At 42.9% G+C, this 72,089-nt stretch overlaps 3 protein-coding genes, 1 long non-coding RNA gene and 1 pseudogene across 5 annotated transcripts; 3 read left to right on the forward strand and 2 right to left on the reverse strand.

Annotated features, from left to right (window-relative positions):
* The first annotated feature begins 347 nt into the window (after nt 1-347).
* On the forward strand, nt 348-14,577 carry LOC143105853 (tripartite motif-containing protein 16-like; annotated as a pseudogene).
* Nucleotides 14,578-17,016: 2,439 nt separating this feature from the next.
* LOC143105857 (uncharacterized) lies at nt 17,017-19,921 on the reverse strand. Its single transcript, XR_012983560.1, has 3 exons — nt 19,833-19,921; nt 17,846-17,888; nt 17,017-17,239 (listed from the first exon to the last, which is right to left on the reverse strand). It is a non-coding gene; the product is annotated as an uncharacterized LOC143105857 (long non-coding RNA).
* LOC143105852 (E3 ubiquitin/ISG15 ligase TRIM25-like) lies at nt 19,731-31,459 on the forward strand. 2 transcript variants are annotated; one of them, XM_076269977.1, is made up of 7 exons: nt 19,731-20,385; nt 25,331-25,426; nt 25,625-25,858; nt 26,280-26,439; nt 26,812-27,300; nt 28,105-28,161; nt 29,720-31,459. In XM_076269977.1, the coding sequence occupies exons 1-7, from the start codon at nt 19,795-19,797 to the stop codon at nt 30,226-30,228; spliced, it is 2,136 nt and encodes a 711-aa protein (XP_076126092.1). In that variant the 5' UTR covers nt 19,731-19,794; the 3' UTR covers nt 30,229-31,459. The 2 variants fall into 2 exon arrangements, with proteins under 2 accessions (XP_076126092.1, XP_076126093.1); XM_076269978.1 differs by having other exon boundaries at nt 25,346-25,426.
* Nucleotides 31,460-33,332: 1,873 nt separating this feature from the next.
* On the forward strand, nt 33,333-48,615 carry LOC143105855 (tripartite motif-containing protein 16-like). The gene is made up of 6 exons (XM_076269981.1): nt 33,333-33,920; nt 34,613-34,708; nt 35,383-35,616; nt 35,797-35,956; nt 47,263-47,319; nt 47,747-48,615. Exons 1-6 carry the CDS (start codon nt 33,333-33,335, stop codon nt 48,259-48,261), a joined length of 1,650 nt encoding a protein of 549 aa, XP_076126096.1. The 3' UTR covers nt 48,262-48,615.
* Nucleotides 48,616-51,642: 3,027 nt separating this feature from the next.
* LOC143105854 (hydroxycarboxylic acid receptor 2-like) lies at nt 51,643-53,270 on the reverse strand. Its single transcript, XM_076269980.1, has one exon. It carries the CDS (start codon nt 53,248-53,250, stop codon nt 52,273-52,275), a length of 978 nt encoding a protein of 325 aa, XP_076126095.1. The 5' UTR covers nt 53,251-53,270; the 3' UTR covers nt 51,643-52,272.
* Between the last annotated feature and the right edge of the window lie 18,819 nt (nt 53,271-72,089).

Below are 72,089 nucleotides of genomic sequence, written 5' to 3' on the forward strand. Positions count from 1 at the left end.
ACCTCATTTGAGCAGCCTGGGCTACCTGCAAAAACACCCTCACTAACCACTACAGCTACACCATCATGGTTATTGTTTAAGAAACAATTGTGAAATGCACCGAAGGTTCACTTAACTTTGATCACATGACATGGGGATTTTAAACAATGTTTCGAAGCAGGTCACATGGCTGTTTTGAACCACGTTTCGAAGCAGTGTTTCGAAACACTTGTGCTTCGAAGCCACGACACTGATTTGAGACGTCGGTTTCAACTCGTCGGTTTCGAAAGTCACACCCCTACCAGGAAGTCATTCCCAAGCACCTACTGGAGAAGAAACAAAAGTGAAACTACCTGTATAGTGTTGCCCCAAAGCTTCGTGAGTTGTTTGTCAGGGACAAAGAATGACAGAAGCGAGTCTAAGTAACCACGACCTTTTTATGTGTCCAATTTGTTTGGATTTACTGAAGGATCCAGTAACTCTGAACTGTGGACACAATTACTGCACGGGCTGCATTAAAAACTGCTGGGATCAGGAAGATCAGAAAGGAGTTTACAGCTGCCCGCAATGCAGACATACTTTCACTCCGAGACCTGTTTTAAAGAAAAATAATGTTTTTGCTGAGGTTGTGGAACAGTTCCGGAAGACCAGAATCCAAGCTGCTGCTCCTGTTCACTATTTCGCTGGACCGGGAGATGTGGAGTGTGATGTCTGCACTGGGAGAAAACTCAAAGCGGTGAAGTCCTGTCTGGATTGTCTGTTGTCTTACTGTGAAACTCACTTCAAAGCTCACAATGACCTTAACCCAGGTAGAAAACACTCAGTGATTGATGCCACAGGCCAGCTACAGGAGAGGATCTGCTCCCATCATAAGAAAGTTTTTGAAATATTCTGTCGCACTGATCGATCAAAGTTGTATCTGCTATCTGTGTACGATGGACAGCCATAAAGGCCATGACATGGTCTCAGCTGCAGCAGAAAGGACAGACAAACAGGTGAGTAGTTAGACTTGTATTCTAAATAAAGCTTCAGAGTTTTCTCCGCTGTGTATGAAGTTATGTATAAGGTTTGACTGTTTCAGTCGAGAACTTTATACAGGCCTACCTAACAGTTGCCTCAGTCCTCTCAATAAAATAATAAACTTCAGAACAGAGCAGACTTTGACCAAATGTGTTTGCTGCAACCACTGACTATTGCCACAGGCTATCTATGCATGTTAGAGATTCATTGCTTCAGTGAGATATCCTCTTTAAATATGTTTTGCCATAATTTGTGATTTTGTAATTGTGTTTTTTAATCAACAGAAGCTGTTGGGGCAGACTCAAGGAAGCTTCAAAAAGATTATCCAGGAACGAGAGAAGAAGCTACAGGAGTTGAGGAAGACTGTGGAGACTCTCAAGGTGACTGTTGTGGGTACTGGAAGTGTCACTTGTCTTGTGTTAATCTTCAGCTTTATCATTGCTTGGGTGTGCTAATTAAGCATGATGATGTTACAGGAACATATCTGTCAACTGCAGTGCAAATGTTATGTTCTGCACAGTCCACACGGCCTGAATGTTCACTAGCTGACAATGATTCATCAGTCATTCACCATTAGCATTGAACGTGGTGCTGCTGTGTCTCCTTCTGAGCATATAATCAAATAGTTTGGGACAGAGGCAGAGCAATGTCAAAACTTGCTTTAGCCTCAGACCTCCCTTTTCAGCAAACTTGTTTTTAACAGTCTAGCCAGAGAAAGCATGTGATTGTAAAAACCATCAGCCAAGGAAAGCCAATTGTTATAAACCGAAACAGAACTATGTATGTCAGAGTTTAATATTCAAGCATGTTCAGCTGCAGACTTTATACAGGGGACCCATCACTCATCCTGGTCTGTGATATGCACACCTGCAGGATGACATGACAATTACTTGAAGGGTTAGTCCCTGAAAGACAGTGTTATGACCCACTGTGCCTCCTTCAGGCATGGCTAGTGTACGAGCAGTGCTGGTCTAATTGGCTAATCACGCACACCTGGTGAAGAGGTGTGGGTATTGAAGGGGTTGTTCCCTCTCTTGATTTGGGGGACACTTTTCTTTTTGCCACATTCTGTTGCAGGCACCTTTGGGTTATCGCTCTCCCACTGGCACCTTTCTTTCTAGGGTAAGGCTATATGCACCCCTGGTACAATTAGCAGTGTATGCTATTCGTACCCTGGTGCAATTAGAAGTGAATTCTATTCATACCCCGGTGCACACAGCAATGTGTTCTATTAGTACCCCGTCTGGTACAAATATCAGTGTATGCTATTTGCACCCCTGTGCATTTATTCTGGCATATTGATCACACAATGTAATAATAATAAAAAAAACAAGCAACATGTTTTTGTTGTTACATAACAGGGTGTGAATAGCTCAGCTGTGTAATAGACACTGAATAAGGTATGCTGTTTCCATCAATGTATAGTTAGAAGTGGATGCTATTCGTACCATGGTGTTTATAGTAATGTATGCTATTTACACCCTGATGCGTGAAGTAGCTAATTGTTGCAATCAAAACTTCCATTTGAGAACCGATTTCTTGTTCAAATTGCGTGCCTTCTCTCCAGAGATGTTGGTACACATGTGCAGTCACTTTGCCAAAATGCATCATGCAGGAATAGAACCCCAGTCTCCCACATGCTAAACCATGTCTGTGACCACTGCACTATCTTCTTCCACAAATAGAGTGTGTTTGCAGGTAAACTTATAGTTTATAGGCCTGAGCATCATATTCACAAAATTTCTGTTAACTAACAAACTGACAGTTGTATGCGTTCACTGAACCAAGATTATGAAAATAAAACACAACTTTTCAATCTAAAACTTAATCTGAACAGATGTTAGTGCTGAAACCTTTCAGAATTCTTCATGAATGTCTGCCATGTTTTTTTGTTAACGTGAGCAACGTCTTTTTGTTGTTATGTCACAGGGTGTGAATAGCTCAGCTGTGTGGCCAAGGCTATTAGTACCAGGGGTGTAAATAGACACTCTGTTCTTTCTATCTTGGATCATACTGACTGACATACACACACCCACATGAACACACTTGCATACATGCTAAAAATGAAAAAAAAATTAAATACTTTATTGGTTAAAGTTCTCTGTTGTCCGGACTCCTTTATGTTGCGGCTTAGAGCCGGGTTGTAACAGACAGTTACAGAATGTAGGACTTTGCTATGGTTACCTTATCAAAAACAAGCTAAGGACACTTTGAGCTACTTTGCTTCTTCACCAACCTCTGTGTCTCCGGTCCCCCTTGTCCTTGTGTGTCTCCTGCCAGAGCTCTGCACAGACAGTAGTGGAGGACAGTGAGAGGACCTTTACTGAGATGATCCGCCTCATTGAGAAAAGGCGCTCTGAACTGAAAGACTTGATCAGAGCTCAGGAGAAGGCTAAGGTGAGTCGGACTGAAGGACTCGTGATGCAACTGGAGCAGGAGATTGATGAGCTGAAGAGGAGAGATGCTGACCTGGAGCAGCTTTCACACACAGAGGACCACATCCATTTCCTCCAGGTAACTGTAGATGGATTGTTAGTGTAACAGGGTGATACATAGGAAGGGCCAAGGGGCCAATCACAGTAGCCTGACTACGCCACCCTGAGGCCTAATGCATCAGGGAATCTTTAAGAGATCGTACCTCTAAACCGAGACAGCTCTTGCAGGTTCGAAATTACACAGGGGAGACATGAATTCCAGGAAAACAAAAGATTTAATACACAAAGGTTGGATAGTGGAGATCTTAGGGTGGCAACTATGGAAGTCCACACAAATATCATGCAAGCATCTTAAAAGGTTCACCTGTTACACAGCAAACAGGGTTCCCGCGGGTCCTTAAAGTCTTAAAAAGTCTTAAATACAACATTCGGTTTTTAAGGCCTAGAAAAGTCTTAAATTGTCTGGAATGTCTTGAATTTTCGAAAAGGAGGTATTCCATTTGTGTATGGGACCGCCAGCAAGTGTGAGAGAGCGAGTGAAATGTCTCCATCTGGTTTCGTGTATTTTTTAAACGGAAATGTATAAGTGACTATAAGGCTACTGAAGGAAGTGTAGTGGTTGCAGAGTGAAGATGTTTTCACGGGTTGTTAAAGGTGTGAAAATTGTAAGAATATGTACAAATATGCCTTAAGTTTTCGTGGTATAGCCGAGGCCTGAGAGCAAAGTAGGCCTAGGTAGCCTAAGAGTGAGCGGGAGAAAGAGCTGGGTAAGCCAGTTAGCGATAGGGTGGCCATCAGGGGCGGAGCTACGTGGTGGCCAGGGGGGGCCACGGCCACCACTGGTCAAAGCTTGGCCACCCTGCTGGCCCCCCCACCTCCGTTCAGTGAAAAGTAAAAAAAAAAGAATTGCTGCCGTTTTCGACAACACTTTGCAAAGCAGGGACCATTGGCCCAGTCAGGAAGTGTAGCCTATGGTTCTGATCACATCGTGAGTAGGCCTAGTGCAGCAGCAGCAGCAGCGGGACAATTCAAGCCATCTGTTAAAAACACTTGACAGTAGACTAGGCTAGCCTACTACTTAACCTCAGTACCAGGTGAGTTGATGAGTTGGAACATTAATGGTAATAAGATGTTAGAATGTGTCACGAATCATAGCCAAGTGAGCTGCGTTGGGCTGTCCTTGTTAGGTAACCTAGGCTCTGACATTGATGTGTGGGGCTGATCAAAAATAATCGGATGCCCGCGGGAACGCTGTTACAAGAATATTTCGATACAATTTGGGTGAAATGCAAGCATATTAGGCACATATCTCCAGATGGCTCCAGGTAGGCTAATAGGGCCTAGCCTAGGCTACTTTATAAATACATAATTTGCTGACTGCATGTGGTTCTTGCCATAGCTGGTCAGGCAGAGGCAGGCGGCTTTGCCTGAATTCTTTGTTACATTGCTCCGGAACTGTTCATCGCAGCGAGATGAAACCTTAATTGCGTGACAGAGCAGAAGTGGGGCTTTCCAACGAGACTAAACACTTGTCTGTGCGATCAAGTATGAAAATAAAAATAAATATCATGTCATTAAATAAAATTGATTCATATTTACAGTTCGCCTGCGCACCCATAGGCTATAGTTTTAATTACTCGCGAACCCGTGATCGCATAGATATGGAAAGCATATCAGAAGAAAGAGGAGACACAGGGCTATCTATTGGTACCAAGTATGTCGTTCCTTCTGGGCTATAAAAACAGACGACGACGTGACTGCAAAATAAAATCATGTACAAAAACCAACGCTGCACACCCATTAGCCTAGGCCCTACTCACGAACCCGTGATCGGATAGATATGGCACGCATGTCAGGTGAAAGAGGAGACACAGAGCTATCATTTGATACCAAGTGCATCCGTCTGGGTTATAAAACAGACGAAATGAAATCAAAATAATAACTTCATATAGCTCGACTTACCCCACGTTTTTGTGTGTTGTGGTGGCAAAGTGTGTTCATAATCCAACGCTATCATGTGTTTCTCTATGGCAAAGCATGTTCATAATCCGGTTTTGAGATCCTAGCAAATTCCTGCATGGCATCCAATTCGAGACTCACATTGCATCCCAATTTATTCGACAAAGAAACACCTTTTTGCCTTCACTTTGTTCATGACAATGCAGTAAAAAGTTGTTTTAGAATCATCATGAGTGTACAGAACATGCAAACTCGGGTTCAGTCAGGTCAGATCAGTTCGTGTCACAGATATGGAGCGCAGAAAGGGCATTTTTCATTACTGTGTCAATGGCACTTACAATGACCAGGATAACTGCTTATAACTAAAGGTAGTGAGAATGGCCAAAAATAGAGTAGCCATAGGGCTAAATAATAATAATAAAAAAACATTTATTTCAATAAGGCACACACACCACATATTTTTCACATTTGCTCAGCCCCAGAGAATCCCTCCACCATGATATTGCCAGATTCAGAACAGTCTGCCCTATGCACACATGTGCCAGCTTGCAGTGGTGAGATACATGTCAAAATATAAGAATTTTTATAATACACGTTTTGTATTTTTATTATTTAAAAATCAAAATGAAATCAATGCAAGTATTAATACATGAAATAGTGGCAGATCTGGGTAGCCTAGACATTTACTCCTAAAATGCCTGCTAAAAACGCCTATAGAATCCTATGGCATTCTAGACTAAATAACCTTATTTCCTGAGGGTTTTCTGAAAACATACTAAAACTTGTCAACGTCTACCAAAATGTAATATCTAAGCCTCTGTAGCACCTAGAAACATGAAATAGCAGCATCCAGCGGGAGGGTCAATGTTGCGCTACACAGCATCCAGCAGGAGGGTCAATGTTGCGTCATGCAGCATCCAGCTCGAATGGGTTAAAAAACAATATATAGCATGTGTGTATGGCACTTACATTGACCAGGATAAATGTTTCTAAGGTAGTGAAAAAGCCCTTAAAACAGTCTAGGGTTCTAAGGGTTAATTTCTTAATTCAGAGCCATGTTACTTACAGCCAAGTACTTGGAGTGGATATCAGAAAGAAATATAGTTTGGCCATCAGTATGAGATCAAATATATACATACAATATTTGTAATATTTATTATTGTTCTTTGAGTTAACATCATTTGAATAAAACTGATTAAGTAAGGTGCATTATCATAATATTTTTTATTGGCATTGACCTATTTATGGAAAATATGTTGGAGTGGCCAACAAACTGACCTGTGTATCAGTGTTGGCCTTGCACAATTTCTTGCCATTATTAAAATAGGCTATCCTAATCTTCAAAACTTTGAGTAGTTTTCAAATAGTAGTTTTGATTCCCAAGTGCCACCCCAATAAAAAGTCTGGACCCAGCTGGCCCCCCCTATAAAATAATCCTGGCTACGCCCCTGTTTAAATACAACTGGTATGCACAATGTATTACCTTTGATTTGCTGTGCTGCATATGGGACAATAGATGCCTAAGTTAGTATGCCTATTAGTAGGCCTATTACAATATTTAAATAGCTTAGTCTACCTTTGAAAAAATAAGGGAATCCAGTCCAGTACACATGTTTGGCAAGTAGCCTAGGCTACTACAGACACAGGTGAAGAACAGTCAGCCTCAGCCAGTAGCACAACCAGATATGTACAGTCAGCTTCAAAAGCAAGCAGTCCAGACCCTAAAATTGGGCATTGAATAGCTGTGAAGGTAATTCACACACAATTAACCAAAATATATTTGGTAACTTCTGTAGATATCCCAAATGGGGTGGGTGTTAAAATTACTATTGCATAAAAACTATTGCATAAAACAGTTTTAAGGTGTCTCTTTTTTGCCGTGGTATAGTCTTAATTTTTCCATTTAGATGTCTTGAAAAGGTCTTAAAAGTCTTTAAATTTGCACTTGGAAAATGTGCAGATACCCTGAGCAAAGGCACACAGCAAAGCTATAAGCAATACACCAGAAACACCACAAGTGTGCTTAGACTAGCCCCCCCTCCCACCTCCCTACTAAATAAACCTAAAACTTACAAACAAAAGGACAAGACAAGCAAGGACAAGATAAGCAAAACAAAAACCAAGACAGCAGCATGACCCGACCCATGTTACCCCACCAGCATGACTGTGCTGCCTAAAAGAACAGAACACAGAAGAAGATTAAACAATGAAAACACCACAATATACATACCAGAAAACCACAAATGTCTACGGGGAGACAGCATACCTGACGGTAGCACAGACAGGGGCTACACCAATGGCGCCTACATTGCTACTGGCTGCTGCCCCTCTTAAGTAGCACTCCACTGGTGCCAGATTGATTAATTGTCTATGCCCCACCCCCTTCATTAGCACTGGCAGGTGCTATTGGAAAAAGCAGGCAGAGAAGGTCTACCTGCTACATTAGTTTACAAATTGTTTCATTCATACAGTCCTCTTTGGAACATATTACATTGACATATGCATCATAATTAAAGTGTCTGTTTTGAGTTGAATGTTCTTGCATTCAGTGCCAAAGCTCTGCAACCTCATACAACCTCATATGCATTAGATCAGACGTCTCAACATTCTCAGACCAAGGACACCTGCATGAAATTATTTTGCTTATTAAATCTGTCCAACAATATTATGTAGGGGAGTTTATTTTAGATGAGTAGTTTGTAATGGTGTATAGGCCTACAATACTTCTTTCTTTCTTTCTGTAGAATTTTCAGTCAGTGATCCCTCAACCTCAGTCTAAAGATTTATCCAGCATCTATGTCAGCCAAAACCTTTCTTTTGAGGCTATGAAGAAATCTGTCTCCACACTTAAAGCGCAGCTGGAGGATGTCTTCAAGCAGGAATTCGTGAAGATCTCTGCAGCAGGTTAGTCATATTGATATTCATTAAAAAAGGAGAAAAGACAGTATAAAATAGTCAAATGTATGTGAAGTGTGAACCTTTCTCCTTTTCTGTTACTGAGTTATATGTTTGGTCCAGCACTCTGAGAAACTATTACAAAAAATGTAATCCTGCTCCCATTCCTGTGCATAATGATATTCATGCCGGCTAGTCGGTCACCACTAATAGTGTGGCGATTCATTAATTAGGCAAAGTGCTGCTGCTGCTGAGCTCTCATAACAAGAGCTGTGATGTGGAGGGACCAGGTCAGGTTGTCCGTTGTCTGCACCCCCAGGAACTTGGTGCTGTTTACCACCTCTACCTCAGTATTGTTGGTGAGGAGGTGTGTGAGACTGGGCCGGTTCCCTCTGAAGTCGATGATTATCTCTTTTCTCTTCTCGACGTTCAGGTCCAAGTTGTTAGTGTTGCACTATTTCACCAACTGCCTTACCTCCTCCCTGTAGGCCAGTTCCTCTCTGTCTCGAATGAGGCCCACCACTGTTGTGTCGTCTGCATTCTTCATGATGTGATTTGTCCTTGATTTGGCGCAGCCGTCATAGGGCTGCACGATTATGGCCAAAATGATAATCACGATTATTTTGATCAATATTGAGATCACGATTATTTATCACGATTATTAATTCATTTTAGTGACAAAAATATTTTTTCCCTAAACATATTTGACTTGCTATCTGGCTCATCCAAATTCTTTCCTTCACATTTACTCCCCTAAATTACTGCAAATATAGACTTGACTGCGACTTCCAAACTTCCAAACAAATTTTTTGTGCATGCTACTTTGTTAATATTTGGGGAAACGTTAACGGCCCACCGGGAATCCTCCCAACGCTCCCCATTAGCCAGTTAAGCTCTGCTTCTTGTTCCTGAGTTTAATCGCTTAGTCCAGGGGTTTCCAAACTTTTTGACTCAAGGACCACATTGGGTTTTGAAAATTGGCCTGCGGGCCACACACTAATAATAATAATAATAATAATAATAATAATAATAACATTTTGTATTATTTAAATGACAACTTAATTTCTTAAGAAATACTGTTAATTTGATGCTGTTTAAATCATTTATAAATGGTGCACTGTCAAAGACTCTTTGCTATGGCTAGTGCTGTGCCCTCTTACAGTTTATAATGGTCAGTAGTGGGAACTACTGTTGCCATCCTGCTCTCTCCCTCTCGTGCACTCAAATACGTTCCCAAATGGACTTGCATAACATAGTTAGATCTGCTGCTATAGAGATACTATCTATCTCGATGTAACAAGCTGTTTTGACATTGTAAACGTTGTCTAAGAAGAGTGTAAAGCAGTTTGCAGAAGCCTAAAGTTGACCACAACGTCGTGTATCGCTGGAAAGAAATAGCGAGAAGCCTATAATAAACTAATAAATGCTCGGCGGGCCGGATTAAAGTGCGTGGCGGGCCGCAGTTTGGACACCCCTGGTTTAGTCATTCGTTGATATGTAAACCACTGACGTGTAGGCTACATTTTCATTATAGTTTACTCGTTTTGCGTAGGCTGTGTCTTGAAACGCATATGCATTGTAGGTTGCACATGTAGCTTATAAAATACATGAATAAATTCACGGATCCCGTCGTTAGCTCAACTCTTATTATAGGCTATATCGGAGGAAGCAAACAGGGACTAAAAGTTAACGTGCTAAAAAAAGGCATGTGTGGTTTACGTCATGTGATGTATTTCACGGTATGAGTTGAGAGCCCTGCTTTGCTTATGTTTTTGGTTAAAGGAGAATTCCGGTGTGATATTGACCTAAAGTGTGTTGAAACATGATACCGAGTGTGAACGTATGTCTCATAGCCCATCTCGGCTTGTCCCCTGCACTCCAAAATCTGGCGCTAGTTAGCCGATGCTACCAACAGCTTTTTCAATTGTGGTGCTTCGGCATCGGGCTAGCCATGCAAATAAATCACTGTTTTACACCATTTACGAGGCTCAATGTATCTCCACACTTCATTGGTAGACTACCGAAGGCCCTGACATTTAAAACGAGACATTGAGAACTTTTAAAAAGCACTGGTAGTTTACTTACAAGACGATTTATACAGACAGTATCTTCACGAAGTTTAGCGTTTGCAGCCATCTTGAATTTAGTCACGATAAGTAGAGCGACGAGTAAGAATGAACAGGTATGATAAGGGATCAGATTCAAAAAATAATTCAGTGGAAATGCATGGATTCCAGTTGTTGCTACTGTAAGAAACTGGAATCCATGCATTTCCACTGAATTATTTTTGGAATCTGATCCCTTATCATACCTGTTCATTCTTACTCGTCACTCGACTTATCGTGACTAAATTCAAGATGGCTGCAAACGCTAAACTTCGTGAAGATACTGTCTGTATAAATCGTCTTGTAAGTAAACTACCAGTGCTTTTTAAAAATTCTCAATGTCTCGTTTTAAATGTCAGGGCCTTCGGTAGTCTACCAATGAAGTGTGGAGATACATTGAGCCTCGTAAATGGTGTAAAACAATGATTTATTTGCATGGCTAGCCCGATGCCGAAGCACCACAATTGAAAAAGCTGTTGGTAGCATCGGCTAACTAGCGCCAGATGTTGGAGTGCAGGGGACAAGCCGAGATGGGCTATGAGACATACGTTCACACTCGGTATCATGTTTCAACACACTTTAGGTCAATATCACACCGGAATTCTCCTTTAACTTCACTTGCCTGAAATCCGAAATATTTTCGAACAACGGATGATCCGTTTCGGGGGACAAGCTCTTGGCCTTCTGCTGCGCCACACATACCACACATTTTATTTTTGATCGTCGTTTTTTTGTATAATCTAACTAGCCTACTAATAGTTAACATAATGCTATTAGTCCACAGTGCATACAAACTGAGCAGTGCATCAGGCTGAGCAGTGCAGGGAGCGGTCATTGGTAGGCTGCCTGCAGGCACATGGTCAGACAAGTTTAAGGAGCGCTTGATTTGTTTTGTAGCGGAGCGTTCTATGGGTTGCCAGGTTGGTTCTATGGATAGAGCACGCATTATTAATATCGCTCGATCACGTAAATTTGATCGTGGGAAGCCAAAATCGTGATCGTGATTAAAATTCGATTAATTGTGCAGCCCTAAGCCGTCATGTGCCATGAGGGTAAACAGTAGTGGGCTCAGGATGCAGCCCTGGGGGTAGCTGGTGCTCAGAGAGATGGCACTGGAGATGTTGTTTCCAACCCGCACAGACTGGGGTCTCTCTGTGAGGAAGTCAAAAAGCCAGTTACACAGGGGGGTGCCTAAACCAAGAGTGCCCAGTTTGTTGATCAGATGCTGTGGAATGAGTGTATTAAATGCAGAACTGAAGTCCACAAATTCGTACATACATGTTTTTCCCATCCAAATGCTCCAGGCTCAGATGGAGTGTAGAGGAGATGGCATCCTCTGTGGAGTGGTTCCGGCGGTAGGCAAACTGTAACGGGTCAAATGAGGGGGATAGTATGGAGGTGATATGGTCCTTCACTTTTCAATGGGAGGTTGCTTGCTTTTAATATTTAAGCAGCTGGAGAATCTAAATATTATTTAACTTTCTTTATTTTATTGTCCACTGATGACATTTACATTGAGCATGTACTCTATACGGGATTTATATGCAGTATTATATACACTTCTTTATACTAAGTTTGATTAGTTATATTGATTTTTTTTCTTTCTCAGTGTCTGATGAGCCAGTAACCAGAGAGGACTTCTTAAAGTGTAAGTTGGTCTGGTCTATAAACACTGAGACAAAGATGTAGACACACAGTTATTCATTCAAATATTTGTGGAATCACAAACACACACACACACACACACACACACTGACTCTCTCTCTCACTCACACTCACACACACACACACACAGCACTTAGTATGGAATTACACACCTTTAAATACAGACAATGGAATACATGTACTAGGGGTATGAATCTCTCATGTAAAAGACGATACGATTCGCATCTAGATACATGGGCACGATTCGATACAAGAAAAGATACATGTTTATAAAAAACGATTCAGTACGATTCGATGCGATGCGATTCGATGCAATTCGATGCAGTTCAAGAATGGAAAGCATTCTGAAAGATTTTTTATAATTTGCTCAAGGTGCACATTCATTTTATATTATCAATTATCATGGTCATGGTTGTCAATTAGGCAACAAAATGTGTGAATATGATTATCTAAACTGAGGTTTGTTTCATATACTGTATTGAAATGAAAAAAGAATAGTCTACATTTCAGTCAAACACAGCAGCCAAATACAACATAAAAATACATTTTAGACTTTACAGATTTTATAGAGTTATATCTGATTGTTTTCATGGAGCTGTAGCCTTGTTGAGGTAAGACAAAATACCGAAATAAAACAGTGAAATAAAAAAATAATACATACATAAATAAAACAGTGCTTAAGACACTCTTGGCCTTTTCTCATATAGGCCTAGCCTACCCTACAAGAATAAAATAGGCCTACAAATTCTCTGGGCTTATTTTGTTCCAACAGTAGACCTAATGCAGAAACCTAAAATGCCACAAGTCTGAGTGAATATGAACAAAATCATTGGCTAATAATTTATGCATCATTTTAGCAGCAAGGGCATTTCGCGCTGGATTTCGAAAAACAAAAGCCGACCGAGTGCAAGTTGTCACATGCTTAAGTTGCAATAGATGTATGGGTAATGAGGTCATTTGACAACTTTGGGCAATGAATGTAACCAAAAACAAACTGCATTAACCACAATTCCGTGCCACGTATAGTTTCAAAACCGGAAGTGGGATGAACGCGCTGCTTGGAACGTAAATGAGAGTCTGAGCGAGCAGAAAAGGTTGTGCACCGATTCATAACAAGTAAATCGATATAACGACCGGTTCATTTCAGTTTTTTTCCGATAAGGGGCTTCACGTATCGATGTAGCTGTATCTTACACGTTAAAAACGGATACCGATACGTAACGGTTAATCTTTACACCCCTAACATGTACACATATACACATTCACATACATATTCATGCAGATATCACATAGAAATGTCCAGAATTGCAAGCAGAAATCTTCTTTATGTGAAACATTTTGTCCTGTCTTCTTCTCGGTTTGTTCAGACTCCTGTCGATTCACACTGGATCCAAACACAGCACAAAGACATCTCCATCTGTCTGAGGGGAACAGGAGGGTGGAACATAAAAATGAGGACCAGTCCTATCCTGATCATCTAGAGAGATTTGGTATACCTCAGGTGTTGTGTAGAGAGGGTGTTTCTGGACGCTGCTACTGGGAGGTTGAGTGGAGTGGGGAGTTAGTTTATATAGCAGCCTCATATAAAAACATCAGCAGGAAAGGATGTGGTAATGAGTGTATGTTTGGATGGAATGATCAGTCCTGGAGTCTGTGTCTCTCAGAGAACAGGCTCTCTTTCTGGTATGATCATAAGCAGACTAATCTCCCTTTAGGGATCAGCTCCAAAATTGGAGTGTATGTGGATCACAGGGCAGGAAATCTGGCCTTCTACAGCATCTCTGACACAATCACCCTCCTGCACAGGGTCCAGACCACATTCACTCATGCACTCTACCCTGGGATTTGGCTAGGTTATGGATCATCAGTGTGTCTGGTGTGAGCCACACACACACACACACACACACACACACACACACACACACATACACACACACACACAGCTCACCTACCCTTCAGCACACACATACACATGTACAAACTTTCAAATACAAATACACACACAATAACAGACACACAAATGCACACTCAGCATCAATCATACTGTCCTCAAATGAACACAGACACACACAGAGACACACACACACACAGACACACACACACACACAATATCACAAAGTTTGGTAAGTTTTGAATGAAGACACCAGACAACTTAAAAATGTAATCAACACACCACACACACATCATGTAATCAACACACCACACACACACACATTATATAATCAACACACCACACACACATCATATAAAACACACACACACACAGCACTTGTATGATTTTACACACCTTTGAATACAGACACTGGAATACACATGACACATTCACATACACAATATTCATGCAGATATCACACAGATATGTCCCGAATTGCAAGCGGAAATCTTTATGTGAAACATTTTGTCCTGTCTTCTTCTCGGTTTGTTCAGACTTCTGTCGATTCACACTGGATCCAAACACAGCACAAATAAATCCCCATCTGTCTGAGGGGAACAGGAGGGTGGAAAAGAGAGATGAGGTCCAGTCATATCCTAATCATCCAGAGATATACCTCATGTGCAGTTTAGAGAGGGTATGTGTGGGAGTTTGCGTGGAGTGGGGAGTTAGTTTACGTAGCAGCGAGCTATGGAGCGAGATTTAAAGGAAGTAAGAGGAGGATTAGGATGAGGAAGATTAGGAGGATGAGGTGAATGATGAAGAGGAGCCAGGGAAAAAGGAGCAAGAGGAGGAGGACGAGAACGTTGAAGAAAGTCAGAAGACGTGGACTCATTTAGTTGACATTGAAACAACCATGAGTTTAATTTATATATCATTTTTGTATGTTGTGTGAAGGCAACATGAATTGTGTTTCCCCGTTGTATCTGTGTTCATAGATCACACAAATGCTACAACTGAAAGTGCCAAAGACTAGATAATATGTTTTTTTGCAAGCACATCAGTGCAGGCGTGTGACAAGAGATTTGTTATTTGTGTGGAAAGGTTTAGTGAAAAACAAATAAAAACAGTTCATAGAAAAGTTTATTGTCTTGAATGAAGTCTTTGCTTTTGCAAGATATTTGGCATGACATGCCAAATACTGTGTTGATTCTGTCTCTATTTCCTGAAGAGGCTTGGGTCCTTTAAAATCAGTAGGAAACTCCTACAGTAGATTTCAGAGTATCCTCATTCATGCAGAGTTGTCAAACTGTGGATCATCCGCAATATGGGAAAAGGCAAAAGGTATCAGTGTGTCAAAAGTCACTGCATATCAACTGAGATACTGTATATATCCTAACTGCCCTCAAAGCAAAGATCCCAAACTCAGAGTAAGGTTGAAGTTAAAGGTGCAATAAGGATAAAAGTCCAAATATTAAAAAAGTAAGTGTCCACAGTCAACACAAAATGTTTCCAGATCCAAGAGCAAGAGACACAGGGCTATGGAAAAGGGGCAGGGGACAAGAGAGAAATACATTATTGTGATAAAATACAAGAAAGCAAAAGTGACATTTCACACTGCTGTCTAATCTTTCCCTGTGTGTGATCAGAAAAAGACATGGTGGATTTCTCAGCCAAGACAGGAGTCTTTCACTACTGAATGATGTACTCTGTGTGGACACAACTATTGTTTTGCATGTAATAAGGGTTCCTGGGATCAGGAGGATGGTAAAGGCATCTACAGCTGCCCCCAGTGCAGACTGAAATTTACTGTAGGGCAAGACCTGTTCTTAGTAAAAACACTCTGATTGCTGAAATAGTGGAAGAATTTAGGAAGACCAGAATCCAAGCTGCTACTCCTGCTCACTGTTTTGCTGAACCTGGAGATGTGGAGTGTGATATCTGCACATATTATTACCATTATGCTGCCATCTCTACACATGCTGCAGACCATCACACAGAGGCAGGATTGGGACTTTGTAAAAATCAGACCAAAGGCTATAGTCACATAATGAATGAGCTATCTTTGTGTCTCCAATCAGAGCACTGCACAGACAGCAGCAGGGGAGGACAGTGACAGGATGTTCACCGAGATGATCTGCTCCATTGAGAGAAGGCACTTAAGAGTGTACAGTACTGTATATCACTAAGAATGTCACACATAAGCCATACATAATGATTTTACCTTACAATGACCGCTTCAAGCACATCTTGATGATGATGATGATGATGATTGATAGAAGTTGATGAAAAGGGATAAATTCTTCCAATTCTTACATCATGTTGCTTTAATAAACTTGATATGCTTTATCCCATTAAACACATGAGTGACACATACTGTCTAAACCTATGAGGAGAGAAAAGTGTCAGACTCTAAAACTGTAGGGTGTGTGTTTGGCTGCAGTCCAGAGAGCCCTTAACAGTTATGGAATAACATGCCACACAGCCTGCTGCATGTACTGTAAGGGCAGCAATGAACATGTTGGTACACACTAAAAATTAACAACAGGCCGGAATGCACACTGATTCAAATCCAACAATACTTGGCAATGTTACACTGAACAACTTCAGCAACCTACTGTAGGGGCTGACCCAGTCTGTCCTATCTCTGAACTCATTATGAATCTTGGATCATGGATGAGCTTGGTGTCACTGTTAAGTTAAATGATGGTAGTTTCTTATAGTGACATTTTTATTGCTGCCCATATCTACAGTAATAGTATAGTTTCTTACACTACAATGGCTGTGAATAGGTTCTCCAATGTTTGTTGCCAGAGGTCAAACTGTCAACGCACCTTTCATGAACTTCATAGAATGTTTTGCAACTTGTTATGTTGTTTCATCAGTGTTTGCAACATCTTTGTGTGCACTCACTGCCATTAAAGTCTGTTCAGAGAACATTGGCGAGGACAACCATGAGTTGTGTTTAAGTGTCAGAGAGTATTATTGAGTGTGATGTAGACATTTTAAAGGCTACATCTCTAATATTGTGTCAGATCTTATTTTTCAGACATTAATTAGTGGAAACATATCAATGCTGCATAACTTTATTTCACTTTACCATGCATGTCTCTAGACTTGCACAATGAAGTTATAGAGATCTATCAAAAAGCAGAGTACTTTAGAAGACATGAGAGGACTTGAGCCCCATGAGGAATACTGGGTCATTTGCTGGTAAAGGTCCGTATAGGCCTTTGTCACTGTTGTCAGATGGCGAGGCAGCCTGGCAAGACCCGTTGTGCTTAACACACACACCCTTCCTCGTCAGCCTAGAGAAAAGACAGACTATGGTGAACCAGAGATATTTTAGCACTGAAATGGAGGAATGCTCCCATGCAGGCCCTGTCAAAGTGAGCCTAAATGTGACCCCATCCACACATGGGTAATACCGAATTGTGGAGATGATTTTCAAAAAGTATTTGAATATGTACCTTTGTTTATGCCATGCTTTATTATTTAATATCTGTTTTTATTTGATTTCATTGACTTTGCTATTGTTAGGTTCTGTGCTTCATAGGGAAGATGTTTTAACAGAAAGACGTACTTATGCCTGCAAAGCACACACTCATTGGCATATGTGTATCCATCATCTCCACAAAGGGTTGTAATGCTTTGTGCATCCAAATGATCTAGAACAGGTAGGCTGTGGATTGGAAGGCAAACATAGCTTTTGGGATCTATGTGTAGCTGTGGATTACTTGATCTCCATCTTGCCCTAAATGGCTGGCAGGATAACATCATCACAAAAAGAGAATTAGCATATCACAATAGCTGAACTAGTGCAGATGAAAATGTTGTCTTTGACTGAAAGAATGTATTATGTGCATCAGATGTTCGGTTTTAGTGTGTGATAAGTAATGCTTAAATAAGCTCACCTGTCGACACTTACAGTAGGTACAGCATTCTCAATGCCAGGAACTAGGAACGAAAGGAGAGAGAACAGAGTCAAAGTTACGGTATGAAGAATAAGTTACTTTTTCACCCTTTATGTAACTGTACCATAAAATAAAAGACAATTGGCATTGGGGTATGATTTGATTGGATTTACTTGTAATGCTTTTTTACTTGCCAGTTTTGAGATGTGCAGCTAACAGACACTATGCTGTCCAGCAAACAAGAATTGTTGAGTTGCAGATACAAAACAAAGAACAGAGTTGAATGAGAAGGACTGAAATGGTCCTGTGAAATGTCTAATGATACCCTTCATCTGTAATGCTTTATGATCCTTTGAATGTGATGTGAAAGAAAGAAAAAAATTACAAGACCAAGGTCTTCCATTTGCTGTTACAGTTATCTGACATTTACAGCTAAATTAATAGCAAATTAATTAATATCAATTAAACCAACCGAGATGGTCTGATCTCAAGGAGAATGGCGGGCTGACACAGTAAACTGAACTCACATCTCCGGGGCCCATGCTACCAGGGATGGATTACTGCACGGGCCTACCGGGCCCAGGCCCAGGGGCCCGAGGGGTCAGGGGGCCCTGAAGCCCAAGCCATTGCATGGAATCATTGCCTCAATATCAACAAATCAGGATGTAGGCTATGAATCTGATTGAATTTAGTATTGGCCATCCCCAAAATGCACCAGAATACAGGAAATCACATCAAACAAATTAAAAATGTTCTGGGGGAGGACCCCCAAATCCCCCTCCCACATATACAACAATAACCCATGCCTAAGGCATAAAACACCAAGAAATGTTGAGTCCCTTCTGACCTTTTGCTCTCATATGTTCCCCTGAACACTTTTCTTTGCCCTTCATCAGATTCACAGGACTACCATTTTATAGTAATGGTAGTAAGATGGAATGTCTGATGGAAGGTCTAATATTACATTTCAGTGTATGTAAGTACGAAAGAGACTGATATTTATCCAAATCTCGAGAATGAACAAAAGTTATGAAATGTACCACTTTGTCTAACATCAATGGTGTTGCAATGCAGCAGGTTTGTGTTGATGAGTCAGTAGAGAATGTGTCAAATTGTGATAAAATATGCTAAGTAGGCTAATGCAGTTGCCTTGCACACCCAGCAGTGAATTTCAAATTTACACAGCAAAATATCTCCACTAGATGGCACCATTATTCCTCTAAGGCTAAGCCAATCACTGAATCAACGGTGTTCTGTAGTATTTTGATTGAGGATGTTCTGAATTGGTTGCTTTATTTGTGCAGCATTTACATTTACAAAAAGGCATTCGTTTGACAGTTTTGAAATTACTCATTCAATTCTACAATGCATGAAGACTGTAATTCCTAAAAAGTAAAAAAGGTTGTTTTACTGATAGCCTAGGTTGGTGCAATGAATAGGCTATAATGCACCAACAGGTGGTCTAAAACAATTCAGAGTTCAGAGTCACTAGATCCAAACAAATCGGACAGGTAAAACATAGCATTCTAATATTTTGAGATACCCGATTTTGTGTTTTCTTGAGCTGTAAGGCCGTAATAATCAAAATTGAAACAAAAAAGGCTTGCAATAATTTACTATGAGTATAAGTTCTACTCATAGTAAACTATAATTTCACGATATTCACTTTTTTTGAGACCCACCTGTAGGCCTATGTAAGTTATTGGCAAGAGACTAGACTTGGTAGCCTACTATATCGGCCATGTACCTGTCAATCTTTGTCAATGAGAATGGTTTTTTTTTTTTTTTTTGCATATTGACAGTGACACACACAACTAAAGGCAGTCTAAAGGAAGTCATTCCCAAGTTGTAACTTAGGAAACACTGAATTCAGAGCAAACGAAACTGAAAGAAAAGTGTTGCTTAAGGGGTTCCAGAAGGAACAGAAGAGTTTGTCGTGCTCAGGAAGAATGGCAGAGGCGATTTCAAGTAAGCAGGAGCTTTTTACCTGTTCGATTTGTTTGGATCTACTGAAGGATCCAGTGACTCTGAACTGTGGACACAATTACTGCACGGTCTGCATTAAGGACTGCTGGGATCATCAGGAAGATCAGAAGGGAGTTTACAGCTGCCCACAATGCAGACAGACTTTCACCCCGAGACCTACATTACATAAAAATAATGTTGTTGCTGAGCTTGTGGAACAGTTAAGGAAGACCAGGATTCAAGATGCTGCTTCTCCTCAGAGTTTTGCTGGACCTGGAGATGTGGAGTGTGACAGCTGTACCGGGAGAAAACTCAAAGCCGTCAAGTCCTGCCTGGTGTGTTTGGTGTCGTACTGTGAGACTCATCTCCAGCGCCATGATGAGCTAATCACAGGAAAAAGACACAACGTGGTTGATGTCACAGGTCAGCTACAGGACAAGATATGCACCCAACATCAGAAGCTCCTGGAGGTATTTTGTCGCACGGATCAGAGTTGTGTTTGTTTGCTCTGTCTGATGGATGAACACAAAGGCCATGACACTGTCTCAGCTGCAGCTGAGAGAACGGAGAAACAGGTAAGGACCGGTGAGGGAGTTCAGGTGCGGATTTAGTGTGACTGCTGAAATACACACAAAGATTGTATCGCATTACACAAATTATATACTGTAGTTTTGATACTCAGCTCATTTGGGAAAGAATAGCTTCTTTAAACACCATATTGAAATGGACAATTTTCACTCAGGGTTTCATGATTTTAGAGGCTATTTTGCTTTGAAGGCTGTTAGAAAATGAAACAGAATAATGCTTAGGGTGATGATTGATTGCCATGTTGAATGAAATTGTCAAAAACCAACGAGACTGAAGTTGGCCCCCGATTGAAACTGTGAAGTTAAGTTTCGATTCCACCTTAAATACTGCAATTTTCTACCGCCAGGGGGCAATGTTGACCGCATTTCCGAGATGACACAGGCATTCGCCAGCCAAGCAGTAGACAACGGAACAGGCGTTCTTCATCAGAAGGCTACTCGAACCATAGACATACAGCCTCTAGATATTTTTTTCCTGGTGACTCCATTGTCGAATCATCTGATAGGCTAAATTATTATGTCTCACCGCATTTTGAATATGGCTTCAGCCTCGTAAAAACCATAGGGATACTTAAGACAAAAAAAAAAAAAAAAAAACTATCCTCAACTTTAAATTTGCATACCTCGGTTACATAAAGTCCATATATCATTAGTATCAGGTATGAAATATCTGATTGGTCATCTCTCTCTCTCTGTCAAACAGGCATCCATGTCCCTGATTCGACCTGTGTAAAAAGATTAATGGTTGTGTTTTTATTTTGACCAAGTCCTTCAAGCCTAGGCTACTGTAAGATCATTCCAGGGGAGTTCAATTTTGACATTTTTGGTTGTGTTGCTTATAACATGTATTTTTTTTTAGATAAGTGCAAAGGAAATATTCAGAATACACATTTAGGTATTTATTGTATTACACTTTATCTATTTGAGTCTTAATGTTTCAATAGTAACACTTACCTGACAGTGTCTACATAAGAGTGACATGACACCGTCATAACTGCCATAATGGTCTCATGACAGCCAGTCTTATCCTTCATGATATCTTAATGACCAATCAAAATGGTACCACTTTACTTTAAAATCTACCCATTACACTGTCGTAATAGTGTCATGACAGCCAGTTTTGTGTAATATCCTGGTACACATCTATCTGACCTGCTAGAAATGGTCTCTATTCCAAAAATAATTCTGTGGAAATGCATGGATTCCAGTTGCTGCTACAGGAAGCAACAGTGTTTTAGCATCAGTGTTGGGAGTAATGCATTAAAAAAGTAATGTAATTACAGTAATGCATTGCTTTTTGCTGTAATGCAGTAATGTAAGGCATTACCAATACAATTTCAGTAATATTTTACTCGGTACAATTCTCAGTAACTGAAGTTACTTTGCTTTTTAATCCAAAATTGAGAAATGCTCAATTGGCACCAGAGAAGATTATCCAAGAATTAAAAAGTCATCTATGCTGGTCCTGGAATTTGATTGCCTTGTTTAGATGACTGTAGAAAGGGAATTTGAGTTATCTCTGCCATTCATGCAACAGATCTAACATGGTTAGGCTATACTTCTCATTTCAAGCAGTAAGAATAACAAAAATGTTACTTTTACAGACAAAGATTGTAGCCATTATTCTCAAACTATTTGCATTAAGTTTACACCACTGTAAGTGGAATGATAGGCAACCAGCAATGATGAGAACCATTTAAAGTCAACATACAATTTCACTATGGCTATATTTTACTATATTAAGTTGTGAGTGACCTTTGGCCTTTGGGGCCTACATTGTCCCATGAGCCATAACTGCAACCATTATATTGTTCTTTTGTTAGCCTTAAGCCTAGCTCAGTCATTATGTCATACCACATCACCTCCTGCCGTGTAATGAGCTGCATTGAACACATGAAGATCTATTGAGAACACCAAATCCATATTTCCTGTTATTTTGGTGAAAGTAATATAAACCTAGTGTAATGCCTTACAATTCAAAGACAGTAATATTGTAATGTAACAAATTACCTTGAGATGACAGTAACAAGTAATAAATAATGCATTACGCTTTTGAAGTAACTTGCCCAACACTGTTTAGCATACGGTGTTGCTAAAATTGCTCCTATTGTGGCTGTAAGAGACGTGTTCATCAGTATCCAGCTACATTAAAGGACATTCCTTTATTCTGAGATGCATAAATAGGCTATCAAAACAATTCCAGGAAGACATAAGGTGCTTATAGAACAGGGGCCATATTCACAAAGAATCTTAAGGCTAAAAGTAGCTCTTAACTGAGGAATTTAGGAGAAACTCCTAAAAATAATGGGCGTGTCACTCGTAACTTTAGGACTCCTAATTTTTTTTCAACTAAGAGTAATTCACGAAGCATTTAGCCCTAAAAGTAGCACCTAAGTCTGTGACAGCTTAGAAGTCGTCAATAGGACTCCTAACTCACTAAGACCTATTCACAAACAATCCTAAGCCGCTTTTGTGGAATTTCACATTGCGATGTTTTGAAAGGCGAATGCAGCTACAAGAGCTCCCAATCACGAGGGAATAATTGTGCATTGTAACTAAGTGATGCAATAACGCCACCAACAACAATCAAAACCATTCATTGTCAACATGTAAACTAAATGTAACGTTTCATCGTAAATCAAATGAAACTGTTTCTCCTCTTTGCAAACTTGTCCTCATTCCCGCATTACAATCATCAGCCAATCAAGGTGGTCACTTCAATCAAGCTTGTGCATGAGTAATGACGTCAACCATAGCAACGAAGCTCTTATCTTAAGAGTTGTCATTCACAGTTGTCAAGAGTAGGTCTGAGCAGCTTTGTAAATAGGTTTTAAGAGAAAACTTTTTGCTAAAAACTTTTATTGCGATTTAAGTATAGTATAAGTATATATACTCTTTTGATCCCGTGAGGGAAATTTGGTCTCTGCATTTATCCCAATCCGTGAATTAGTGAAACACACTCAGCACACAGTGAACACACAGTGAGGTGAAGCACACACTAATCCCGGCGCAGTGAGCAACAGCGGCGCTCGGGGAGCAGTGAGGGGTTAGGTGCCTTGCTCAAGGGCACTTCAGCCAGACCTACTGGTCGGGGTTCGAACCGGCAACCCTCCGGTTACAAGTCCGAAGCGCTAAACAGTAGGCCACGGCTGCCCCTAGGAGTACTCCACAGGTCCATATAGATTATTTGTCAAATAAACAGTAAAACAGTACAATAACATCACACCCAATTTCTGTCATAGCAGAAATAACCAGAAGGATTTTTGATTTTCGAAAGCGTTTGCCCGTCACAACCAAACAAAATTGGCGGCATAGCCAAACAGAAAGATAGGTCATATCTCAGGAACACTTTCACATATCGAAACCAAACTTGGTACATAGACTCAGGACCCCATTCCGAGGACGCACAATACATTTGCCTTCTTTTGACCACTAGGAAGCACTATAATCACAGGAAGTAGGCTCACATCTCAGCAATGCTTTCACGTATAGAAACCAAACTGGGTATATTGACCTGGGTCCCCATCCTGAGGACAGACAATACATTTGGTGACCTTTGACCACTAGGGGCAATAGAGTTACAGGAAGTTAGCTCATATCTAAGCACTTTCATTTATTAAAACACAACTTGGTACAGGGACTCAGGACTCCATTGTGAGGGCACACATATAATTTGGTTCCCTTTGACCTAGAGGTCGCTGCAACTAGCAAAAATGTGTTTTGGCATTTTGGATGTATACGATTTTGAAAAATGAGGCACTGTTATAATTCTTTGATCAACCCAGGTTCAACATAGCATATTCCACTGTCTGCTCACGTTAGTGACCGCACCAGAGCAAGCACCCTTTCGCAGTTCCTCTGGAAATGCAGTCTAGTTATAATAATCATTATGTCAACATGTCATGAATACAAAAAGAGGTAGATTTTCTGTTTATGTCAAGCTGTCTTAATAAGGACACTCCAAACAAGCCTACTATGTCAATAATCTGAAGACTTTATGAATGCTTTGTAACCCTTTATTTACCAAACATTTTATTTGTGATAACAAAACACAATTTTTTTTTCAACTTTTTTTTACTTTATCCAAATCCAATACCACAAATTTTTTTAATTTTTTTTTACTTTATCCAATATTCCTATTTCTGTTTTTGAAATTATATGCGAATTACCATATTTGTACACAGATAATGCCTAATTTGCATATTGAAACATGAGATTTCAGGAAACGTACAATACAAAAAATATTTGTATTCATGTGAGTTTTTTACCCGATTCACCTGTATTTTTGTGCAAGTAGGAATTTTCTAAATCTCAGTTCTCAGTTCTTCAATCTCAGGCTACTAGGCTACAATCAGTATATCCTAAAGAAGCCTCATGTAAAATGTGGTGCTTTAATCCGCTCGGCAACAATATTGCTGAATATGTGCACTATAAAGTGAGGTGTGAACTTGAACAGCACTACTGGTATCTGATCATTAGGCTAAATACAATATTTTGCGTCAGGCATCCATGGAACATATTATTTGTACAGATGTTCATTTGTAAAACTAGTCATACTTCATCAAATGATATCAGGCCTACTTATTAAATGTTTCTTTCAGAAGCAGAACTACATGGAATGGTGTGTCGAACTGCCAGTTATTATTGATCCCATCTGCTCCTCTTTGCCAAGTAAAGATTTACACAGTAGGGGTCATGACTCATGACTGAATACGCAGTATCTCTCCTAAAAAAGTCCCAATAAAGACACTGTTGCTCAGATCAGCTTGGTTTCCACAGATCCTGCAAAGAAACAGTCTGTTTCAAAAAGGCTTTTTATTGACAAAATGTATATAGGCCTATCTATTTTATGTGAAGGTTCAAATATTATTTGAATAGTATAAGCACTATGTAGTTATGTGTAGTCTGGTAATATCATAACTCGGTCATTTAGATGGAGTTGGGGGAGAACAAGAGGAGACTCCAGCAGAGACTCCAAGAGAGAGAGAATGAGTTGCAGGACCTGAGGAAAGCTGTGGAGACTCTCAAGGTGAGTACTGACCAAAGGAGAGGACAGCGGCTGACCGCCATGTCAGAGCTCAATCAGGGTCTCACCCAGTCAGCCAGAGAGTAGACTGTAATGCAGAACCATTTTCCACTTCCTCTGAGACACACTGGTTAACAGGCTGTGTGAGTGTGGGCTGCTTTAGATGGACTCTCCTCTATTACAGTATGTGTCTCCTAACAGAGCTCTGCACAGACAGCAGTGGAGGACAGTGAGAGGATCTTCACTGAGATGATCCGCTCCATTGAGAGAAGGCGCTCTGAGTTGAAAGAGCTGATCAGAGCTCAGGAGAAGGCTGAGTTGAGGCGGGCTGAAGGACTTCAGAAACAACTGGAGCAGGAGATTGCTGAGCTGAAGAGGAGAGGTGTTGAGCTGGAGCTGCTTTCACACACAAAGGACCACATCCATTTCCTCCAGGTGACTGATGACATATGGAGTGTGAACAATACATTTGATCAAATTCATTTGATCATGACTGTTCATGACAATTATTTAGTTAGGTCGAAGGATTCTTCCTAAAGTTCCCTGCACGTTGCTGAAAATATAACAGTTGATTATGTAATAAGTCTGACTCCACTTTGGGAAAGTATTCAATGTTAATGCAATATTACCATCCCATTGTAGGCTGACTTGTGGTCACTTGTTCTGATAAACCTACAATCTGCGTAAAAGAATACCTCTCTGCCCTTACTTTTTACACTTTTTCTAATGTTAATGCTACTTTGGTTTCCCCACTGTCGGTTAATTTAGGTGGTTTCAAAGGCACAAGAGAGTTTGTTTACTTTTCTCTCTGTGTTTCTCTCCATCTCTCTCTCTTGTGCTTCTCTTGTTTCTTTAGACTTTTAAGTCAGCCAGTGACCCACCTCAATCTAAAGATCTATCAGGAATCACTGTCAACAAAAGCAAAACATTTGAGGCGGTGAAGACATCTGTCTTGAAACTGAAAGAGCAGCTGAGAGATATCTGCAAGCAGGAAATCATGAGGATCTATGTAGCAGGTTGGTCATATTCTTCCCATGTGGATCTCACATAATAGAAAGATAGCCAAAATATGCCAGAAGAGAGTTTCAGCATGTTAATCTGCAGAGTTAGTGTTTTTTTGATTCAGAGTATTACATATTCTAATAATGGGGGGATTTCTACCAGTATGTGATGGACAATATGATAGGGTAAATCATTGACTTGCATTCAGTTCTAATGAAGCTGAGTGACTTGCATGAGCACATATTCATCTAGTCAGGGGTAAGGGGGTGCTCTGATGCCACATTGTCACCAGGTTAATGCAAACATGTGTGCGCGCACACACACACACACACACACACACATACACAAAAATGTGTGACATCTCCCATGTTTTTGTGTTTTTGTAGTGAAGAGTATGGTGATAGTAAATGTTGAGAGCACCAACAAAGACTCTAAGAAGACCGATGCCAACGTGGGCTTTAAGTTTGATGCCAGCCACTTGACTTTCAACACAGCAAGCACAGCATCTCCCACTGATGCCAGTACTGCACCTTCTAATGATCCTGCTCTTGCAGTTGCCAACTTCACCTCTATCACCTCCACCTCTTCAACTGGGCCCCTGATCTTTGGGAATCTCCCTGTTTCTGAGCCAACCACCTTGGCTCCCTCCGTTCCCCCTGAGAATAAGGCACTGGCATTGCCCACAGCTGGGTTCTCGTTTGGGACTGAACCCCTCTTCAACTTCTCTTCAGGAACCACCACTGCTGCTGGCCCTGTGGGCTTCACTTTCAGCAAGCCTGAAGCAGCTGTTGAACCCAAACCTGTTTTCATCTTCGGCAAACCTGCAGAGAAGAGTGAGGCAGTGGCCTGCTTCACATTTGGCCTGAGAAGCACAGGTTAGAGCTCTGCATATCTGGGCTCCAGCTGTGTAGTTCTATGTCTGTTTGTAAAATGTGTGTGAAATTGCTGTACTTTTGCTGTAAAAGTTATAACTTAAAAGAAAAGAATAAACTAATGTGAAATAATCCCTATTTGATGATTGGGGATGGGGGATAGTTTTTCATTTACTTGGATGACATAATCTCACCCTCTATTTCTACAGTCAGTGTCTCCTCACCATTTCCCCTTCTCCTCTGTCCAGATATCTCAGTTCCCAAGCCAACCTTTATCCAGCACGCCCTCCTCCACGCCCTCGCCCCCCACCCCGTCTCTTTAGATTAGATTAGATTCAACTTTGTCATTTAGCAGAGTACAGGTACAGAGCCAATAAAATGCAGTAGACTTTGGTGTCGTGACTAGCTCCAAGCTCCACTTCTACCCTGCCCTTGCTGCTCCTGCCACTGCCTTTACCTTTAATCAGAGGTCCTTGCTCTCTATCACACCAACTCTGCCCACACTCCACTTCGGCCCGCCCCTCCCACATTCCACTACGACCCGCCTTTGCACCCTCTTTGTCCCCTCCCCACTTTCACCCATGACCCTGTTCCTCCTCCTCCTCCTACCACTGCTCTTTTCCCTGTTCCTGTCCCTGATCTTGACCCTGCTCTAGATCACCAACCACTAGACCACCAGAACCCAGATCTGAAGGTCTTCTGAACATGCTCATCCTATCCTAATGAAGATTAGTGATGCTTGAATGAGTGCATCTCCATCTTCACTTTGGTTCAAGTTTGGTTAGTTATGCATTTGTTCTTTTCCAGTGTCTGATGTCCAGGCTGATTTTACTGAGCCAGTAAGCAGAGAGGAGTTCTTAAAGTGTAAGTTGGCCTACAAACACTGAGACAAACATGCGCACACACACACACACAAACACACACACGCACACGGCCACACACACTTTTGAAGTTAGAGACAAAAATAAATCAGATCTGCACCATACACACACATCATATAAACAACACACACACACACACTGAAACATAAACACACGCTTTTAATATTTTGAATACAGTGAAACACACTCACATGTACAGTTGCACACAGCTATTCATCAGGGGTGGACAGTAACTAACTACATTTAAGTACATTAATTTTGAGTATCTGTACTTTACTTAAAGGAATTATCCGGAGTAAAATGCACTTCAGATCAATTTACGGATGATTGGGAGTACATACGTTGAGTTGACATCCAAATCATGTCATTCGGATGTGTTTTAAGAAAGTTCGATGTTACCGTTTTTAGTCAAAACTCGTTAGCGTGGAAGTGAGAAGGGCATATTATTTCACCGCTACAAAACGCTATTTTTATAGCTTTTATGGCAGCAAAGATGACAACATTTCCGGAAAGGTACTGGCTTGATGAAATTCATTCTGGACTCTCTATCCGACCACATAAAGACCTCGGGATACTTCGGTTTGGCTTTAGGGACCCTCTACTCACTACCACGTAAGTGTAATGTTGTTTGGAACTGTAGAAGAGGTATAAAAATAGCGTTTTGTAGCGGCGAAATAATATGCCCTTCTCACTTCCACGCTAACGAGTTTTGACTAAAAACGGTAACATCGAACTTTCTTAAAACACATCCGAATTACATGATTTGGATGTCAACTCAACGTATGTACTCCCAATCATCCGTAAATTGATCTAGTGCATTTTACTCCGGATAATTCCTTTAAGTATTAATATTTTTGGAAACTTGTGACTTTTACTCCACTACGTTTGAAAGACAAATACTGTACTTTTGACTCTACTACATTTGAAATATGAGGATGAAGTACTCGTTACTTTTAACCACATTTGATAATGCGAGAACCAGGCTATCCTCCATGATCATTGTGAAATTGGAATGAAATTAGACAATCACCAGACGTTCACCACATAGCTAGATCTTTAGCCTACATCATTAAACAATAAATAATCTACTCATAATTGAGTTGTCTAGTTTTGTATTCCGCAGTGAAAATGTTTTAGATTTGTGGACAGAGAATTAATAATTATTTGTAAAGTTATAAAAATAGGTAACATGTATATAACAGTTGCAAAGTTATAAAAATAGGTAACATGTTTTTGTTGGATGTAAGGAACTAAAGGTCTGTTCAAGTCCTATGACCAACCAAAGAATGTCTACCTTATTAATGGCCAAATAAACATTACATTACAATACATTAAAAAGGAAACATACTTGCACTTCTGAATACTTAAGTATTTTTAAAAGCAAGTACTTCTGTACTTGTAAAAATCTGACTTAGCAACTTTCTCTTGTATTGGAGTAATATTTGACAAGGTGTATCTATACTTTCACTTAAGTAAAGGAATTGCACTTCGTCCACCTCTGCTATTCATACAAAACGTTGTCCTCTCTTCTCCTTCATCAGACTCCTGTCACTTCACACTGGATCAAAACACAGCACTCAGAAACCTCCATCTGTCTGAGGGGAACAGAAGGGTGGAGTGGATAGCTGAGTGCCAGTCATATCCTGATCATCCAGAGAGATTTGATGGGTATTGTCAGGTGCTGTGTAGAGAGGGTGTGTCTGGACGCTGCTACTGGGAAGTTGAGTGGAGTGGGTGGGTTTATATAGCAGTCTCATATAAAAGCATCAGCAGGAAAGGAGGGGGTCATGAGTGTGGGTTTGGATATAATGACCAGTCCTGGGGTCTGTACACCTCCAGCTCCTTTTTTAGGCACAATAATAAGCAAACTAAACTTCCTCTAGTGGCCAGCTCCAGAATAGGAGTGTATGTGGATCACAGGGCAGGAGCTCTGGCCTTCTACAACATCTCTGACACAATGACACTTCTGCACAGAGTGCAGACCACATTCACTCACAAACTCTACCCTGGGTTTGGGCTTGGCCCCTATTCATCAGTGAAGCTGTTATGACTCAGATATATATATACGCTGTTAAAATACATCTCACACATCACCCACATGTAAGGATGCCAGTGAGTGTGAGAATCTTTGATCTGTTGGGTAAAGCAACAGACAGAGGTCACAGCTCTTTAGAGTGCTGCAAAAAGTTCCATTCATTAATGGGCCTTCCCAACGTTTGGAGGTCTGTTAAATCTATATAATTACCGCTGCAAAATATATAATGACTGCTGTAATGGCAACAGGTTTTGTGCTTTTGATTCACGTCTTTCATATCATTCCACAAGAAGTCCGTTTGCTTATTGCAATGGAATTTCATTGAAAGTGAAAGTCAGCTAGTAAGACATTGCCACGCAACACCTGAAACAGTCAAGTTCTATCTGTGTGGAGGGGAAATAATAAGGCAGGAAGTGCAGACCAAATAAGGTGAAGGGCAGAAACAAAGTCACAAGACAGCAGACAGGTACATACAGACCACATGGATAAAACAACAAGCACATAAACATAGATTATACAAAATAGCCACCAGGGTGGCCCAAAGGCAGATCAAATTCTGGTACTCCAGGCAGGATCCTGACACAGTTTAAGACTCAGACATTCTTACTCAGTATGATTTTAAAGGGCTGTTAATCACCTTTCTACTTTTCTTTTCCAATAATATACAGAATATTGTCAAAATGTCAGTTAAGTAATGTATGAAAATGGATACATGTGATTGGGGGTTCAAGCCTGGGGTTGAACTGCACAGCCAAACTCACAGCACTTAAACCTATTGGTGACAGGCTTAAAATGTATGTCACAAGAACGTCTTTTAAGGTATCTGAATTTATGTTTGCTCACTGCTACAGTACCTGCTGGCTACTGTTACAGGAGCTTATATATCTCTGCAAATGGAGTCTTTGCATCATCATGTTGCAGAGATGAAAAAGAAAGCAATAGCGTTTACCATAATTCATGATGCTGATGATGAGTCAGAACATTCCATAGGTGATAGTTTATTTGTCACCTCTATTTCACATTTTTTACATGTATTAATTTGCATAAAACACCATCATGCTGTTTATATACACTGTGACTAGTACATGGGAAATAACTGTTTATGTCTCATTTTTATAAAGCATAAAATGAGTTAATTATTTATAAATGAGATATTAAAACAAGCAATCAGACAACATATGTTTTCAGTTATTATTGTTTTCATGAATATTTTTTTATCAATCATTAAAAAGACAAAACCTTGTATTGACCGCACCCCTGTATTAACTGCAGTGCCCAATAGCCCATTCAATCAGAATTGGATCAGAAAGGAGAATAAAGAAAAAATAAACACATTCCCATATATAGCCCGCTCCTGTGTATTAACCTCATAGCCAAGGAAACTTTGCAAAATCAATGTAAAAACCTTGGTTAATTACGGTAAAATATGTCTCCAATTTAAATGTACATTATGTAAACCACATACTCACATCCTCATAAATGCTGAATACTCTTGATATAGGACCATCAAAAACAGTAGCACTAAATTACAGCACATGAGTGAAATGTGTCTGTCTCCACCCAGAGCAGCAGGAGACACAGACCCTTCACTCCTGTCTGACAGCTTGGTAGCTGCAATCTTTAGTCCCGTCCTCCCCTGTGTCCACCCTGGTAGGAACAGCAGACGTTTAACTGACCACTATGGCATTGTGTCTGTGAGCAGAGCTCTGGATCTCTGGTTTGCAGTTCAGCAGAGGGGTTTAGGTTTTACAGTAATACACAAGTTAAGATCAAACACAAAACTGCCACATATAAGTCTCCATAGTTTGAACGAGGAGCAAGACTTCACATCACATGACCCTTTGCTATCACTCAGAAGAGACATGCACCTGACATGATACACTTTCACCAAGACCAAAGCAGCAGTAGGGATAACACATTCCAAATCAAGTAATGCACATGTTTCACAAGGCTGCAACAAACAGAAACAGCTTTACAGTACATGATGTTACATTTGGCTACAGAATATTTATATAGGTTATACATCCCATTAGCACATGATTGAAAATCAAACAGAAGAATTCTACAATCAAGAAGATTGTTTTTACTTGATTATCTATTCTACGTTTGCATGTTATTGCATCACCTTTTTACAGTAAACAATCCATTTAAGTGTGCTCTTGAATTGTGTATACACAATATGTCCACTAGATGACACTATTACTGATGAAACCACCTTACTGTAGCCTGACGAGCCAGACCCACATTAAAATGTAGGGTCTGGGCACTCACCGTTCGCAGTGCTCAGTCCGAGGGGCGGGATAATCGGTTGTCTTTCAAATTCCCTCTGCACGCAATAGGACAGCGCTAGTCCCATGCGTTTTCCCACCAGCGGAGCTAGTGGGCTAGTTCAAACTTTTGCCAACTTAAAAAAAGCTTAACTCGTGTCACACTGTTCGCCAACAGCAACATCCATTTTCTTTGTTTTCAAGTAGCAGGGAATTCAAGCCAAACCGTTGCAACTCTGCCATCAATCATTATGTTAAGCCCGCCTAAAGACTATACACGATTTGATTGGCCTGATAGAAGTTTAATTTTTCGAGCTCACAAGCCAACGGAGAGTTGCTAGACTAGCCCTGGAAGCAAATTAAATTTGCTGCCGCTAGGGTGCGTCTAGATTTCTAGGCTAACCTTACTGCTGATCTAGTAGAGATCATAGAAGACGGTGATCTGCAGTATAAGGAATTTGCCATGGTCAACTGTTATAGATTTATGTTTCCCAAGTCTAATTTGCTGGATTGTTTTTTTTTATTTGATTTAGTCAGGTAGTTTATCTTGTTTTCTAGATGTTCTTTCATCTGATTTGTAAGGCACTTTGAATTAGTAAGACCATGTTTGAATTGTGCTATATGAGATACACTTGCCTTAGCCTACTTAATGAGAAATAATTGTTTAAATTGGACTTGGTAAAGATTCACAGCAATTTAGTGGGAATATATGCAATGTTATTCTTTATCAGTGACAAAAGATGTTACACACACAACCCAGGAAGTCATTCCCAATCACCTACTGGAGAAGAAACAAAAGTGAAACCATAGTGTTGCCCCAGAGCTTCGTGAAGTGTTTGTCAGCGACTAAGAATGGCAGAAGCGAGCCCAAGTAACCAAGACCTTTTTATGTGTCCAATTTGTTTGGATTTACTAAAGGATCCTGTGACTATCCTATGTGGACACAGTTATTGTATGGGCTGCATTCAAAACTGCTGGGATCAGGAAGATCAGAAAGGAGTTTACAGCTGCCCCCAGTGCGGACAGACTTTCACCCCGAGACCTGTTCTATACAAAAATAATATTTTTGCTGAACTTGTGGAGCAGTTAAGGAAGACCAGAATCCAAGCTGCTGATCCTGCTCACTATTTTGCTGGACCGGGAGATGTGGAGTGTGATGTCTGCACTGGGAGAAAACTCAAAGCGGTGAAGTCCTGTCTGGATTGTCTGTTGTCTTACTGTGAAACTCACTTCAAAGCTCACAATGACCTTAACCCAGGTAGAAAACACTCAGTGATTGATGCCACAGGCCAGCTACAGGAGAGGATCTGCTCCCATCATAAGAAAGTTTTTGAAATATTCTGTCGCACTGATCAAAGTTGTATCTGCTATCTGTGTACGATGGACAGCCATAAAGGCCATGACATGGTCTCAGCTGCAGCAGAAAGGACAGACAAACAGGTGAGTAGTTAGACTTGTATTCTAAATAAAGCTTCAGAGTTTTCTCCACTGTTATGTGTATGAAGTTATGTTTAATGCAGGGTAGCAAACACATTTGGTCAAAGTCTGCTCTGTTCTGAAGTTTATTATACTTTATTGTGAGGACTGATAGATAGATAGATACTTTATTGATCCCCAGGGGAAATTCAAGAAAACTGAGAAAACTGTTATCAGGTAGGCCTGTACAAAGTTCTCAACTGAATCCAGTCAAACCTTATCCTATTAGCTGCAACCACTGACTATTGCGACAGGCTATCTATGCATGTTTTTGAGATGCATTGCTTCAGTGGGATATCCTTTATAAATATTTTGCCATAACTGAAAATTGTAAATATTATGATTTCTGTAACAACCTGAAAAAAGAAGGCACAAGTGAACTGCTTTAAAGAATGTAAGCATGTTTAAAAATGTAAGTGATCCTGTACGGAACACCTGTCCTGAACCATCATAGCATGCCTGGTAATAACTTTCTGAGGGAGTGCAGCATGAGCAGGAACAGAGCTCTCCTCTGTCCAGCCTCTATGGCTGCTCTCCCAAGCTGGACCAGACTGCACCTAGTATAATGTTTCCAACCCAGAATCCCATTTTGTATCTGAGATATAGCAGTAGTGATATGTGATTTTGTTAATTGTGTGTGTTTTTTTAATCAACAGAAGCAGTTGGGGCAGACTCAGAGAAGCTTCAAAAAGATTATCCAGGAAAGAGAGAAGAAGCTGCAGATGCTGAGAAAGGCTGTGGAGACTCTCAAGGTTAGAATGTTGTGGGTACTGTGTCACTTGTCTTGTGTTAATCTTCAGCTTTATCATTGCTTGGGTGTGCTAATTAAGCATGTTACAGTACAGTAAGTATCTCACATGTTCTGATGATGCAGATTAAATCTGCAGAACAACAAGACCCAAATATTTTACCCAACTGTAGTTCAAATGTTAAATTCTGCACAGTTCACACAGCCTGAATGTTCACTAGCTGACAATGATCCATTCATCATTAGCATTGAACATGGTACTGCTGTGTCTCCTTTTGACTCTTCTGAATATATAATCGAATAGTTTGAGATAGAGGTAGAGCAATGTCAAAACTTGCCTTAGCCTCAGACCTCCTTTTTCAGCAAATTTGTTTTTAACAGCCCATCACTGATGCAGCTCATCCTGAACTGTGATATGCACACTTAGCAGGATGACATGGCAACCACTTGAAAAGAGCATCATGGCAACGCTGCAGTGTCTGCATCACCTCCCTCTGTGTCTCCCCCTCTCCCACTTTATCATCTTTGTGTGTCTATTCAGCCATCAGGGTTGCAGGGTTGGTCCCTGAAAGACTGTCACAGAATGCAGGACTTTGCCATGGTTACCTTATCAAAAACAAGCTAAGGACACTGTGAGCAACTTTGCTGCTTCACCAACCTCTGTGTGTCTCCTGTCAGAGCTCTGCACAGACAGCAGTGGAGGACAGTGAGAGGACCTTTACTGAGATGATCCGCTCCATTGAGAGAAGGCGCTCTGAGGTGAAAGAGCTGATCAGAGCTCAGGAGAAGGCTGAGGTGAGTCGGGCTGAAGGACTCCTGAAGCAACTGGAGCAGGAAATTGCTGAGCTGAAGAGGAGAGATGCTGAGCTGGAGCAGCTTTCACACACAGAGGACCACATCTATTTCTTCCAGGTAACTGTAGATGGATTATTAGCTCACAAATTATTTAATTTCCAACATCATACAGTCCTCTTTGGAACATATTAAATTGACATACATCATAATTAAAGTGTCTGTTTTGAGTTGAATGTTGTTGCATTCAGTGCCAAAGTCCTGCAAAGTCCTCTCTCTCTCTCTCTCTCTCATGAGTAGAATTTTCAGCCAGTCAGCCCTCAACCTCATTGTAAAGACTTATCCAGCATCTATGCCAGCCAAATTTTGCCTTTTGAGGCCGTGAAGAAATCTGTCTCCACACTGAAGGGGCAGCTGGAGGATTTCTTCAAGCAGGAAGTTATGAAGATCTCTGCAGCAGGTTGGTCATATTGATATTCATTAGAAAAGGAGAAAAGACAGTTGAGTATGACTAATGCTCAGGTTATTTGTAGCCTACACAGATGTAATTGGCTGTAACTACTTTGCAGTGGGGTATTCCACAAACGGAGGTTTAACAAAGAAAAACAGTAGTTCCTCCGCGCTTCTGTAGGCTACTATCTGGTGCGTCAACGGGAGAGGACTAATTGTAGCGAAAGAGGAGTTTTACCGGAGCACCACAGATGTATAAACTTCAGATTTAAAGTGCCAACATAAGGGACTAACGTTTCAACGTTCTGCCACGTGTTCGTCAGAGTCTAGAGTCTATTACAGAGTCTACTATAGACTCTGATGAAGACGTGGCAGCACGTCGAAACGTTAGTCCCTTATGTTGGCACTTTAAATAAAATCTGAGGGTTAACAAACACAGAGTTAACACTGAACTCTAGGTTGATTGACCCTGCGCCGACTACACCAGGGGCCTCATTACAGAAACGTCCTAACTCCTATCTTATCTTAGTTTAGGATGGCATTTAGGATTTTTGGTATTACAGAAGCATGTTTCCTAACTGCATTTAGGAAAAAGGCCTATCTTAACGTAAGATAGGAATTTGGCCATTACAGAACCATCCTAACTCAAGAATTTCCTAACTTAGGAATCCTAACTTAGGATGGCACATACCCTGTCCTAAATTCAAAATAACTGCCAAAACTGACTGCAACAGTCTTGTGGCCTATAGCCTATGACAAGATGATGGACATGACTGTTTGGGACACCATAAAGCATATTTCACTAAATAAGTTAATTAAGTGAAAACTTAAAAATGTAGCCTATAAGCTATGTGTTTTAAAACATTTAGAACTAATAAATAAATATTAATAATTATAACAGAATATTAGACTATTACCGGTATTTATTATTATAAATATGTTTTTTTGTTTTTCATCTTTTTATCCTGTTCATCAAATGAATCAATATTGACACACTCTCTTTCTTCCTACATAGGCCTAACCTAGACCTATTTCTCTCTATTATGGTTTGTCCATCTTGAGCAAACAACTGTCTTTAGAACACCATCTTTGCAACCTGACATTCTAATCATAGATACAGGCAGTCTTGTATACATTCTAATCATAGAAACAGGCATGACAGGACGATTGCCGATTAAAAATCTAACTGACAGTTACAGTTAGGATTTCCTAAAGAAGCCCTATGCCGGTCTGGTTATTCCTTCGCTGTTTCTGGGTTTTCGCCTGATTTGGGCTGCCATTTTTCACGACATAGCTCCCCCTGCAGCTTCGGTAGCAAGTGACTGCTACGCTAAACCCCCACTAGCTAGCGAGCTAGCCATCAATAAACCAAGCTAAACACATAGGGCTCACAATAAAACGGTTGAGCAAACACATTGTTCAAGAGGCTATCAAATCACTTTACAAAAACGAAGTTCACCCAAGGGTAGGCTACTTACAATTTCAACAGCAACAAAGCCAAGTCGGAGTCCGTTTTGCAGTCTTCTTAGAAACTATGTCACACCTGGTGCGAGATTCTTAATTACCAGCATTTAAAGTTATCCACTGTTAGGAAAAGGGAGACCACTAATAGCTAGTTTAATCAGTTTAATTCACAAGTACGGGACACATAAAAATAAATAAGCAATAAAAAACAGCAATAGTATAAAACCACAGGATCCGTCATTCAGCTCAAAATAGACAGCACATATTCAATATCATAGTCATCCAGCTCAAAATAGACAGCACATATTCAATGTTAAATCACAGTTCATTAGTCTTAGGAGGTGCGCGTTGCTGATAAGTCCAAACAAACGCCTTTTGGAATCACAGTTCGTAGTCCGAGTCCAACCGCGCAAATGCACGTAGTTACAGCAGTAGAGGCAATAGGGAGTGGAATGCAGTCATCCAATGCAATCTCTCGCTGACACCTGGCAGCCTTCCACACCGCTCCGCGGCCTTGTTTAAATAGCTGTAGCACTGTGGAAGGACCAAAAGAAAGCCCTCAGTCGCGAACACACACAGATCTCAGATCTCAGTCACACAAATACATATGGACAAGACAACGTTCCTTTACTTAGCTTAAATAAGCGTTGAATCATGTTCCGCGTCTCGTCGTTGCCCTGTCTTCCTTTTCCGCCGACCTGCGCTCTGTCGCTGCTTTGTCCACCCACAAAACCCTTCAGTAACGCTCCAGTCCACAGTCTCCACAGAATCTCCGCTGCCAAGCCTGCTTTCTCCCGATTTCTCCGCTGCTTTCTCCCGTGTGTCCGTGCCTTCTCAGTCCATTTTTCCCCTCCTTCTCCTTCGTTGCACCTGCTTTTTTATCAGACAACAGAACAACATGCCAGCCCCGCATAGTCTCACATCTCGCCAATGCTGGGCGAAGAGGGGTGTGTCCCAGGTAATCTCAGCTGACCGTAATTACGTGAAGCCCTAATTGTAAAGTGTTAGATAAATGTCCACAGCAAATCCACAGCACTCAGTGCTCACACACACAAGGTCAGTCATATAAGTCCAATGGCAATCACTTCACACTGCACAAATTATAATAAATTAAAATGCAAACCACACGTGAATGAATAAGACACACTGTACATAAAGCACACAAATTAATTAAGGCATTAAGTTTAACTGGGTTCACAAATTATGGCACAGCTTAGAATGAAGTTCTACACTTGACATTTCCCCCCCTCTTTAATAATGGTCGTCCCGACCACTTACTCAGTGCGATAACGAACTGGGGGCCTCCCAAAATTGGATCGCTGGGACTGACGTACAGTGGGCTGATGTACAGTGGGCTGATGTGGTTCGCCCTGGGAGGCTGCTGGTCTTTCGGAAGGGTCAGGTGGATGGGCCTGAGCTAGATCTCTGGCCTCCATGGCCGACTGCGGCGTGGGGTTGACCAGAACTCCTGGGAGCCACCATGTTGGAGGGGGTAACTGGGTTGCTTGGTCTGCGACAGGTTGCTCTTCTGCTTCCCTGTAGTCCTGCAACACAGCTAAAGGGCATAATCTGAGGTTATTACGATGTACTGTACGCGTCGGGGCCTCCTTACCCTCTGGCCGAAGCACGTATACTGGGTGGCCCTCCCGCAGCTGCTTAACCACCACAAATGGCTCTGGTACCCATCTAAGGTTCAGTTTACCCCTAGCCCTCCTACGAAAGTTGCGAACAAGCACTCTTTCTCCTGGGAGCAGGGGTGCTAGTTTAGCATGCCGGTTGTATCGGGCTTGGTCCAATTTCTGTCTGCGTTGAGTCTGTCTCTTCACTGTTCCATAAGCATAGTCCAGGTCTTCCTGATGCCTTTTCACCCAGCCGGATAGGGTATAGGAACCTGATGGCGGCTTTAGGCCAGTTGCCCAGTCTACAGGTAACCTGGCGTGTCTACCAAACACCACATAGTGTGGGGTCAACCCCGTCGCGCTATGGATGGTGTTATTGTATGCCTGGATGAGGCTGGGCAATTTATGGGGCCACTGGTCTTGGTCAGATTCAGTGAGGGAGCTTAACAGTCCCAACAGGGTCTGGTTGAATCGCTCACATGTCCCATTCCCCTGGGGGTGATAAGCTGTGGTACGACTCTTCTGGCATCCATATAGCTGGCAGAGTTCTTTCATCAAGGACGACTCGAAGGCAGCTCCTCGGTCTGTCAAAATCCTTTCCGGGCAGCCAAAAGGTTGAATCAAGTTGTTGTAGAGGGCTTGAACTGTCGTGCTGGCAGACTGGTCTCTAGTGGGCACTGCTAGAGCATATTTTGAAAATAAGTCTGTTATAACCAAAATATAAGGATATCTGTCCTGGGGTCGTCCTAAGGAAAGATAGTCTACCCCTACAAGCTCAAATGGATAAGAGGTAACAATGGACATTAGGGGGAGCTTTACCTCAGGGCCAGCCTTCGCGCAAACACATTGTGGGCAGGTTCCCGTCCACTCCTTCACATCTTGGGCCATTTTTGGCCAGTAGCAACGCTGTCGCAGTATGGCCAGAGTCCGTTCACTACTTGGGTGACCGTGGGCTTGATGGTAAGCCCGCCATATCTCTTCAGCTTCTTGTTTAGGGACGATCGCTTGGAAGACTTCCAATCCCGAGGCCACCTCCTTGCACAGCCTCCCCAAGACACCATCCCGCAACACGACCCGGTTCCACTCTCGTTGCAGTAGTTTTGCATAAGGAGACAAGGGGTCACTCCACTCGGCTGGAGGCACTTGTTGTTCCTTCCACTGTCGTAGTTGCGTCAGCTCCGGGTCCTTGGCCTGCCGCACCGCCCAGGTCTCTTCCTCCTCAACCACCACTCCGTGGGCACTGGCTGGTGTCGACTCTTGTGGGTCTGGTAACCTAGACAGAGCATCAGCGTTTTTATTGTGTATACCTGGCCGATATTTAACAGTATACCTAAAGTTTGCCAACTGCGCCACCCATCGTTGTTCCACGGCACCAAGGCGGGCTGTCTCCAAATGCACCAATGGGTTGTTATCTGTAAACACGGTAAATTCTGCACCATAAAGGTAATCTTTGAATTTCTCGGTGACTGCCCATTTCAGAGCCAACAGCTCTAATTTAAAAGAGCTGTAGTTTTGATCATTTCGCTCTGTTGGTTGTAAGCTACGGCTGGCATAGGCGATCACACGTTCTGTACCATTTTGCACCTGTGTTAGCACTGCCCCCAAACCCTCTAAACTAGCATCAGTATACAGTTTAAATGGTTGAGTAAAATCTGCATAAGCCAGTATGGGTGCACCAAGTAGGGCTTCTCTCAACTGGTCAAAAGCTTGCTGGCACTCTGGCGACCAGTTAATGCCCATAGTCTTCCCGTGTGTAGCAGTACCCCGTGTCAAGGCATTCAGTGGTAATGCAATTTTAGAAAAAGCAGAGATGAAACGGCGATAGTACCCTGCGAAGCCAAGGAAGGATTTTACCTACTTCACAGTCTGGGGAACAGGCCAGTTTCTTACGGCGGCCGTCTTGGCTGGATCGGTTGCAACCCCTTGCTCGCTGATGACATGGCCAAGGTAGCTCACCTTGCTCTGGAACAAGTGGCACTTCTTGGGCTGTAGTTTCAACCCATGGTGATGAAGACATTGAAACACCTCCTCCAGATGGCGTAGGTGGCTACTGAAATCAGGAGAAAATACAACCACATCATCAAGATAAATCAATAATGACTCGTTTACTAGGTTTCCCAGGCAACGTTGCATTAATCTTTGGAATGTGGCTGGCGCATTACATAACCCAAATGGCATACGGTTAAACTCGTATAAGCCAAGTGGAGTTGCGAATGCGGTTTTCTCTCTGTCCAGGGAGTGCATTTCTACTTGCCAGTAGCCACTTGCGAGATCTAATGTGGAGTACCATCGGGCAGCCTTGAGTCCGGTTAAGTATTCCTCTATGCGGGGCAAGGGGTAAGCATCCTTGTGCGTGAGTGCATTCAATTTTCTAGTCAACACAGAATCGCCAGCTTCCATCTTTTTTCTTGACTAGCACAATTGGGGCTGCCCAAGGGCTTGCACTCTCCCTCACCACACCACTCTCCACCATGTTCTGCAATAGGCCTCTCAACTCTGAATATAGACTTGGAGGAACCGGTCGATAACGCTCACGGCTTGGGGGTGCTGAACCTGTGGGTATTTAGTGTTTTACAACACCTGTGCAGCCGAAATCCTCATCGTGTCTGGCAAACACTTTCTCCCATTTGCTAAGCAAGTTGGTCATCTCCCCCTGCTGGTCTGGAGTCAGCTCGTCTCCTTGTAAGGACAACACTGGATGTGGTTCAGTGGCATCAGCACTCCCCATAGTCCCTATCCGCCTCACCTCTACTTCCACAACATCGGTTGCCACACTGTTGAGGATGAGTTCTTGTTCACCTTGAATGTCTTCCGTGGCAACTTCCGTCACTTGGGCCAATGGTTGGCGCTGGGGCACCTCTACAGGGTAAGGATTTGGATTACAAAGCCTGCAGGGCACTCGTCCACCACTCAGAGTCGCCAAGATGCGACCCACACGCCATTCAGAGTCAGAGTCAGAAAGTGGTTCTACAATCACCTTACACGACTGGCTAACACCATTTTCTGATACCTGTGTCCAGACGATCATTTCCGACTGAGGTGGGAGGATGATTGGTTCCTGTCGTGGCAGTTTTGCCATTCCTTGATAGGGGGGAAGGGGCCCTCTGGTGGTGATCCGCTGGCACTCTGCGAACGCCTGTGCCCAGGCCTGCCCTTCTACCAGAGGTAGTGTAGTTTTGAAAAACCAACAGGCCCGGGTGGTTCCCCTGAGTGAGAGCAGACCAAAGAGGTTTAATAATGTTCATGCCAAGTATACCTTTATCTGGTCCCAAACAGTCATCATTTACAATTATTACCCCCTTCCCTAGAGCCTGGACACTTCCCACCATACAGTCGACCAAGGCATAGCCCACATAAGGGATCTTCAAGCCATTGGCAGCCCGTAAAGTCAGCCAGGGGGCATCAGCAATGTTGGTCAAAAGGGTCCCCTCCAGATGTTTCTTAAACAAGCTTTGGCTGAGTAAGGTAACCTGTGAACCAGTATCAAGCACAAATGGCACAGAATTTCCATTAATTTTTATAAATACATTAGGGCACTCACCAATCAACGCAGACTTGTGTCGTGATGTGGGCTCCTTATCTGGGATAACTGCCCCTACTACTTGGCCCTCAGCTGTAGGGGGATTTAAAAATCCCGACGCCCTGATGGTCTGCGGGGACACCAACGCTGCACATGCCCAGTTTCACCACAACTTCGACAAATGGGTCGGCCTTGTGCATCCCACTGGTAGGCGAATGTACCTGGTTGCCGTTGCCTCACTTGGGGAGCTCGTGCTGAGGCCGCATGTAAATCCATAGGCTGGCCATTGGGAACTGGGGGCAGTTCCCTGGATGAGAGATGTACTTTAACTTCCTCCATCAGGCTAGTTGAAAGGGCCTTCATCTGCTCCTTCATCTCTCCCATCAGCCCTTGCTGCAGTTCAGTTCGTATTTCGTTCTTTAGTTGCTCCAGGTTCACCGAGGAATTTCTTTGCGATGGGACAGTGACCCTCTGAGAGACAATAGCATCATCTCCCTCCTGCAGCTCCTGTTCCAGGGCCCGAGCTTCTTTACATGCAGCGGTAAAGGACATGCCCGCATCCCGTCGCATCTGTCTACTCAACTCTTGCTTTATGGGCCCGGTGCGCAGACCCACCATAAGCTGGTCAAGCAGTAGGTCGTCACTCTCTTCAGTTCCACCTGCGTCTTGTTCACGCCATCTGGAAAAGACTTCCCTTAGTCTCAAAGTAAAAGCACTCACATTTTCCTCTGCTCTCTGTCTACAACTTGCCCTTATAACTGTGCCTTAGAGGCTGGTTTAGCATACAGTCTTTTTAACAGGGCTAATACTTTCTGTCTAGTGTTTTTATCTACAGCCTCAATCAGTTGCAGTTCACGCTTGGCATCTCCTTCAAGAGCACCTAATAGAAAGTCAGCTTGCTGTTGTTCACTTAGTCCTTGTGCCCTTAGCATGGCCTCCACCTGAACCCTCCATTCTTCAAATTTTATTTTGTCACCATCAAATTTTGGAATCCAGGCAGCCCCCATAAACCATGGCATAACAAACTGAGCCATTATGGCTGGATTATTACTACTATTCTGGGCTTGCGGGTTACTGCTACTATGTGCTTGGTCCATTTCCTAACAGTGGAGCTGGTATCCTGCCGACTGCGCCACTTAATTGAATGTCACACCTGGTGCGAGATTCTTAATTACCAGCATTTAAAGTTATCCACTGTTAGGAAAAGGGAGACCACTAATAGCTAGTTTAATCAGTTTAATTCACAAGTACGGGACACATAAAAATAAATAAGCAATAAAAAACAGCAATAGTATAAAACCACAGGATCCGTCATTCAGCTCAAAATAGACAGCACATATTCAATATCATAGTCATCCAGCTCAAAATAGACAGCACATATTCAATGTTAAATCACAGTTCATTAGTCTTAGGAGGTGCGCGTTGCTGATAAGTCCAAACAAACGCCTTTTGGAATCACAGTTCGTAGTCCGAGTCCAACCGCGCAAATGCACGTAGTTACAGCAGTAGAGGCAATAGGGAGTGGAATGCAGTCATCCAATGCAATCTCTCGCTGACACCTGGCAGCCTTCCACACCGCTCAGCGGCCTTGTTTAAATAGCTGTAGCACTGTGGAAGGACCAAAAGAAAGCCCTCAGTCGCGAACACAAACAGATCTCAGATCTCAGTCACACAAATACATATGGACAAGACAACGTTCCTTTACTTAGCTTAAATAAGCGTTGAATCATGTTCCGCGTCTCGTCGTTGCCCTGTCTTCCTTTTCCGCCGACCTGCGCTCTGTCGCTGCTTTGTCCACCCGCAAAACCCTTCAGTAACGCTCCAGTCCACAGTCTCCACAGAATCTCCGCTGCCAAGCCTGCTTTCTCCCGATTTCTCCGCTGCTTTCTCCCGTGTGTCCGTGCCTTCTCAGTCCATTTTTCCCCTCCTTCTCCTTCGTTGCACCTGCTTTTTTATCAGACAACAGAACAACATGCCAGCCCCGCATAGTCTCACATCTCGCCAATGCTGGGCGAAGAGGGGTGTGTCCCAGGTAATCTCAGCTGACCGTAATTACGTGAAGCCCTAATTGTAAAGTGTTAGATAAATGTCCACAGCAAATCCAAAGCACTCAGTGCTTACACACACAAGGTCAGTCATATAAGTCCAATGGCAATCACTTCACACTGCACAAATTATAATAAATTAAAATGCAAACCACACGTGAATGAATAAGACACACTGTACATAAAGCACACAAATTAATTAAGGCATTAAGTTTAACTGGGTTCACAAATTATGGCACAGCTTAGAATGAAGTTCTACACTTGACAACTACAATCTGACTACATTTTCGAGTATTTCCGCCGAGTTACATCCGGATGTGTTCGGACAGTGACCAGAAAGTTGCATATTCGGTTTTTCCGCGGAGAAGCACTAGGGGGAGACGAAGCACCCACCAAACGACCCAAAAAGTGTTGTAGAACCATCAGAACGACTCTTAACCTGCATAATTGACCTGTCGCTAAGCCCCGCCCCCCATTTTTACCGTGTGAAAACTCGGACAAACAAACCAGACTTGATTAGAAATACATTGTGGACAATGGCAGCTGACAGTATATGTAAGCAGGCTTTGAGGACGTTTTGATCGATAAGAGGATTTACTTTCCTCCAGAAGCTATCAAAAGGGACTTAATTATGCTATGGAGGGGTGTATTCAAAACTTTAGAATACATACAAGGTGACAAGCAGTTGTGGTGAGTAGCCGTGCAAATCACCGTGCAAAAACCACTGACGTTAATGCTAGCTAGCTAGCTAGTGGAAGATCAATACTAAGATATGTTAGGTTACGTTAATATTTGATGTAGTAATAATATAGTAGTTGGTTAATAAGCATTTTCATCTTGGGATTTAACAGGGAACCTGTGCCCACGTTGTTGGCTTAGTAGCCTACATTACGTCAAGCCGTTGCAAACGCAAGAGACGTCCTTTAGGCTACTGCTGATGAAAATATACCCCGTTTTCTAGCCTCTCGGGGTACCAGCTATCAGAATTACACGTCCCCCATGCAAAACGTTTGACCATGGTCATCCGTCAGGGTTTTTTGAGTTAATAAACTCCATAAATAACCATTAATTTGTCATTTTATGCCTGCTCCCTGTTGTTTCCTATGGAGTTGTCCGAGCTGATGTCCGAGTCCCATTGAGGCTGAACTGTCATTGGTTCATCAGCGTTCTAAGGGTGGCGCTTAGCGACAGGTCAATTAAGGTCATTTTTGCTAAAATTGTTGCATAGGGCCTCTTTAAGATGAGATAGGAGGTCTGAGATAAGATAGGACACAGCCATGAGTTTAGGAACTGCTTCTGTAATAGGAAGATAGGATTTTTCCTATCTTTGAAACTTAAGTTAAGATAGGACAAGCAGTTAGGATATTTTTCTGTAATGAGGCCCCAGAGCTGTCGGTTCCACCGTAGGCCTACCGGTTACGAATTAGTTCATTCAACACGGTTAACGCAGGGTTGTGCGCGTCCACGCCAAACCTATAAAGACGTGATGTATGGATCATGGAAATCCTGATCAAAAGGGCCGCATATTTCACCCATAGATATACATAATAAAGGCTAGATGTCTTATGGCGGAGTCTCTAACGGCATCACCGGCGGCCATCTTGTCACAGGCAAGCTATCTGGTGGGCTCTGTGGTACATGATGTAAGGTGAGTGATCTGCACGAACACAAATACTCTTATCTCGCTGAAATCTTGACGGATTTTCAAACGGTATGGTTTCTTACAATAGCTTCCTACAATATATACAAAGCTATAATCTGGACTCGACTTAAACATGTGAGTTCCTCAGTGTTCTGTTTATTAAACTTAAGTTTTACCACATACCTCCGCTGTATATATCTCTTCTTCTGCAGAACAATGCCCCCAGGGCCCAGGCTATAACAATGACACCTTCAGGTCACTACCTGTCATTACAGTATGCGCTTGTATAGTTGTAGTACCGATTAACACCACTTATGATAACCAGGTTTATCAACCCCGGTTTAACAAAGTTAAGCTCCCTTTGTAGTACAGGCCCCAGACTAAGGCAACTGAAGATAGAGGGCAATGTCCAACAAAGTTCATAAGTCCATAGAAACAGGTTCACACATCCAAAACTTAACCAGTTCAAAGAAGACTGAAGAGCAGGCGAGGAAGCAAGTCTTTGGCTGGGTCCTTCATATAGCATTGACGAGGCCAGACAAAGTGTGTGTGTGGAGGTAGGCCTGATATACTGTAATGCAGCTGATCAGCTGATGGATCAGCTGCAGGTGTAAGTATATAAGTATATATACTTTTTTGATCCCATGAGGGAAATTTGGTCTCTGCATTTAACCCAATCGGTGAATTAGTGAAACACAAACAGCACACAGTGAACACACAGTGAGGTGAAGCACACACTAATCCCGGCGCAGTGAGCTGCCTGCTTAAATGGCGGCGCTCGGGGAGCAGTGAGGGGTTAGGTGCCTTGCTCAAGGGCACTTCAGCCGCGGCCCACTGGTAAGGGCTCAGTAGGCAGGGGAGAGAGAATGAGTGTGAGCCTGTTGAATAGGCGTGGCTGGGGAAGTGGCTGGTGCAGAGTGAGGTGCTGCTGAAGAATCTGGCAAAGCTGTGACATCTTACTAGATTTGGTTAGTTATAATGCTTTCTTTCTTTCTTTCTTTCTTTCTTTCTTTCTTTCTTTCTCAGTGTCTGATGTCCAGGCTGTTTTTACTGAGCCAGTAACCAGACAGGAGTTCTTGAAGTGTAAGTTCAGTAGGTTTGGTCTAAAATCACTGAGGCAAATATATACACACAGTCATTCATTCAAGTATAATGTGGAATCACACACACACACACACACACACACACACACACACACACACACACACACACACACACACACACACAGAGGGAGAGAGAGAGAGAGAGAGAGAGAGAGAGAGAAACATAACCACACACACTCTCTCAAACATAACCACACACAATTTTAATATTTTGAATACAGGCAATGAAACACATGTACACTTGCACACAGCCATTTATACAAAAATGTACAGTCACACACACACACACACACACATACACACACACACACACACACGCAAACACAAACACAAACACACACACACACACACATATACATACATACAGTAATTGAAATGCAAGTTTGTTCTACCTTCTCCTTCATCAGACTCCTGTCAATTCACGCTGGATCCAAACACTGTATTCAGATACCTCCATCTGTCTGAGGGGAAGAGGAAGGTGGAATGGGGAGTTGAGCTGCAGTATCCTGATCATCCAGAGAGATTTGATGGGTATAACCAGGTGTTGTGTAGAGAGGGTGCGTCTGGACGCTGCTACTGGGAGGTTGAGTGGAGTGGGGAGTGGGTTTATATAGCAGTGTCATATAAAAGTATCAGCAGGAAAGGACGGGGTGATGAGTGTCTTTTTGGACATAATGATCAGTCCTGGAGTCTGCACTTCACCGGCTCCAGCTCCTCTTTCAGGCACAATAAGAAAGAGACTAATCTCCCTCTAGTGGCCAGCAACAGAATAGGAGTGTATGTGGACCACAGGGCAGGAACTCTGGCCTTCTACAGCATCTCTGACACAATGACCCTCCTGCACAGGGTCCAGACCACATTCACTCACACACTCTACCCTGGGTTTAAGGTTGGCATTCGTTCATCAGTGAAGCTGTTGTGACTCAGATATAGATGTTGTTAACATGCATCTCACACATCACCCACACTGGGCCTGAGAATCTTTGATCGGTTGGGTACAGCAACAGACAGAGGTCAGGTAATTCACACATCTCTGGATACCAGCAGCTATTACATCATCTGCACCTCTGGACCTCTGCTGGAACACTTCCTGTATCACCACACCACACCTGAGCCACTGTGTGAGAAAGTCATTGTTGAGTCTGGCGTTTCATATCCTCTGTCACCTCACCAGAGGTGATTCTAGAGTCGGTGGGGGCCCTAAGCAAAAATTACTAGGGGGCCCTACCGACCAGGGTTCATCACCAGTATGCTAGGCTGTAAATAATCTGACATGAAAAACCTTGTTATTTTGAAAATATAAATGTAGCCTAAAGAATAAAAAAAAAAATAAAAATAAAAATACAGTAAATTGCTTTAAAAACCCAATACAAACTTTTTACAAAATATAAAGTATAGAAGTGAAATAGTTTATTGGGGTCCTATACCCAAAATTACTAACTCATTTATCTTGATGAACTCTGTTTTATCTCCCCTTTCAATATTGTGAATAGTAAATGTGGGCACTACAACACGAGGCACTATAGGCTACAATAATTGTGGCATTGATGGACATTTTAACACAGAGCCTGACTTATTCTAATTACTTCCTGGGATAAAGTTTATCTTACTTTTATTCTTAAATAGGCTATGGTTGACCCATCTCCTGACTATTACAATGTGTATTGTTTGCCTACAAGAAATATTAGCATATAGAGAAGCAAACTACAGGAGTTGAAGCTGGGAGAAAAATAGCTGGGCCTATAAAGAGAAATGGAAAGAAAATGTTGCATTCATCTTACCTGGTTTCACAAATGCAAAGGCTGGGTATCTGATATGCAACAATGCTGCCGCTGTGCTGTCGCACTACGAAACGCAGCGGCACCTTCAAGGTGGCCTCTCTGCTCCAAACAGAAGTACAAAAGCGCAATATTGAAGCTCTGGCCGAGGGTTTTGCACAGCTAGCAGGATCCAGTGTGTTCTGGAGTTCTTTCTCATATTGTTTAAGTACCCACTCACAGTCTGATTGGTGAATAGCCCAGGCTATATGTAAATCGATATTGTAAAATAAAAGATTAAAAAAATTGGACTGCCAGAATAATTTGGCTGGGCCAAATAATTTCAGTGGTGGGTCAGCTGTTGCCGACCCATGTCGTAGATTATAGCTTAAATTTGAGGTGTTTCTCGCTTGTCCCACCGGCAAACATGCTGAGACCAGGTCGGGGTCCCCCTAGCGGCTCGGAGCTCCAAGTAGTTGCCTTCCTTGCCTGTTGACAAGGTGCGCCTCTGTCTGTCACTCTCCCACGATCCTTTTGCTCGCCGTCTTCTGCTTACAAATCTTGATGAGATATTGTTGAGAATGGACATAAAATGTCCCTAATGAAATCAACATACCCTTTTGTCTCACTTCAGTAGAATATTACACAGAAATCATATCTCATAGATAGATACTTTATTGATCCCCAAGGGGAAATTCAAGAAATTCATGACTTCACTGCCAAAGTTGTGAGAGTTGTTTTGTTGCCAGAGCAGGTGATGAAACATATTTGCAACATATCCGGACAACTGTGCAACTGTTTCCCAAAAGTTGTGATATAGATATCAGCCTACCAAAGGCCAGCTTTAAAACAAAAAAAAAGTTGTAAAGTTTGTAAAATGTTTTCCTTTTTTTAATAAGAAGATGTGTCATTGATGCATTTGAAAATACCCCTCTAGCCTATTTCATGAGCCATTTAGATTTATTGTTATTTACTGTAGTATAATTTGTATTTTAGTATATTCTTTATCTTCTACTGTCCTTATTGCTTAGTTGTGTGTTTTTATATTATATACTTTTATTACTTTTTCTGCTGTTGTGCATGTTGTGTGTGATGTCTGTATGCTACTGAGACCTTGAATTTCCCCTTGGGAATCAATAAAGTATCTATCTATCTATCCATCTATATCTATCTCATTGCAAAATCTCATTGGGTTCTTTAAAATTCCACGGCACACTTCACTTGCCTCATGCCACACACAGTGTGCATTGGTACACCGGTTGATATCCACTGTGAGTCTGTTCTTCTGTTTACATGTAGAATGCCACCACTGATATCCCTGACAGATAACTATTTTGATTACTAATAAAAGTGATTATTATCTTTTTCCTTGGAGTTTAAAAGATCTAGTCAAAAATCTACCTAATAAAAAAAAGCAATTTCACCTGAAGTTCACAATCTAAAAATGTTTAATGCCTAGCTCCATGTTATGTCAAATTCATTCATTGAATTGGAACACAACCTGTGCTGTGATGTGATTGGCTGTGCAGCTCAGCCCCAGGCTTAAACCTGCCAACTCACAGAACCCTGGTCTGGGAAACGGGTGTGCTCGCTAGGAGGCTAAAACCTATTGGTGACATTAGAACGTCTGTCACTAGAACGTCTTTTAAGGTATCTGAAGTTATGTTTACTCACTGCTACAGTACCACCTGGTTACTGTTACAGGAGCTTATATATCTCTGCAAATGGAGTCTTTGCATCATCATGTTGCAGACGTGGAAAGAAAAGTAAGTCATGATGATTATTATCAACAACACCAGTAAAATAAACTAGCGTAACATAACAACCATAAGTGTGAAAATCAGTAAAGTGGGCCTAAGTAGGGTGACGTGCGTGCGTGCGGGAGAGAAATGCTCCCTTGGAATGAGGGGAACGGCAGATTTAGGAAGAGGTGGGACACCCGGGCCAGGTGCCGCCAATCCTGTTGATGACCTGGGATCACATAACCTGCCTCTCGCCAGATGAATTTCGTTCCGCTTAGCTCCGCCTAGCTTCACTCACATCCATCTGGGACCTCTTCCATTGAGAGTGATTTCTGCACCCGATTTTATGGTACAGCCAATCAGGACGCAGGGCGGGAGTTTCATAGATGTGACATAGCGTAGAAGCGACTGTGAGACTGTTATCAGCGTCACGGGTTGGCTTCGATGTGAGTGGTTGAAGTAGCACGTCAATAGATGACAGACAAGTGGCTTATTCAATCATATGCAAGCATTTTTTTGATTAGGCCCAGCCTTCTGAAACACCATTCCAATGGATCGGTTCCAGATGGATGAGTGGAGCTAGGCGGAACGAAATTCATCTGGCGAGAGTCAGGTTAGGGATCACACCCACTGCAAAATAGAACAGACAAGACATTCAGAAGCAGGCCAGGCCAGCAGACCGTCACAGTTATCCAAAAGGCTCGAAGGATGTTCTTTATTATATGGCAATTTTTAAAAATAACTAATAATGAGGTGGCCCCTTGTTAGTGATCATGCCCCCCCCACCCTTTGCTCTCTGGCCTGTGATAATAGTGTGTCAGAACATTCCATATGTGACAGTTTATTTGTGTCACCTCTATTTCACATTATTTTTTTACATCTATTAATTTGCATAAAACACCATTATGCGGTTTAAACACAATGCGACTAGTACATGGGAAATAACTGTTATTTTCATAAAACATAAATTGTGTAAAGTAATTATGAATGAGATATTAAAACAAGCAATCAGACAAAATATGTTTTCAGTTATAATTGTTTTCATGAATATTTTTTATCAATCATTAAAAAGACAAAACCTTATATTGACCGCACCCCTGTATTAATTGCAGTGCCCAATAGCCCAATGAATCAGAATTTGATCAGAAAGGAGAATGAAGAAAGAATGAACACATTTCCATACACCAATATAACCCGCTCCTGTGTATTAACCTCATAGCCAAGGAAACTTTGCAAAATCAATGTAAAAACCTTGGTTAATTACGGTAAAATATGTCTCCAGTTTAAATGTACATTATGCAAATTACATACTCACATCCTCATAGATGCTGAATACTCTTAATAAAGGACCATCAAAAACAATATGCACTAATGCACAGCACATGAGTGAAATCTCCACCCAGAGCAGCAGGAGACACAGACCCCTCACTCCTGTCAGGCACCCTGGGAGCTGCTGTCTTTAGTCCCGTCATCCCCTGTGTCCACCGTCCCCTCCGTGCTCCTGAGTCTCACCAGCCGTCTACACACCTGCTGGAAGGTGGGGCTGGAGAAGTAGTAGACCACAGGGTCCAGCATGCTGTTGAGGTAGGTGAGGGTCAGCGTGCTGTAGAAGACCACGTTCACCACCTCCACGGCGTCGCATGTCCTCTTTGACCACACCCTAACCCAGATCAGTATTTGCGCAACGTTGCTGGGCAGGAAGCAAACGACGAACACCACCACCACCATGGCCAGGGAGTAGAGGGTCTGCTTCATGTTGCCGTGGCGATCCAGATGTCTGCGCCTCAGCTCAGAAATGACACGGAGCGAGCAGACGAGGATGAGACCCAAGGGGATGAAGAAGGAGGCCATGAACACAGACTTGTACCAAATGGATGCGGGGTCCGCAGCCAGACACACCACGAAGCTCTCACACTGCGTTGCCTGTCCCACCGCCAGGTGCTGTGGCGCCGTCAGGAGGTGGGCGTTCAGGGCGACGGTGAGCACCCACACTCCCCCGGCGACGGCCACAGCCTGTAGGATACTGGCGGAGTTGAGGGAGTGATGGGGATGCAGCACGCGCATATACCTGTCCAGGGCAATGAGCGTCAGGAAGGCGATGCTCCCGTTGCGATTCAGGGACACCAGGAAGAGGAAGATGCGACAGAAGGCATCACTGAACCTCCAGTCCAGTCCATAGAGGTAGTAGCTGGCACGAAACGGCAGCATGGCGTTGAGGAGGAAGTCGGCCAGGGCCAGGTTGAAGAGGAGGACGGTGCTGCTCTTCCAGGGCCTCATGTGGCAGCAGAAGACCCAGAGGGCCAGGCCGTTGCCCAGGACGCCCAGCAGGAACTCAGTGATGATCAGGGGAGGCAGCACTCTGGGGAGCAGCTCACCCTGGTAGGGACAGCAGATGTTCACTGACTCCACCATGCCGTTGTGTGTGAGGAGAACTCTGGATGAAATGCCCCAGCAGAGGAGGTTTTACCTACTAATGCTGAAGTCTACTAGGTGTGGCTGACCACAACACTACCACATATTTACATGGCCGGATATATTCAGAATGAGGAACAAGAACATTGCATTGCCTCTTTCCCAGCTGTGATGCACATCTCTATCACTGTGTCAAATCTCACCACGGAAACATGAGCTAACACAAGCAAAGTAAGACATCAGACAAAACTGTCAATAATAGAATGATGGATTTCACAGAATGTAATAAGATATTTTAAATGTCTAATTAAACTGCAGGCTTCAATCATCTTCCAGTATAGCAATCATGACCAATAGGGCAGAATAAAACAGGAAGAATATAAAAAATAGATTTTTGATCATTATTGATCATTATATATTTCTTAGGACTTAATCAGAGTGCTTGAAATTTAAACATTTTGTAACTTTGTGTGGGAATAGCAAGTGCAGAAAGACAACATTCCCGCACATAGACACCTACACTCAGACACGCACACATACAGACGCATAGGCACACATAGACACACACACAGACACACACACACACACACACACACACACACAGCAGGCCCAGTTAGGACACAGTGAAGGTACATAGAACCTACAATTATTACACTAACAAAACACATTTGTGTCCTTGATAATGAGGCCATCTTTTTTTACTTCATAGGAAGTGACTTCAGCAGGAAATGAAACCAAATAGTCAGCATTGCAAAGAGGTATCTGACTTATCTGGCATTTCAAGGCATGCAAATACCTCACCATGCAAATACTCATCAACCTAAACCCCAAGAACTTTGTCTTTTCGGTCTTGCTGATACTGAGTCAGTCTTTCATCTGGTATTTTTGTCACGCATTAACTATTTTGGCCACTAGATGTCGCCAAAAACAAGAGTTCTGTCCCTAGCTAGTCACTCGTTACCCAATCCTCTTGTTATCCAATTAACCTGTTCCTCATTGTCTCTGGTCACATGTCTCATTTCCTCATTGTGTCAGTGTATTTAAACCCTGCTCTTTGTCTGTGTCTTTGCTAAGTCTTCGTGAATACCCTGTGTGTCTCAAGCTCTAAGCCTTTGTGGAAATTTGTGGAAATTTTTGCCCTGTGGATTCGTTACCTCTGTGTTGACGCGGACTGTTTAAGGTATCTCTTTTGGATTCTCCTATTGGATTTGTTTGCCTTTCCTCCCTCGGACTGAACCCTGTTATCTGAACCCTGGCTTGGCTCTTGGACTTCGACTTTCTGGATTACGCCTTGGATTGATGTTATTGGATTTAACTTTTTGGACTGTTTTTGACTTTTTCAGATCTTCTGAGCTTTTGTGTCTAAAACCTGAAATAAACTCCGTTAATCTTACTTTGTCTGCTCTGCACTTGAGTCATTAGTCTCAGTGGCCTAGTGGGTTAAAAGTCAGTTTGCCACTCCGACGGCCCGGGTTCTAGACCTGACAGAAGACTTAGCCATGACTGACTCAGCAGAAGCATCTAGTTCCCTTAACGTTGTTCCCACTGAGTTTGAAAAGATAATGGCTGCCTTGAATAGCTTTGGTGCTACAATGGACACTCATGGGCAAGCATTGGCAACTCAACAGAATGTTTTAAGTCGCCATGACCAAATTCTAAGGCAACTCTATGACACAGTTCAGAGCTTGACTCAACTACAACCATCAGCTCCTCCTACTGCTCCACCTGCTGATCCACAACCTCCGGGTCCCCCACCTGCTCCTGCTCCAGATCCACCTCCGGGTTCTGAACCTCGGCTTCCTACACCTCGGAGGTATGACGGTGCTCTGGGCCAATGCCGGGGGTTCCTGACCCAGTGCCAATTGACTTTTGAATTGCAACCTTCTATGTATCCTACGGATAGGGCTAAAATTGCTTATGTGGTTACTCTCCTGACTGATAAGGCCTGTGCCTGGGCTACAGCCATCTGGCTAAAACAGGGCCCTGAATGCTCGAATTTCAAAACATTCTCTGATGGCATGCTGCGTGTTTTTGATCAATCTGCCACTGCAAGACAACTCTTAAATCTCCGCCAGGGGAGGAACAGTGTAGCTGATTATGCCATCACTTTTCGAACCCTAGCAGCTGACAGTGGCTGGAACGAGCCAGCACTTGTGTCAGCTTTTATGAATGGGCTATCTGAGGCTTTGAAAGATGGCCTGGCGTCAATTGACTGTCCCAACAACCTTGAGTCCCTGATTGCCCACGCAATACGTTTAGACAACCGGCTCCGGGAACGTAACCGGAACCGTACCAGTTATCCAGTTACATCCGAGGGGCCACCTCCCCTCTGGCAACAATCTGCAATCCCCACAGATGATCCTGAGCCTATGCAAATTGGACGTGCTCGCTTGTCTCAGGCTGAGAAGGATTGGCGCAGAAGGGAGAGGTGCTGCATTTACTGTGGCAAGCCTGGTCACTTCAGAGCCTCCTGCCCAGATCTCTTGGGAAAAGACCAGTCCCGTCCAGCAGAGGGAGGGCTGTGACGGGAGCCACCTTTTCTCCCGAATTACCCGGTGCTGGTGTCTACCTTCCCATTAAAATCTCTTGGGCAGAGAAAGTATACTCTTGCCATGCCTTGGTAGATTCTGGTGCTGCTGGAAATTTTATTGATGCCAATCTTGTTAACAGACTCAACGTTCCTCAAGTCCCTCTTGATGTCCCTCCCTCTGTCACCGCCCTAGATGGCCACCCTCTTGGTCCAGGGGTGGTGACTTCTGTTACATCCTCTGTGCGTCTCATGATTGAGAATCACCAAGAAGAGATAGCGTTGCATCTAATAAGCTCCCCTGAATTCCCAGTGGTCTTAGGTTTCCCTTGGTTAAACCGCCACAATCCTCACATAGATTGGAGTCGAGGTGTTATCCTTGAATGGGGTCCTACGTGTCACGCTACATGCCTCTTTGCTAGCCCTTCCTTTCAGCCAGAGAATATAGATCCCTCCGAGTTATCCCATGTCCCTACTGAGTATCTGGACTTGAAGGAGGTGTTCAGCAAGAAAAGAGCATCTACTCTTCCACTCCATAGGCCTTATGACTGCGCCATTGAACTCCTGCCTGGCACCGCTCCTCCACGCGGCCGTATCTTCTCTCTTTCATTGCCTGAGCGTAAAGCAATGGATGCCTACATCAAGGATGCCCTGGCCTCTGGTTTTATTCGCCCCTCTACTTCTCCAGCAGGGGCAGGGTTCTTCTTTGTGGGTAAAAAAGATGGAGGTCTACGCCCATGTATTGACTACCGGGGTCTCAACAAGATCACAGTTCGTAATCGCTACCCTCTGCCTCTGATGTCTACTGCTTTTGACCTACTTCAGGGAGCCACCATCTTCTCAAAACTGGATCTGCGCAACGCGTATCATCTTGTCAGAATCCGCCAAGGAGACGAATGGAAGACTGCATTTAACACCCCTACTGGTCATTATGAGTACCAAGTGATGCCCTTTGGACTAACAAACGCCCCTGCAGTCTTCCAGGCCCTCATCAATGATGTTCTCAGGGACATGATTAACCAATTTGTGTTTGTGTACCTGGACGATATTTTAATATTCTCTAAGTCCCTACACGAGCATCACCATCATGTGCGTCAGGTTCTCCAGAGGTTGCTCAGGAATTCCCTCTTTGTTAAACCAGAGAAGTGTGACTTCCACACCACTGAGGTATCCTTCCTTGGATTCATCATCAGGGAAGGCAGTGTTGAAATGGATCCTAAGAAGACACGAGCAGTGAGTAACTGGGCTACTCCTGGGTCTGTCAAGGAGATCCAAATATTTCTGGGGTTTGCTAATTTCTATCGCAAATTTGTCCGAAGTTTCAGTTCTGTGGCTGCTCCCATTACCAGGCTGACTAAGAAAAACAATGTGCCCTTTTTTTGGACTCAGGAGGCAGATAAGGCATTCAAGGAGCTGAAGCAAAGCTTTTCCTCTGCCCCCATTCTGACGCTGCCCGATCCAACATTGCCATTCATTGTTGAGGTGGACGCATCAGATGTTGGGATAGGTGCTGTCCGATCCAACATTGCCATTCATTGTTGAGGTGGACGCATCAGATGTTGGGATAGGTGCTGTCCTGTCTCAACACTCATCGGATGGAAAGCTGCATCCTTGTGCTTTTATGTCCCACCGTTTGACTGATACCGAGACCAGGTATGATGTTGGAGATAGAGAGCTATTGGCAGTTAAGCGTGCCCTGGAAGAATGGAGACACTGGCTGGAGGGGGCCCAGCATCCGTTCTTGGTATGGACTGACCACAAGAACCTAGAATACCTCCAACAGGCCAAACGGCTGAACCCCCGTCAAGCCCGGTGGGCACTGTTCTTCACTCGTTTTGATTTCACGCTCTCATACCGCCCTGGAACCAAGAACAAGAAGCCGGATGCACTCTCTAGGCAATTCCTTCCCTCAAGTCGGGTAGATGATGAGGCGAGAACCATTATTGCTGCTAAACGAATAGTGGCACCTATCCGCTGGGGGATTGAGGCGACTGTGAAGAAGGCACTTCTGAAACACCCAGATCCTGGGACTGGCCCAAGAGGACTGCTGTATGTGCCCCGGATTGTACGGTCCCAGGTTCTTCAATGGGGCCATTCATCCCACCTCACTGCCCATCCTGGGTCACAGAGGACCCATGAGTTTCTCCAGAGACATTTCTGGTGGCCTGGTATGTTAAAAGACATCAAGGCCTTTGTGGCCAGCTGCTCTGTGTGCGTCCAGAGTAAGAACTAACATCAACGTCCACAAGGTCTTCTGCATCCCCTCCCCATCCCTCATCGCCCTTGGTCTCATCTGTCCATGGACTTCGTCACCGGCTTACCAGTTTCTGAAGGTAACAGTGTTATTCTGGTTATTGTTTATAGATTTTCTAAAGCCTGCCGTTTCGTACCTTTGCCCAAGCTGCCTACAGCATTTGAGACTGCAAAGCTTGTTTTTCTCCATGTTTTTCGAGTTTTTGGCCTCCCCCAGGACATCGTCTCGGACAGGGGTCCCCAGTTCTCCTCCTGTGTGTGGCGGGCCTTTTGTAAGCTGATTGGAGCCACAGCCAGCCTCTCATCTGGGTATCATCCTCAGTCTAATGGCCAGACTGAACGGGTCAACCAGCAGCTGGAGACTACTTTGAGAAGTCTGGTGTCCGACAACCCCACTTCCTGGAGCTCTCAACTGTTGTGGGCGGAATACGCTCATAATACCCTCCAGTCTTCAGCCACAGGGATGTCGCCTTTTCAAACCCAGTTTGGGTACCAGCCGCCACTGTTCCCTGAACAGGAGGGTGAGGTCAGTGTTCCCTCTGTCTCGCACTTCGTCCGGCGTTGCAGGAGGACCTGGCGGCGAGCTCGACAGTCACTGCAGCAGACGTCCGAGAGGAGCCGGCGTCAGGCCAATCGCCGTCGGAGGCCTGCGCTGCAGTTCCGACCTGGACAGCAGGTTTGGCTGTCCTCTAAAGACATCCCGTTGCGGGTGGAATCCCGCAAACTGGCCCCTCGTTTTATCGGCCCCTTCAAGGTTACCCACAGGATTAACCCGGTCACCTACCGTCTCCAGTTGCCCCGGTCCCTGAAAATCAATCCCACTTTCCATGTGTCCCAGTTACGCCCAGTCCTGTTTTCCCCCTTTGCCCCTATCCCCAAGGCCCCACCCCCGCCTCGGATCATTGATGGTCAGCTCACTTACACTATTCGCCGGTTGCTGGACTCCCGCCGGGTTCGTGGCGGGATCCAGTATCTGGTGGACTGGGAGGGCTATGGACCGGAAGAGCGCTCCTGGGTCCCAGCACGGGATGTCCTGGACAAGGATCTCAAAAAGAACTTTCATCTCCAACATCCTGATTGTCCAGGGAACGTCAGGAGACGTTCTTAGAGAGGGGGGTCCTGTCACGCATTAACTATTTTGGCCACTAGATGTCGCCAAAAACAAGAGTTCTGTTCCTAGCTAGTCACTCGTTACCCAATCCTCTTGTTATCCAATTAACCTGTTCCTCATTGTCTCTGGTCACATGTCTCATTTCCTCATTGTGTCAGTGTATTTAAACCCTGCTCTTTGTCTGTGTCTTTGCTAAGTCTTCGTGAATACCCTGTGTGTCTCAAGCTCTGTGGAAATTTGTGGAAATTTTTGCCCTGTGGATTCGTTACCTCTGTGTTGACCCGGACTGTTTAAGGTATCTCTTTTGGATTCTCCTATTGGATTTGTTTGCCTTTCCTCCCTCGGACTGAACCCTGTTATCTGAACCCTGGCTTGGCTCCTGGACTTCGACTTTCTGGATTACGCCTTGGATTGATGTTATTGGATTTAACTTTTTGGACTGTTTTTGACTTTTTCGGATCTTCTGAGCTTTTGTGTCTAAAACCTGAAATAAACTCAGTTAATCTTACTTTGTCTGCTCTGCACTTGAGTCATTAGTCTCAGTGGCCTAGTGGGTTAAAAGTCAGTTTGCCACTCCGACGGCTGGGGTTCTAGACCCGACCGTGACAATTTTGTTAAGGAAAATATACTAAATGCATATTTAGTATATGGCACATCTCATCAGAGAATGTGTCAAATATCCCAGGTTACAGAAACATTATATGCATTAACTTACTGAACTTACTGTTCTACAACTGACAATACTGGATTTCTCGCATGGAGACTTTAAAAGTGATATCAGACACGAGCAGATTATAATCTCCTTTGACAAATATAGTTAGAGTTCAGGTATTTTCCTATGGTCCAGGAGCAGCCGGGACTGAGTTAGGCCTTCAGCAGGGTGACGAGAACCGAGACCAAATGGGGCAGCTGAAACCAGAGACTTTCTAGTTCACAGTATGTTTAAACGGGGGTGCTTTTGTTACCTAGACCTTTCCACTGATTTAGGTATACACATGGCTGGCCTTACATTTCTGTGTATGCAAGACCAATCTGCCAACCTGAGCAACTTTACGTACAGTATATTCATGTGTGTAGAAGCCTTCCTTTAATACTGATGTATGGGGGAGGGGTGGACAAAATGCGGGGTTGAATGTCCGAATACATTCACTCTTGTCTTCCTGAATACGTAAACCATGATAAGCAGCCGACCCCCGGCCCTCCTGTGGTCAGCCTTCGTCCGGTATCTGCTGTAATCGCTCCCAGTATTCCACCAGCAGAAGGCAGCATTGTTCTGAAACATAAGGATAGGAGCAGGCTTCACACTCTGGCTGTTTCTCAAAGTCAAGGACGGATCCTTCAAAGCTGCTTTTTCAAGTATGTTACGTCATCGAATCTCGCCAAGCACTGTTCCAATGTCTTGCTTGCTTGGTGCTTTAAAATTCTATCAAGTACCGAGTCCTTCATTCTGAGAAATTTCGAAAATGCATGTGTGTGTCCTCTGCGTGCTTGGAACACCCACAATCCTGTGCGCACATTTGTGGAAGATTTAATATCTGTACTAAACAAGGCAGTTCACTATGTATTTAAATGTAAACATTGTTATTGTCATTATAAAGTCACCTAAATGAAATAGGCTCAAATCATTTTGACAACTTTGAACTCTCACATCGTAATTGTGTAAATAAGGCATTTAGGAAGGGTATTTAAACATTTTCTAATGAGAGCTATTGCGAGCTAAATATTACACTTTTCTCTTTAAAATTGTGCTTAATAGTTGCTGGTCTGTGGTTTATATTGGCAAATTAATCAAACATGTATAATTGAATGTATACACGTGGGAGAATGACTGGTGCATTCATTGTTTTTCTAAAAGAAGTGAGCAGGAGACATGATTTTTAATAACGCACACCTGCAGCTTTCTGCACACTCGCAGAATATGTTTAGAGCCCCCGCTATGAGATGGCAAACAATAAAATAAAAAACAAACTAATCATAGACTGTAAAAATGCGCTACACTTGGCACTAAAAACCGAATAGTTTATTTATAGTTCGACTATGGATATTTCACGTCATGTTCGAATGCATATTTGTAGCAGGACAGCAGGCAGACCGCTCTTAGTTAGAGCCGCTGTTATCCAATGAAATTAAGTTGCGCTTCAGGGCGACTCCACTCGGACTCCATGGTCAGAGCCGACTGGCGCTGGATCCGAACCCCAGTGTTCAAGATGCCGTTGACTATGAATTGGCCGGATTTACTAGCTTAGCCTCCACCATTCATTTGTATGGAGGGCGGGACTTAGTCACTCTCTCCAGTTATATATAATACCTCCATGGTCGCTTCTACGCTATGTCACATCTATGAAACTCCCGCCCTGTGTCCTGATTGGCTGTACCATAAAATATGGTGCAGAAATCACTCTCAACGGAAGAGGTCCCAGATGGATGTGAGTGAAGCTAGGCGGAACGAAATTCATTTGGCGAGAGTCAGGTTACCAAACAGTAGCTATGTAAATGAAAGAATGGAGAAAAGTTAAAAGTGCCTATAATCTATGTATGATGTGTGTTGCTCTGAATAAATGGATAAGCAGTGATAATGTTAAACAAATGCTCAGTGCTCATTTCACCTTAACCCTATAATAAATGTAACAACAAAAAACAACAATTCAATCTGGATTCAGAGGAGAATAATTCCAGATCTTTAGTCTTCAATGTAGTGGTATGTGTTTGCTAAGGTGTCTTTTCCCAAGTCAGGGTTGTGTGATAATGAAAGTAAAAAGATGCACACACTGTCATCAGGTCTATCAATCAATCAATCAATCAATCAATCAATATTAAAATATTATTATTGTTATTATTGTTGCTATGATTATAACAATAATAATGATACTTAGTTTTTATTATCATTATTATTATTAGCAGTAATATTGTTGTTGTTATTATTATAATTATTATTCCTATTATTTGTAGTAGTAGTAGTAGTAGTAGTATAGTAGTAGTAGTAGTAGTAGTAGTAGTAGTACTTCTTTAACAGTATGAGCTCAGAGCTGAAACACTCCACTCAGGAGAAATAGGATTGAGTGAAGCTCACACCTGGGGTCCAGGAAGTGTGAGTGAAGCTCACGTCCAGGAAGTGGACCTTGGCAGCGTGAGAGTGACGGCGACTCGCTGGCGGCTGCATGCAGGACCGAAGGGTGACGATGAAGACGGAGACGGTAGAGATGTCAGACGGACTCATCCTGTCTCTCTCTGTGTGTGTGAGAGACGTGTGAAATCGCATAAAGCCCATGCAGACTCGCAGACATGACAGTTAGACAACAGCTGCAAGGGGGGTGGCGGCGATGGAGGAACAGAGAGCCGCCAGGATCAAGTGACAGTGTGATGAATACAGACAGGAAGGACAGATGCAACACAGGAAAGAAGGACGGAGGGCACATAGAGAGCAATGCAGTAAAGAGATAATTGTGTTATCTGTAACACTGGCTTTGGCAACACTGTATCCAAACAGTCATGCTAATAAAGCTCATTTGAATTTGAATTTGAATTTGATAAAATGTAGTAATATGTAATAAATATATGTCAAAAAAATCTACATATCCACATTACTGACTACTGTTTGGTGAAATGGAAATCTGATTAGATCCAGAAAGTAAATGAAATCTCTCATTTGGAAGTTCATCTTTTTATTTGGGGGCTACTGTATGTTTTTTGACTAATCTATCTGTGTAGTGTTCCCTGTTTGGTGTTCTGTATGTTGCTGATGTATTTCTTTTATGGATATAGGAAAATAACTTTGAATTGCATTCAATAGTAAAATGGTCATTTAAGCTGTTATGTGAAAAATACTTTTGAGATGAAATGTCCAGTGTAAGCTAGTCCTGTCCACTCCATATAGCTCACATAGCTGATCTCTCCCTCTCTTTCTCTCTCTCTCTCTCTCTCTCTCTCTCTCTCTCTCTCTCTCTCTCTCTCGGGTTGGAGTGGGTGATGCTATAAAATTATTTTTAATCCATAAACTGGCTACATGAAGGGGTTTTGGAAGACAAATACATCTCTCTCTCTCTCTCTCTCTCTCTCTGCCTTGGGCCCCCGTCTGGGTAAGAATACATGTCTGTTATGGTATGTTTATGACATTGCTGTTTTTTTTTATTGAGACGAGACTACAGGTGACAGGACTGTATGAACATTTGTGTGTACTGTATGACAGAGAGAGTTACTGAGAAGAGAGAGAGAGAGAGAGAGAGAGCGTGCATCCAGTGTGAATCAGGACTCATTTCCTAATGGCATGTCCTCTCCTCTCCAGCTACCAGCCCTATAAATCACAATGCTGCAGTGCGGCCTCTCTCTCTCTCTCTCTCTCTCCTTCTTCACTCTCTCCTCTCACATTCACTCTTCTGTCTGCCAGCACCGTTTATGACTGCTGTATGCCAGCTCAGTCTCTTTCTGTCGCCCATATCGCTATTTCTCAACTTTATATCCCCCTCTCTTTACGCCAATTTTCTATCTGCCCCCCCCTCTCTACCGCTTCTCTGTCCCTACCTGTCTTTCCCTTTCTTCCTTATCCTTTCATCTCTCCCTCCCCAACTCTGCCCCCCCCCCGTTTGCCAGTTTTAAAGCGGAATGTGAATGTTTATGTGTGTGTGTCTGTGTGTGTCTCTCTGTGTGCGTGTGTGTGTCTGTCTCTCTGTGCGTGTGTGTGTGTGTGTGTGTGTGTGTGTGTGTGTGTGTGTGTGTGTGTGCATATGTGAGAGTGAGAGAGATGTGAGGTGGAGATAACGAAATAAAGGTAAGAAATAAGGGACACTGAATATAGATACAGTGATTGGTGGTGGTGATGGGAGAGGGGGTTGCTACACTTTTAGCAAAACTCATCTTGCTACTTTTCTGATTATAAAAAAGAGCCTATCAGGATTATTTAATGTATCTGGCGCCGAGAGATATGTCCAGAGATGTGTGTGCGTGTGTATGTGCTTGTAGAGGCTCTCATTAAACAGTAGCAGCCGGAGTGGCCACAGGGATCACACACCTGTCCCCTCAGGCAATGAGCAATAATCCCCATGGACCAGCATCTCAGCACACACACACACACACACACACACTTTCTCTCTCTCTCTCTCTCTCTCTCTCTCTCTCTCTCTCACACACACACACACACACACTTTCTCTCTCTCTCTCTCTCTCTCTCACACACACACACACACACACACACACACACACACACACACACACACACACACACACACACATACTAGAGAAGGAGATTCTTCCCCTTATCAGTTGCAATTTTCCCAAAAAACAAAACTAGTTTCATAGAAACATGTGATGTTGATCCACTGACATCACTGAGTGTTAAATCATCCTTGTAGATGCATGTTAGATGCCATAAGATGACTGACTGTGGGAGCAGTATAATCAGGAGATTGGCCCAAGTATATACAAAGACTATGTTTCAACCCAACACATTTCAGCACAAACACAGTGGACACCATGCAGCACCTCGGGACTGGCATCTTTGTTTAGAGGATTGGCCAAGACTGGCCTCACTGTGGTGTTTTGACAAGGCACTGTGCCAGGCAGGCAGCCCATACCAGGGTGGCACTGCAGAACTGTTAATGCCCAGTTTATGCCCCAGTCAGGGGCAGCTGCCACAGGTCAGGAGGACTTTTAACACCATGTTCACACGTTCAAGCTCTACATTTGGTTAAAATGTGCAAGCAGAAGAATCTGTGTGGTGATGGCTGGCCATAGGTCACACGCCATGTTGCCCAGCATGCCCTCTCACTTTACAGATTCCACTCATCTGAACTGTTTTTACCATCACGTCAATCCATCATCACAGAGCTTGCATGTTTGCATGTCAACACAGTTGCTGTAAAATAAATAAATAAATAAATACACAGAAGAAAAAAAACACAGATTTAGCTACTGCCAATTTCAAGACCATACATGCAATCCACGGAGACATTGCCTTGAAATTATTATTTTGCATTTGGATCTCCAGTGAGCTATGCAATTGTTGAAACCAATGGACATAAGTACACTCAAACACACACACACAGACACACACACACACACACACACACGCATACACATGGTTTTGTGTGAAATTCGAGAAAGACATGTTTATCTCCATAGGCCAATCCTAGGCGGATTGCATTGCCCCTACCCTTTCTATGACTGTATAGAGCCCGAACACAAATACAGCATAACATAACACCAGGCTTCATGGAATCTACTTTACAGTCATCTCATAAGGTGCTTGTGGACTAAATGATGGAAGGGGGGTTGACAGCATTTACATAATATGAAATCTCTCTCTCACACACACACACACACACGCACACTCACAAACAGTCTCTCTCTCTCTCTCTCTCTTACACACACACACACACACATGCACGTACGCACGCACACGCACACACACACGCACGCATGCACGCACGCACACACACACACACACACAATGCATCCAACATGGCATCTGTCTTTATCCATTAATGATGTTATAAACCCACTAAAACCCAGATACATATGTTTAAACTGTGCTGTTCTTTGTTCCATTCTAATCAACAGCGACAGTCAACACACAAATAGCACAACAAACACACACACACACACACAGCAAGTATGACTGTGTGCTGTGTGCCTTGCTGAGTGTGGGGCTGCACCTGTGTGAGTGTGGATCACTTGGGACCCAGAGACCGGGGCCGACCCTCTGTGGGCCTCTCCTGAGGATACTGTACCCAGCCAGATTATTCTAATTTATGTACTTCATTTTTAGACTCTTATAAATATAGCCATTGAATGCTTTTATTTGCCATCATTCTTTGCTTTTGTTTATGTACAGCACATTAAATTACCCCTGTGTATGTAATGGGCCATATAAATAAACTTGCCTTGCCCACATCATAGTCAGCCATCCTCACTGAGTTTAGAGAGAGTGACCACGGTTCCACATCCCATTGGTAACGCGTCGAGTTCTGAATTTAGAGAGAGTGACCACGGTTCCACATCCCATTGGTAACGCGTCGAGTTCTGAGTTTAGAGAGAGTGACCACGGTTCCACATCCCATTGGTAACGCGTCGAGTTCTGAGTTTAGAGAGAGTGACCACGGTTCCACATCCCATTGGTAACGCGTCGAGTTCTGAGTTTAGAGAGAGTGACCACGGTTCCACATCCCATTGGTAACGCGTCGAGTTCTGAGTTTTCACGCAGTGTAACATCCAGTGTTGAGTATGATCATGATGCTCAGGAATGCTGACAATGTGCTGAGCTTATAAAAATAGAATAGAACATTCACTATTCAATAGCTTTATTTTAGTTTTCCAATTAAGATTGTTTTCATATCTAACTTCTAGCTGCTTTTGTTTTGGGTCAAGGTCACTGTAGCAGGTCATTGCATATAATCACTGACACATGAATATTACCATATAACCTGTGAAACAACATGGCACTAATCTTTTTATACAAAGAGATTTATCTCACACAGACTTATACAGTCATGCACACACTCACACGCACAGACACATGCATATGCGCACGCACATGCATATGGGCATGCAGGCACACACACACACACACAAACACACACACGCACACACACAACTAAGTTTGATTTGCTGATGGTTGGTATGAACACTCTGCTTAGAAGCAGGTTGAATGTTATTTAGTGAATGTTTATAAATTCAGCTGTTTCTGCAGAAGAGCATGACAAACCATAGTCATCACTTTCACTATCAATAGCAGAGTCAGAAGAATATTAATGAATGGCAGAAGGAGCAAGAGTGATTGAAAGAGAGAAATTAAGAGAAGATATAGGCTAGTTTTCTCCCTCTGCTGGGAATCTTTCCCAACCTCTCTCTCTCTCTTTCTCCTTCTCTCCTGTAATCCCTCCATTCTGCAGGAGAGCAGCAGGCAGCCCCAGTGTGAGCTTGCACGGACACGGCACGTGCATTCGCATACACATACACCCACACACACACACACACACACACACTCTCATCGGAGATCCTCTAAGCTGGATCCTCTACTTGCAGTACTCTCTATCACTCTCTCTTTCTCTCTCCACCTCTCTCTTTCTCTCTCTCTCTTTCTCTCTCTCTCTTCATCCTCGCTCGCTGGTGCCCTGAGGGCTTTTGTCCCACAGGGCTAACGGGACAGGCACTGGGCGTTCCACTGAAGCTGCTACAGTACGCAGCCTGTCCCGTCAGAGGGTCACTGCAACAGGAGGGAGCAGACCAACAAAGAGGACGGACGGACAGTCAAGGGGGCAGACAAACACACAGGCAAGCAGTAGGACAGGCAGACTGATGGACAGCTAACCAGCCAGCCAGACGGACTAACAAACACTGACAAACCCACGCAGGAATACTGGTTGTCTTCTTTGTGGAGTAGCTCAGAGAGGCTCCGGTGCCCCTCCACCCTCTGCTCCTCATCACCCCTGCTGTTGTGGGAGGAGGGGGCCCGACTACCCCCCAGCCCCCCCCCCCTCGGCGCTTGGAGTCATGGCAAAGTTTCTGGTGGAACTCCTGGGCTGTACGCTGCCTGAGAAGAGCTCGTCACCTTTGATTGAGGTAAGAGGAGGGGGACAATGGCACACACCTGTACACACTCTGAATCATCCCTGATCCGGGCAACAGGATGTTGATATTTAAGCCAGGTAGCCAATCATCCAGTGACACCCCTCCATCCCATGCTCCCGAAGTGTGTTTGTGTATGGTGGCTCGCTCTGAACCATATGTTTGACAGAGCCAGGATTGTGTACAAACACAGTATGATTCAAAACAAAAGGTTAAGCACTTTCACTTTGTATGCCATGTGCTTTGGTGCAATGTGCTTTTGTGACTTTTTGTCCAACATGTACTGATGTAAGTAATACATGACAACACTTTGTGAAGTGTTTTAAGGGCATGTTATGGCAGGAGATTTAACAATGACAATTGAGCTATTCTGAATGTAGTGAGGCTATTTATCTTGAAGCTACATTTAGCATTGCATTTCATAGCAAAGTAGTAATAAGGTATTAATATACGCCACAGAAGAAGTACCAGCTAGTGTTTTTATATATAATTATATATTTTAAATACAGTTTGTGTAAAATATGGACACGTTAAAGACTTCTCTTGTCCGTTGCAGTGTGCATTTCAATGCCTGTGTTTGATTAACTGAATTTTAAAAAGGATAGGCTGGACTAGAGGATACAAAACTAGATGTACCGCAGAGCGGTACAAAATATGACCGCCGCCCAGTCCAGCACATTTTTTCCACAAAAAGAAATCATGCTGAAAGGCCTATATGATTCTAACTGTCTCACTGAATTGCATTATCCACACTCAATTCTCACTGGTATCTGCTAGACAACAAGTACCAAAACATGATTAGTTCATAGATTTCACATGTAAAATTCATTTTATACAACCCCACCTCCATCTTGCCTGTTCATAATTCTGAGAAATTCTTGATTGTTTGTGTTATGTTTATGTTATGTGTGTGTGTGTGTGTGTGTGTGTGTGTGTGTGTGCGTGCTTGTGTGTGTGCCTGCGTATGTGCCTGTGCATGCAAGCATACATATGTCTACTGTGTGAGTATGTGTCATACGTATGATTACTGTGAATGTATGTGTGTGTGTGTGTGTGTATCTGTTTGTGCACATGTGTGCACATGAAATGGGTTAACATGACCCCTAGAGGCAAACATACGGAAAATAATGGTCATCCTAGGCCCTACAGTTCTCAAGATATTCACAGAGAACTGTGTCTGCCCTACCCTCCTTTCGGGGGGTCCAGTACAGCGGGGGGGGGGGGCTACAGATCAAAATGAAAAATGACGGTTCCATGCTATCCATGTGGGGGTACATGCCCACCAAGTTTTGTGTACCCCGGTCTTTCAGTGTCCCGGGAATCCTTGTTGGTGTACGTCACTAAATGTACACATACATTATTTTATTGTAAGGCCCCCCATGAACGAAAGTACACAAAACTTGGCATGCATTCGGAGGGTGTCATAATGATCCTACACTTTTAATTTCGTGCAGTTTTGACCTTGTCAGCCAGAGATATTGTGATGAAAACACCTAATTTTTTGCTTTTGAATTTTTAACTAGGTGGCGCTATACATGAAATAAGTGGTAATGGGATGGGTTGACATGGCCCCTTGAGATCAACATACAAAAAAAAGGTGGACCTCCTAGGCCTTACGGTTCTCGAGATATTCACAGAAAACTGTCTCCGGCCACCTACAGGCCAGTTGGTGTATAGTAACATAAATTCATTTATTGTGTGGCCCCCCATGAACGGAATTCCACAAAACTTGGTGTGCATACAGAGGGATCCTACACTTCACTACACAGTTTTGACTATGTTAGGTCACAGATACCTTCGCTGTGCGGCGGTCATAATTAGGCAACCCTAAAATTCAACCGATGTAGTGGTCAGTTGTGATCTGCTACAGACACTTCAGGTAGAGGTTGCCACAGCACAGCCGAACCCCATGCAGTCAGTAAAACGTTTGTACAACTTTAAACTATGATATCTTGAAGGCCTAATTACCATGATCAGCCAGATACCATGATTAGCCGCGTTAACTTGCTACAATCGTAATAACTGACTTCTTTTAGTATAAGTTAAGAAAAAATTTCAATATACACCATCAACTGGTTAATGGCGCAAGCAGGTAGATTACTGGTTATAATGCAAGTAGTTTAATTTAGTAGCGGTTCGATATGTGGAGTTAATATTACGCCATTTAGGTATTTCTTTTTTGGTGGTATATTCATGGCCCAGTACAAGTGCAAGCCTACTACAAATAATTTTGACATTTAAATATGCATATCAAACAAAACACACTTTTGCAGAAACAACTCCTGAACGGTTTTGTTCAGAGCTGAAAATGCAACTGTGTTTGACAGAGGACAGATGTAGGTTGCTAGTGACAAAATATTAGCTTTCAGTGTGGTACGATGTGTTTATAAATTACGTTCAATTTAAAAGTGTTTCATTCTTTCCGTTTCTCCCCTAACCTACAACCATAGATAGTTAACTATTGTGATGTGTTTCAGTCGCTCTGCATAGGTCATCTCTTTCGTTGCTCTGACTGGTTTTCGTCTTTCCAATTGCGTCCAAAGGCATTTTGATCGGCGTCCGTTGGTGATGCCCTTTTTAAAATGGGAGGTGAATGAAACTTGCCCAGATCCCACTCTCAATAGACCCCTTCATGGTTCACGTCACAGAAAAGGTGTGTGCATGTTGGGGTCAGAAAGCTTTCCATCCCATTGAATTGTGTGTGTGTGAATTGACTGAAACGTCTTGGAAACGTCAAGAAAAATGCTTACTTGTACTATTTTTTTGCATGTATAGGCTACACGCTGAGCTTGTCAAACAGATAGCCGTATATGTCGGGCTAATGAATCTCTGGCCACTTGCTAACGTTGTCTATCCATTCTGTTATCAGCTCAGGATCAGGCAGACAATCGGCATTAGCTAAGACTAATTTATTAAGGTACGGATCGTGGCCCTTGGGTAACAATGACATATATTGACAGCTCAACATGCCAGTCTATTAGCTGCACCATTTTTCTGACCCCATGCTGCATGCACACTCAACCTAGGCTCTGGATGATTACAAACATTGAAGGGGTCTATATACTATGAGGCTAGGTAAACATATGAAAAGGGTCTGATGTCAACAAGGCTAGGTAAACAGCAGTGCATTGACAGTTGTTTTTTCCTTTTTTTGCATTGCTAGGCAGAATATGTAAAAGATATACTACATTTTTTTTCTTATATCAAAATATTTAGAAAACCTCTGGGAAAGTGTGTAAAATAATGTGTGTGTGTGTGTGTGTGTGTGTGAGAGAGAGAGAGAGAGAGAGAGAGAGAGAGAGAGAAAGTTAATCTGGCTATTTAGAAATGGTGTGTTGTTGGTATGGTGCGTTGTTGGGCTTTTTGTATATTTGCAGGGATACAGTGCAACTTGCTTTATCAGGACAATTAAAGGATGGTCATCACGGTGTCCATTATCACTGAGCTATCCCCAGGTCCCATTGTATGAGTGAAAATACACAATCTCTCTCTCTCTCTCTCACACACACACACACACACACTCACACATTGTCTCTCTGTTTACATTCTCATGCTACCATATTGCACACACTGCAGCAACCATGCCAAAGCCTCGCCATGCCATTTGGTTTCCATAGGAGACGAGTCTGCTGAACTCTGCTTTGTGGATGCTGGGGTGAGGAGAGGTGAGGAGAGTGTGAGTGAGTTCACTGGAACACCAAAACACTGGCATCTCTGAAATTAAAATTTGTGACTATAGACTTTTTCTTACTCTTCAGAATGCAAGTCATGTATCGGTCATGTTTATCATAGCGGAATCACTTAGCCTCAGTGCTTTGTCATAACTTGGTAATAACACAAATATTACATGTGCAATAAAATAATCTGATTGCCTGTATGTGCAGGTATATGCACAGTCCATCTTTGCAAAGCCTGCAGTTCTCACTTTTCTCCTGGCCAAGGTCACTGCAGTGTTTAATATCAGACGTAAATATCTCCTTGACATTTAAACTACTCACAACCCTCCAACCCCCCCCCCCCCTCCACACACACACACACACACACACACACTCATCTACAATGCTGTGAGGTTTTCCATCAAGCGAGCCCGCCTGTGTATGAAATAGATGTTAGGAGAGTATTAAATCAGGTTTGGTACGTGTCGCTGCCACTCATAATCCATCCCCAGTGCTGGCCAGAACCAGAGAAACATAATTGAAGAGCAGCTTTGCTAGGAGATTAGCCCCTCAAGCCCTTACATAAGAGAGGCAGAGAGAGAGAGGGGTAAATAGAGAGAGAGAGAGAGAGATAGAAAGAGAAAAAAAGAGAGAGACAAACAACATCAAATCAACCTCGGCTGTAATCTCTCAATCTTCCTATCTTTCCCTATGTCTTACAGTATTTGTCCAA

The sequence above is a fragment of the Alosa pseudoharengus genome, unplaced genomic scaffold (genome assembly GCF_046254945.1).
Source record: "Alosa pseudoharengus isolate Yale_2024_CS ecotype anadromous, Long Island Sound unplaced genomic scaffold, YU_APseudo_1.1 YU_APseudo_1.1_scf_6, whole genome shotgun sequence".
NCBI classification, from domain to species: domain Eukaryota; kingdom Metazoa; phylum Chordata; class Actinopteri; order Clupeiformes; family Clupeidae; genus Alosa; species Alosa pseudoharengus.

Bases quoted from the DNA above. Each gene is read 5' to 3' on its own strand.
- LOC143105852 (XM_076269977.1), top strand. From the start codon at position 19,795: ATGGCAGAGGCGATTTCAAGTAAGCAGGAGCTTTTTACCTGTTCGATT. The intron at 27,301-28,104 runs GTTAGAGCTCTG...GTTCTTTTCCAG, and splicing joins ATTTGGCCTGAGAAGCACAG to TGTCTGATGTCCAGGCTGAT. The intron at 28,162-29,719 runs GTAAGTTGGCCT...CTCCTTCATCAG, and splicing joins CAGAGAGGAGTTCTTAAAGT to ACTCCTGTCACTTCACACTG.
- LOC143105854 (XM_076269980.1), bottom strand. From the start codon at position 53,250: ATGGTGGAGTCAGTGAACATCTGCTGTCCCTACCAGGGTGAGCTGCTC.
- LOC143105855 (XM_076269981.1), top strand. From the start codon at position 33,333: ATGGCAGAAGCGAGCCCAAGTAACCAAGACCTTTTTATGTGTCCAATT. The intron at 33,921-34,612 runs GTGAGTAGTTAG...TTTAATCAACAG, and splicing joins CAGAAAGGACAGACAAACAG to AAGCAGTTGGGGCAGACTCA. The intron at 35,957-47,262 runs GTTGGTCATATT...TTTCTTTCTCAG, and splicing joins TATGAAGATCTCTGCAGCAG to TGTCTGATGTCCAGGCTGTT.